The sequence below is a fragment of the Trichosurus vulpecula genome, chromosome 8 (genome assembly GCF_011100635.1).
Source record: "Trichosurus vulpecula isolate mTriVul1 chromosome 8, mTriVul1.pri, whole genome shotgun sequence".
NCBI classification, from domain to species: Eukaryota; Metazoa; Chordata; class Mammalia; order Diprotodontia; family Phalangeridae; genus Trichosurus; species Trichosurus vulpecula.
Genome location: NC_050580.1, coordinates 115,910,498 through 115,982,586, shown reverse-complemented (window position 1 = coordinate 115,982,586; position 72,089 = coordinate 115,910,498). Strand labels below are relative to the sequence as shown.

At 39.7% G+C, this 72,089-nt stretch overlaps 1 protein-coding gene and 1 pseudogene across 1 annotated transcript; one reads left to right on the top strand and one right to left on the bottom strand.

Moving 5' to 3' along the window:
* Nucleotides 1–27,918: 27,918 nt before the first annotated feature.
* Nucleotides 27,919–37,278, bottom strand: LOC118829609 (annotated as a pseudogene).
* Nucleotides 37,279–43,257: 5,979 nt separating this feature from the next.
* BNC1 (basonuclin 1) lies at nt 43,258–59,608 on the top strand. Its single transcript, XM_036736560.1, has 5 exons — nt 43,258–43,296; nt 49,684–49,783; nt 50,212–50,447; nt 51,406–53,321; nt 58,924–59,608. The coding sequence occupies exons 1-5, from the start codon at nt 43,258–43,260 to the stop codon at nt 59,606–59,608; spliced, it is 2,976 nt and encodes a 991-aa protein (XP_036592455.1).
* The last annotated feature ends 12,481 nt before the right edge of the window (nt 59,609–72,089 follow it).

Genomic DNA, 72,089 nt, shown 5'->3' with positions numbered 1-72,089 from the left:
TCATAGATGATCATGGAACTTATTGTCAAAAATAAAAGATATGTATATTTTTCAAATCAGTTTGATGATCTTTCTGCATTTTTTGTAGAACCAAACAATCAACAAGCATCCATTAAGCATTTACTAAGTGTCAAGAATTGTGTTAAGGATGGAAAATGGAAAAAAAAAACAAACAAAAACAAAATCCATCTTTGTCTTTGAGGAGCTCACATTCAAATGAGGAAGAGGAAATATACATAACTAGGTATCACATATGTGCCATACAGAATATATGGAAAGTAATTTCAGAGGGGAAGGTACTAGTTAGTGGCTGAAGATGGGGAGTTGGGGAGAGCCTGAAAAAGGTGGAATTTGAGCTGAGCCTTGAATGAAGTCAGGGAAACAAAGGTGAAGGTGCAGAGGGGGTGGATTCCAGGCTTAGGGACAGCAAGTTTGTAAGGAACAGCAATTACACCTGGTGTAGGTGGATTGTAGAGAGTATGGAGGGGTGCCCTAGATGATCTATATTGTACCTTCCAGCTCTAAAACTCTGGATCTACTAAAGTTAGCCGGGCTGAAACCTTACCTGTCGAAAACCCAAATGATTTTCATTTTCCAAGTGTAATGAGAGAGCTCATTTAATAATTCCCTAGAAAATAGGATGTTGTGTAGAAATCTAAAAAGAAAAAATGAGAGTGTTGATTTAACCCCAGAAAGAGTACATACTAACAGATGATCAATTGGTTCATTTGACTGTTTCTTGGTATTGGTGCCTTGTAACTTGAAGGAGGAATGGCTGTTTTACCATGAATCTCTTCTCCCCCAGTATGTTCTATTATTTAATGATCAGGCCAAGTCCCTTCTTTACATTGGGCTTAACGGTAACTGAGCTTATAGAGAAAAGTTGTTGTTCAATCTTGTCTGACTCTTTTGTGACCCCATTTGGGGTTTCCTTAGCAAAGATACTAGTGTGATTTGCCATGCCCTTCTCCAGCTCATTTTACAGATGAGAAAACTGAGGCAAACAGGGCAAAGTGAATTGCCCAGCTGTTAAGTCTCTAAAGCCAGGTTGGAGCCCAGGAAGATGAATTTTCCTGACTCCAGCCCAGTGCTCTATCCACTGGGTCACTAGCTGCCCCAAGAGACAAGTAGCAGCTGATAATGGGCCAGTTTGTAATTTTAAAGGCTGTATACATGTAACTAGTGAGACACTATTACATAGTATAGCATTCTGAGAGATGTCTGCTCCTTCAGATTTGTGCTTATTTAATCCTGATATAATCCAGTGAGTTCATGATAAAAACCCTCTCTGCTACCTTATGTTTACTCACATTCACTGTGCAAGGGCTGGTCTGCCTAATTATGACTGGCTAGTCGCACTGTGATGTAATCTGGTTTAATTGGTAAGTAAAACCAGCAGCATATGTAACTGCCAAGGGTGGAGTGGTGTACTGCAGCTGCTAATTAGCTTTAAGTGATGGTAAATGGTAGCACTTTCACAGAATCTGTTTGCAGGGCTTTTTTTCCCCCCACCCGCCAACCTCTGTGCAGAAATGTGTAATGGGAAGAGGATTGCACTGGGAATAGGGAGCTCTGGGTCCTAGCCCTGGCTCTGGCATTAACTCACCTTATGGCTTGAAAATTAATTCCACTTTCGCCCCAGTTTCCTTATTTGCAAAATGAGACATCTGGACACGATGACCTGTGAGCGCTAACGTTCTGTGCGTGTATTGAGTATCCCACAACAAATGAGATAAAGCTGGCCTTGTTACTTGCTGTCCATGTTTATTGAGTGCCTACTCTGTGCCAAGAACTGGACTGGACTTTGGAGGGGATATAAAAGTGAGAACTAACTGGTCCATAATCTCCAGAGCTTACAGTCTAATGGGGAGATAAGGCAGGTAGGTGGCAGGATGTGAGAAGTGTCCATTCAGGAAGTACAAAGAAGGGTGATTGGAATTCAGAGGAGGCTGATGCCAGAAGGTTTCATGAGAAGGGGCAGCCTTATCCTGGGTCTTGTGAGATGGGCAACGTTTCCTGCAGATGGAGCCAAGTTGGATGAGAATAGGCCAAGAGAATGTTTTGAAAGTTGAGTAGCCCACTTTAGCTGGAACCACAAGATTAGTAAAACTGAAAGGAAGGTTAAGGCCAGATTTTAGAGGGCCTTGACTAAGTAGATTCTATACCAGGATTTCTTAATCTTTTTTGTGTCATAAACCCCTTGGACAGTCTGGTGAAGCCCATGGAGCCTTCTCGGAATAATGTTTTTTAATGCATAAAACAAAATAGACAAGACTATAAAGGAAATCAATTAGGTTGAAATACAATTATAAACTTTAAAAAAAAATTCATGGACTCCAGGTTAAAAACCTCTATTCCATGTGAACAGACATCTGGGATTTAATGATAGTCACTTGCCCCTTTATGTGGGCATGGGGAGCAGGAGGCTTCATCCATGAAGAGTTTAAATTTGACACCATTGGGTTATGCAACAAAATTGCTAAGTGGATTATACTAAGTATTTCCCATTCAGGAGTATTTTAATTTTAATAGCTCCTAAAGATGCAATTCATTAATTCGAAAGTGGCTAGAATCTCATATTCTGTGCTACACATTTATAAGCTGGTCAGGGAGGTTTCTGGGCAAAGGGGCCTCTCAGAAGTAGCTACCTAGCATTAAGGACAGCCTGGCTCAGGGACTGGATGTGAACCTTTTGACACCAAAGCTGGCACTGATTTCTTTAGTCCAGCATTTGTCTGTCTCCTCTGTTCACTGGAGCTCTATTTTTTCTTCACTCTATTTTTTCTGTTGCCTTCTCCCATATTTCTCAGCTTTGGGGCTGGTGGAGCTTCAGTTGTATAACATAATGCCTGCCAAAGGGAGAATGTCCCTGGTTGTTAAATTGTTAAATATATTTCCTGGATTGTTAAATACATTTTCTGGAATCTTCTGCATCTTTGGCCCCGTTTAACTATATTTGTTGTTTACGCTGGAGGCCTGAAGATTTTCCTATTCATTCTAGGTGGTTATGGAAAGTCGTAGTCCTGAGCATAACAACAAGTATTTATGGAGAACCCATTGTGCGTGCATGTATGTATGTGTGTTTATACGTACACAGCACCTTCACCTCCCCCTCTTATCTCTCTGTCTCTCTGCTGTTTCCTCACACTAACAGGTCTAAAGAGAGTAGCTTTCAAAGTGGGAGAAGGCAGCCAGGGCCACAACCACACTGATATATCTCAGACTCTCAGGGTTCTATGGTACGGGGGATACACATCTCCTGCTCACCACCATAACTCCTGAGCTCCCGCTGGTTTGCTTCCCATTTGTACAACAAACAATGTAAGTGACACCATGACATCACCGACTCTTAAACATGATACATTTACCCCTCAAAAGGGAAAATAATCATAACACTTACTCACCTGAAGGCAAAATCAGGACTAAGCAAAATATTACAGTCCCGTCAGCCTGGGAAACAATCTCCCGCTAATCCTCTACTACAGAGTAGGGACTGGGGAGGGTGGGTAGGATGGATGGAAACCCATTAGAGAGACACTTAAGGATGGAAACCCAGGCAGCTCTGGGTTCTGGACTTACAGGCTTTGATGTCTTTGATCTCTTTAGGGAACAGTTTTTTTCCAAGTATCACCTAATAATAATAATAATAGAAACGACAATTATACCAACTAGCTAACATTTATGTGGCACTTGTTATGTACCAGGCACCATGCCAAGTGCTTTACAGTTATCATCTCATTTGATGGCATTTGTACCTTCTCATACTCGTAGCTCTCCTACTAGGAAGACCTACCTCTCTACAAAGCTCATCAGCTCTGTACTCTATGGGCTAGAAGGGGGGTTTCCCTTCCCAAGCCATGGAGGCGTGATAAAGGTCAAAATAGGCAGCCCTGAGAGATTTTCCCTCTCAGGACGTAAATAGCGTGAAAGAACAGAGAGCTCATCATGTAGCAGAGGAGTCTGTTTTCCTCCAGTCAGCTTCCAGCAACGGCAGTCCTCTATTCCAATCAAACAGTTCCCCACTTCATCTGTGAAGGTGGCCTATAAGATGGGCTCAGCTCCCGTCAGCTTCTATAGTGTATCTTCTCTCTTTGTCATCATTTGACACCTTCTCCTTCACAGCACTTAGCACGGTGCCTGGCACGTAATAGGTGCTTAATATGTGCTAGTTGACTGACTTCTGTCTTCTATGTCTATCATTGTCTCAAATCAGGGCCTCCTTGTGTTCAGCGTTGTGAAGCTCAAAAATTCCCCCCTTCTTTCAGGTATAACCCTCAACTGATAAATAATAGTCCCACGGCTACTTAATTTTTATTTTCTCAGTTGTAACCTTCAAAACTCGGAAAACGATGGATGACAGAGCCTTTCAGCCATCTCCACTTTTAATTAAGGATTTTTGTCTCTGAAAGAGTATTATTTCTCAAGTATCTCTTCAAACACTTTTTTAAAGTTTTTATTGATGTCTTTCTTATTATATCATCATAGTTATACCTAGTATCTCTCCCTCGCCCCCAAGCCATCCCATACAATAAGTAGTATTTTTTAAAGGGGGGGGGGAATAACAGTACAACTGATCAATACATTGAAGAGTCAAAACACGTGCAATGTGTAATACCCATGGACCTCCCACCTTCATGAAGGAGTGGATTGTCTCCTTAAACGTTTGTATCCAATGTCCTCTTTTTCTTCACAAGCTGATTTTATCAGTGTTCCACATACAAATGTTCTTTATGTGCCACTTTCAGCAACTAAAATGTCTACCATTATCCATGGGGAAAATAAGTGCCATCATTGCTTTTTAATGCTATAACTAGACATGATCTATTTTGACTTTTGCTTTTCACTGAAAGCAAAACAAGAGAACATCCCACTTCTCCAGACAGAAAACCTTAATTCATCTGCTTTCTGCCCCCAGTCGGTCACATGAAACATAGTGCTAGGTGCTATCAAAGTAGAGAACATATTTGACAAACATTTATTAAGCACCTACTATCTATATGCTGGAGATATCAATGCCCCCTCTCTCACTCCCCACCCCTAACCAATCCTTGCTTGTGAGGATCTTATATTTTAGTAGAAAGGATGCTGGAATCAACATACTCACAAATACAGTACAAGAAAAATTAAGGGGCGGAGAATTACCAACTGAGAGGATCAGGGAAGTGTGTCAGAAAGTATGGGAGGCATAGTTATTGACCTCAAAGGTTTTTTATATTTTTTTTAATAATAGCAGGATGTCCCAAAAGTCTAAGCTCAGTTTTAAGTAGTGGCTACCTCATAGAGTTGTTGCAGTGAAAGCTCAAACGAGATAGTATATTTAAAGTGTTTTTTGCCAACTTTACATAAAAATGTTATGTACTATACCGAGCATTGTAAAGGATGTTCCCAGAAAATTGTGCTAAGATTTCGAGGATACCCTTTATAGAGCTCTCAAGTGTGCAAAGCACTTTACACATGCTGTCATCTTGTTTGACCTTTCCTTGTAACAATCCTGTGAAGTAGGTGTTATTATTATCCCTATTTTACAGATGTGGAAACTGAGGTTAAGAGAAGTTTAAGTGAGTTGCCTATGGTCGCAAAGCTAAATAAAACAAACAAGTGTCATATATACATAAATTAAGTACAAAATAATTTCAAGAGGGACACAGTACTAGTAGTTTGGGGGATTAGGAAAGGTCCTGTATAGGAGATATCATTTGAGCTATATTTGGGAAGAAGCTATGAGGTAAAAGTGAGAAGGGGGAGTGTATTACAAACGTGAAGTACAGTTTCTGCACAGAGGGAGAAGTGAGGGATATACCGTCTCTTATGGGGAATTAACTAGTAGGCCAGTTTGATACGGAGTATGAAAAGGGGAACAATATGGAACAATACTGGAAAGATAATTAGGAGAAAGCCAACTTGTGGAAGACTTTCAGTGCCTGCCTTAGGAGTTTCTGTTTTAATCCTGAGGCAATAATAAGGGGCCATTCAAGACTTCTGACTTGGAGGTTGATGGACATTAGAGGATGAGTGGGATTTGGATCTGAACGTGAGCAATGGGAAGGCAATCCAAGGTAGGAGGACATGAGTGAAGACAGTGGGTAGTTGTGAGCCTGGCATGTTTGTAAGATAGTGAGGAGAACATTGTGGCTAGAATTAAGGTTGACTATTGGGTAGTAAAAGAAAACAACGCTAGACAGTTTAACGCCAGATAGCCCAATGCCTTCATTTTATAGGTGAAGAAACTGGAAGTCATAAAGGTTGCAGTGACTTGGTCAAGGCAGGAAGTCATTCCAGTAACCCAAGCATGAGGTCATGAAAGCCTGGATTTGGAGAGTGACTTTGGAGCTGGGGGTGAAGAGAGACCGTTGTGAGACATTTTGACTGACTGCAGGGTGGGGAGGGGGTAGAAGACAGTTCGCTGACTTACGGTCTTTAACTTGGAGAAGTGGAATGTTCTAGTATTTGGTTTTCAGTGAAAAGCAAAAAGCCTTTATAAATCATGTCTAGTCAGAGCATTGCAAAACAGTAATGCCACTTATTTTCCCGTGGATGAAGGTATGTACTTCTGAAGTCTCCTTACTAGTTAGGCTGATTTTTTTTCCAATCTACCCACAGGGAAGAATTTTCAGCAAAAGATGAAGCCCTAGAGAAGATACTTTATACAAGCATTTTTTTTAAAAAGAAAGATTGCTAGGATTGCTTTTTAAAATTTAAGTAGCACTCATCTTCTGGGAAAATTAGGGGCCTTTACAACCTTTATATGATTGATTTAGAAAATACCCCTAAAATGTTCCCAAAGACAGCTATTTAGATTGGGAAAGGAAAACAGTGGGAGAGAAAGTGGCCAAACCCCAAGTGGATGGTAACAGGCCCCAGAGGCCTCCTCCCATAATTCTAAGATACTGAGAGGGAGCAGCCACAAATGCCAAACAGTTGGCGGGCCTCTGCAGCAGTGGTGGTAAGAGGTGGGAGAGGGTAGTAAGTAGTAGATTAAGAGATTCTCGCAGATTCTGGCCAAAACACAAATCTGTCTGAAATGAAATGAAGATTACAGGGTTGTTATTTTTCAAATCTGCTATGTATAAGGGCAGAACTTCATCATTAAAATGAAGAGAATATTACCTGCCATTTAACTATTATAGCCTCTTTTCTTCTTTTTTTTCTCTCCAAAAGCAAAGGATAACTCAAAGAAAAGGTTAGATGCCTAGCAGATAAGTGGAAGGGCAGAGGTCAAGCTGTTTTCCAAGGACCACGGAATATGTGAGCTGGAAAGTTCCTTAGTATTCATCAGCCCCTTCATTTTGCAGATGAAGGACTCAGTCTCAAAGGTGGGAGGTGACTTGCCCTGAGATCCTAATGACTGGCAAAGCCAGGACTTCACCTTGCCACCCTGAATACAGTCTTTTCCTCACCATTATGCCATTTTTCTTCTTTTTATTTAACTAGCCCACCATCTTCTTCTAGTATGTTATGGATGCCTAGTAAGTAGCCAGCCACAGAACCACTCCTCTTTCCCTCTGGGGCATTGGTAATGGTGAGAGACAGAGACCCCTGGGAGGAGTAGGAAGGCAGCCAGTGCCTTGACTGATTCACTCCTGCCCGGCAGGCACCTTTTTCCGATCTCATGTATTCATTCATTCTTTCATTCATTTATTCATTCAGGTAAGCTAAAATAATATGTTTACTTTTGAAGGCTTAAAAGAGTATAAAGCAGGAGTGGGGTACCTGCAGCCTCAAGGCCACATGTAGCCCTCTAGGTCCTCAAGTGCGTCCCTTTGACTAAATCCAAACCACAGAACAAAAAGTTTGGCATCGAAGGGCTGCACTTGAGGACCTAGAGGGCCACAAATGACCTCAAGGCTGTAGGTTATTGACTCCTGGACTATAGGGTGTAACAGGACTTGAACCTCATATTTCAGAACTGTGAGGATATTCTGGCCGGTGTGAGGAAAAAAAATGGCTAGTAAATATTGCCTTCTGCTGACCTGAGGGGACCTTAAATTCCCTGTTAGAGCAGTGTTTATACATACATGAGCCCTACTTTTTGACTACCAAAGACTGCAAGGTGTTTTGAGCACTATAGAATCAAAGGAGAGAGCTTCAAGACCTCTTGAGGCACCTCAATGATACTAGGGCCTGGAGTTGGGAAGACCTGAGTTCAAATCCAGCTTCAGAAGCCATCTGCCTCAGTTTCCTCAACTCTGAATTGGGGATCATGATAGTACCTATCTCAAAGGTTTTCTGTGAGGATCACCCGAGATGCTATGTGTTATGCCACAGTGCCTGACACGTAGTAGGCATTTACTAAGTGCTTGTTTCCCCCACCCCACCTCGAGAATTGGTCCGGCCTCGCCATTTTAACAATGCGTAATCAGAGACCCAGAGATGGAAAGTAATATTTAACCTTTCCAGTATCCCTGGGAGGAAAAATTGAGGTAAAATATTTGGAAGCAAAAATCCCCAAGGACTTGGGCTGTGAGGTCGTTGCTTGTCCTAAGTAATACAGTAAGTGGATACGCTAATTATGGATCAGAATCTTGCTCTCCAGACCTGACAAAGTGGTCTGGTCTCATTGCAAGGCCCTGCTGCTTTTCCAGGAGCATTTTACTAATGAGTTCTAAAGTATTAGGATGCAAATAGGATAAGGATGACACTTTTCCCTCCTTTTTTTCCCAAAGAAAAGGACATTTCAGTAAGAACCACAAAAAGGTGATACAAAGACAGTATCAATTAAAACATTTTTTCTACAGAATCACAAAACCTATTAATTTCCCTTAATTACGTTTATGATGAAGACCAATGCTTACTAGTATCATAGATGTAGAAATGGAAGGAAACAGGTTTTCAAAGTCCATTTCCTTTCTTTTTTGATGGGCAAACTGAGGCCCAGAACGGTTAAGTGAACTAAGTTGTAGAGCTAGGATTCAAACTTCAGTCTTCCGACTCCAACATGGCACTTCCCTATGTCTCCAGGCTCGTGGCGGTACAGTCACAGTTGAGGGAGAAGAATTTATAGCTAACACTGCTATTATAAATGGGCAATACCCTTTAAGGCCAACAGTCATTCACCAATGCCTTATGATTCTCCCTGTTTTATCCTTACTCTGTCCAAACCACTTCCCTTATCTTCCCCAAGGCCTCCCTTTGGTTCCCCCTTTTCCATGTCTCTATCTAGCTGTGCTTCCATACTTGTTAACTTGTCGAACTCCTTCTGACCTTGGTCTTTGGCACAGGGTCCTGTTTACTCTTCTACATTGTGGCTTGAGTGCCAACCATTGTTTCGCCCCCCACTCCTACCTTATTTCCTCCTCCAGGTTTGTTGATTGCCCGTGATGTCTAAACTCCATTCTCTTATCCCTCAACGGGGTAGGGATGCAACTTCATGGTCTATATTTATAAAGCAACCCATATGTAGAAATTTTAATTTTTCTGTCTGGACTAATTTCTCTGGTCTCAATCCCCACTCTGTGTGTGAGACCTTCAGGTGGCTTACTTCATTTTTGTATCTAGTCTTATCTGTAAAATGAGGGAGTTGGTCACATAAATTCTTTAGAGTAAGTCTCTTCTCTCTTTGGTCTGTGCGTTATCTTTGAACTGGAATGGAACCGTCTAACAATCTCACCTAGGTGGAAAACAGTAGGGAACCAGGTTGTTGTGAAGGCCTGTTCACCTCTGCAACGTCTCTTGATTATACCCCTTCTCTCCTCTGATACTGCCACTACTCTGGTGCAGGCGCTTATCACCTCGTGATTGGCTGCTTGCCTCAAGACTCTCCCCATTCCAGTTCATCCTCTATTCAGCCACCAAAGTGATTTTCCTGAAGCACAGATACAACTGTATAATACTGCCCACCCTCCCCACCATGCAGTAAACTCCATTGGCTTCTTATTGCTTCCAAAATCAAATACAGAATTCTCTTTGTTGTTCATAACCCAAACCCCTCCTATCTTTCCAATCTTACTCCTGGTCAGTGACACTGGCCTCCTGACTATTCCACAAACAAGACCTCCATTTTCTCTTGGTGTCCCTCAAATATGGAATGATCTCCCTTCTCAACTCTGCCTACAGACTTCCCTGGCTTCCTTTAAGTCCCAAATAAAGTCCTACCTTCTGCAGGAAGCCTTTCCCAACACATCTTAATTCTGCTGCTTTTCCTCTTTTAAGTATTTCCTTTTCATCCTGTATATTGCTTGTTTGTATGTATTTGTTTGCTTTTTTGTCTCTGCCATCAGATTATGAGCTCCTTGAGAGCAGGGACTGTCTTTTGCCTCTTTAAGTCTCCAATGCCAGGCACATTGTAATCTCTTAATAAATGTTTATTGACTGACCGACTGGCAGGAAGTAGACAAACAAAACATCTGAGCAAACATAATAGAGCAAATTCATGCATGTTCATGTACATTACTCATAGGATAGCCCTTCAGAATGACTGAAGGCTGATTGACTTACATTATACACAGTCCTAACAGGCTTGTTTATGTTTTCCAAGCCCACAGCAGCATTGTAGAGCATAAAGGTCTGTGTCTTGGGAGTTACAGCACCTAGATTTATAGCTGGGCTCTAAAGCTTACTACAAGTGTGACCTTGGGAAAATCACTTGCAAACAGAGGAACAAAAAGCAGCTGGGTCTTGATTAGTGTGAATAATAAATGGTCCCATTATTTGAATTCACACTGCATATTTCCACAGGGCCAAAACAAATTATCATATTTTACAAAATTATAACTTTGAATAGTGCAAATTCAAATTCATGTAACCACTTCATGGGATTCCTTATTTTACACCAATCAGGATCTAGTTGTATAGTCTGGGCCCATTTTGTGTAGTAGCAAACAGCCCTGCTGGCTCAACAGAACCTAAGGAAATCACCATTTCCACGCGATAAAGTCATTGATCTTCATACTGAAGACCCTGACAGATGGATCTAGGATCATAAATTTAGAGCTGGAAAAACTCTTAGTCAACCAGCTAGCCCAAGCCAACAAGCAACTCTGTCATTTTTACATATGAAGAAACTGAGGCATAAAGAATTTGAATGACTTGCTGAAGATCACACAGGTAGTAAGTGACAGAGATGGGATTTGAACCCAGGCCATCCGACTCTAAATTTAGTGTTCTTTCCACTTAGCCATGCTTTCTCTTACCATCTGGTTCCCAAAGGAGTAAACCTTAAGCTATTGGGAAAACTCGGTTATCTAAAATAACTTATTCCTCAAAGGTTTAAGATGGATAAGGTTTTTTTCCTATAATATCACAGGACATAAATTTTACATGTATATATCTTGAAAATATTTTTTGTTCTAATATAGAAAGATCTATACTCTCTGTCATAAAGTAATGATCAATAAACACCAAAATGCCTGCTAGGTTCGAGACACTGGGCATATTAAGAAGAAAGAGAATGTAGTTTTTATCTTCATGGGTATATTAAGATGAAAGAGAATGTAGTTCTTGTCTTCATGTAGCTTATGATCTAAAAAGCAATACAACATGCACACAAATAGGTTAAGAGAATGGGATAGGAACCAAGGAAAGCTCTTGAGGAAGTTTGAGGGGAGAGTGATTCCTTGTAGATAAAGAGATCAGGGAAAGTATCAAGGAGAGAAGAGTATCTCCTGTTGGGCCTCGATGCAAGAAATAAGGAAGGAGTACCATTTAAATGTAGGGGTCTCCCTCCAAAGAATGAACAGATGCATTACAGAATGAGATTGTGACCAAGCTAGTCACCCCTTTGGGGAAGGACATGGAAAGTGAAGGCAGGGAATGATGTTAAATAAGATTGGAAGACTGTAGGAACTCTTATGTGACAAGTGAAGGAGGTCGTATTATTGTATCCTAGAGGCAACAGGAAGTTAATGAAGGCTTTTGAGCAAGAGAAAGGATATGGTGAAACCTGTGCATTAGGAGGTCATCACATAGCAAGAGCAAGTTATCTACAAATACATTTTCTGCTTTTGTGATATTAAATGAACTCTCCAAAAAAAATGCTGTCTGTGCACTCCGTTATAAAGTTAGAGGGAGGAATTTTTTTTCTTAAACTAGGAGGGTCAAAACAAGGCTTACACACGTACCAGGAAAAATATCTTGTGGCTGATTTGTGCACATGGAGGAACTTCCTCTGTTTCAGTTAAGTAAGCATCAGGATGATAGTTTTGGTGTTTCAGGTAACATTAACCTCCTGGAAGGCAGCAGTAGCATAATTTGTCAGAACAGCCCATTTGGGTACTAAGTGATTATTGGTCCTAAAGGAGCGGAGCAGATGGTAAGATGTTGGAATTATGAGGTAGCAGGGTAATAGTGATCTGCTATCTATAATAGACACCAGTAGAAAGTGGTGAGACTAGATCAAGCCGTTCCTTGATATTTACCCATGATATTGCTTCCTTCTTAAATAGGAGAATGTTGATAGTCAAAAGGTCCTGTGACCTAACTGTCCCAGAAGGCCTGCTTATAATAAGAACAGTATATGACATTGTTATAGCACGTACCAGTTACAAAGTATTTAATAGATTTAGTATTTACATCGGCCTTATGGGTAAGCCAGGGAAATATTATCCTCACTTTATAGATGAGGAAACTAAGGTTTCAAAGGATTGAATGGCTTGCTTGGTCATCACATAGCTAGAAAGTGGTGCAGTTGCAACTTGAAATTGTGTCTTCTGAGATTCCAAATTTAACAATTTTTTTTCTATACCATACTGCAGAGAAATCAGCAGGTGGGTTCTTCCTCATTGGAAGTTTTTAAGTAAAGGCTGAATTTGTCAGATATGATACAAGGGGGATGCTTGTTCAGGGATGGGTTAGATTAGAACATCTCTTAAGTTTTTTCCAACTCTGAAATTCTGTGAAATATTTAAATTTTTTATTAACATCATTTGTTTTTACATCAGCTTCATTTACAATTGTATCCCTCCCCTCTCCTCTACTCAGCAAGCCATTCCAAGAAAGAAGGGGAAAAGAGGCAGCTCAGTAAAACTAAACAACTAAACATTTCGACACATCTGACAAACAGTACATGTAATGTTTCACCTCAGCAAGAAAGAAAGGGAGATGAATTTTCCTCATCTCTCAGGAACCATATTTCATCATAATTACACAGAATCAAATTTTCGTTGTTCTTTGTGTGGAACATTTTAAGATAAGAAAATAGGGGCCCAGAAAGGTTAAGTAATTACGACGACAGAAATGTGGGCCTTACTTGATAGGGGGATTTGGAACTAGCAGATTGCCAAGGCTTGAAACTAGTCATTAGAGGGTCATAGGGGAGACTTTTAATCCTAGGGATCTGTTCTTGGCTCTGTGGGGTTTGTTTGTTTTTTTGCATCTTTATCAATGATGTAAATGAAAACAGTATTACTTACTTTTTTTCAAATGACACAAAGCTGGGAAGGGTAGCTAATGTTAGATGATAGGCTTTAGAAATATTTCAACTTTAGGCTTAATCTTAGTTAAATGAAATTGAGAGAGAAATAAATATAAATTCCTACCCTTGAATTTCAAAGATCAACTTCAGTAGTACAAAACAGGGGAGGTACAACTAGATAGCAGTTCATACGGAAAGAGATCCAGGGAACCAACCCTTTAGGTACCATTGAGGTCTAGAATAAGACGTGGCAGCCATAATGTGATCTGAATCCAAGTTAAGAAAAGTGTAATATCCAAAATAAGGGAGACAAGAGTTTCCCATACCATTCACCAGTCATACCACTTCTGGAATATACAATTCACCTTTAGACTAAACATATTAAGAAAAGATTTTGAGAAAATCAGGAGAATCCGAGGGAGATACTAGCATAATGCCTTGAGGATATGTGAGATATCAGCTTCAGTTGAAGGCTGTTATGTGGAAGAAAGATTTGACCTACCCAGAGAGGAGAATTGTTAGGTAGAAGCAGGCAGTCAGTAAAAGTCTTAAGAGAGGAAGGTTTCAGTTTGATGTAAGAAAACAGAACTAACTAAGAATTAGGAATATACAGAAATGGAATGGACTTCGACAGGATACTGTAGGTTCACTTCACTGGAGGGTTTCTAATGAAGGCTGATAACCTCTCTTGTTGGTTATTGTGTAGAGGGGGGGCTGGTGGTGGTGGTGGTGATTGTAGTGGAGGGGTTTCTGTTCTGCTTTTGGGTAGACTAGATGGCCTTCCAAGCCCCTTCCAGCTATTAGAATATAGATTCTAACATAGATTCTTATATAGATTCTAAAGGAGTGGGACAATGTGGTGGGGGGTTTCCACTATTCAAAACCAAATCCAGTGTGTTTCTTTTCTGTGTGGCTTTCATATCTATTCTAGAAAGCAGTATAAGTATGTTACAAATCGTCACTTAATCTTTATGCAGAAAAAGCTATACTACATCTCCCCCCTTCAAAATTGAGAACATCCTAAAAATCTTTCCTTGAATAATTATTTTCCATCACCCAAGCTTTTTGTTTGTTTTGAAATTGACCAACCAACAGAGATTGCTCTAAGTAAAAGATGCTTTGGTGTGGTCATAACAAAGGGATAAATTAAAGGAACTGTCTACAGTTTTTTATAAAACAAAACTCACTGCTCTACGTATAATTACTCACCTCTGGCTACCTCCCATTCCTCCATCTCCTTATCTGTTTCTCCCTCCTACTTTCCTGGGGTGTGGCATAATGACCCTGAACATCCTGAATGTTCCTTCTGCCCTGTAGGAGCAGCGAATTGGCACTGCCATAGTTATCTGGTCTTCTTTTCCTTGTATGCTTAATTTCCAATTCTAAAACTTGAAAGAAAAGAAAACCCTAAGTATAAAACAACTTGTAAAAATGTTTTCACTCATCTCCACTCTGCTTGGCCTGGTTTCGACTCCAAGGAACAAGATGCCCCTCTCAGTTCAAGCTCACCGCTTCAGATCCCGTCATCATGCTGCTTAAGTCAAGCTTTGACTGACACCACCTCCAGCCCCCTCAGCGCCCCTGGATTGTAAGGGTAGAGTACTGAACTCCTCCCAATGACTTCCTTTATACAGGGCAGAAACTGGACTTATAGCTGACCCTCCCTGCCCCCCTTTTTGGAGAGGCAATCAGGACTAAGTGACTTTCCCAGGGTCCCACAAGTAGTAAGTGTCAGAGGCCAGATTTGAATTTAGGTCCTCCTGATTCCAGGGCTGGTGTTCTGTCTACTGTGCCACCTAGCTGCCCCTTAGCTGGCTTCATTTTGCATCTGCTGCCCTGCCTGGTTTCAACTCCATAGAAAAAGATGCCCCTGTACTGAGTACTTCCTAGCATCTGTCTCCTGCTTTCCTGCCTCCTTTTGTGTGTTGGTACTTTCCATTAGATTGTAAGCTCCTTGAGAGCGAGGACTATCTTTGTCTCAGTTGTATCCTCAGTGCCTAGCACATAGGAGATTCTTTAATACATTTTATTGGATTGGATGGGGGTTGAGGGGGCTCTTTTTGTCTTACAGATACACTTACAACTCCAACCTGCTATTGAAAGTGGCACTAAGTAGCGCCGTCACTCGTTAGTAACCTACCTTTGTTTCTCCACATTAACTGGTGAACCTAGTAATAGCAGTGTGACTTTCAGTACATGGGGAAGGAGTGTGGTGTAGTAGGAAGATGAGATCTGGGTTTGAATTCCACCCCTGACACCTAGGTGACTTAAGGCCTTAGAGCCTCCATTTTTTATGCTAAAGGTAGTGCTCATAATCCTTATGCTTCAGACTAAAAAGCTTTGTTAGAGGATCAAATGAGACAATGTATAAATCTCTTTGTAAACCTTAAAGTGTTCAGTAAAGGTCCTGAGTGAGTTGGGTCAGATATTCATAAGCTCCTTTGCAGATCTAACATTCTCTGATCTAAGACAAATGATATAATTGTTAATAATATTCAAATCCCGGTGAAAATAGTAGTGTTATAAAAAAGGCATCAAGGCATTCTACCACATCATAGATAGGTGAGGGTAAATGTGGAATGAATCGATTCTAACTCCAGTCTGATAATTAGTATTAAGAAAAAATAAACTACGCCTTTAATGTCTTGATACGTAAAATGAGGTGAGGGATACTCATTCTGATTTTTTAAAAAATACAGTAGTTGTAAGGGATTCTACATTTTAAATGATTGTAGAATACTTGGGAAATAGGAATTACTATAGATTTTAAGATAAAGATTTAGATGAACTTCTGGGATCAAACTTAGGAATTCAGTTTTCCTGGGAAGAGACATACAAAATCATAATGTTCCATTTTATTTTTAACATCATTTTTATAAGCAGGAGACCCTCATATAAAATCTCAGCAAGGCCTTCCCTGTCTTTATGCACCCTTTATGTTTCAACTTTATTTGTTTATATTTGAAGTTTTATTAGTGTCTTTTTTATACTATAGTCACTTCCAGGTATTTGCCAAAAGAACTGTCCCTTGTTAAAAAAAAAAAAACAAAAATAAAAACAAAAAACAGTTAAGCAGAGCCAATTGAAAGAGAGACCTTGACTGATGGCAAACATAACATTCCCCACTGTAGTCCCCCACTTCTTCTATACCAAGATTATTCCCTCCTGTTGTAAATGAGGCAGGTAAGGGCCAGATAGATTAAATAAGTTGCCCAAAGTCATAGAGCTTATCTGTGCAAGATCAGAGTCTAGAACCCAGGCCTCTTGCTGCCCAGCTCAATACTTTTTCTGTACCATCCTGAAAGTACACATCATTCACAACTTTTTCTGTCAGTACTAAGGATATACAGTTTAATTTTTTAATTAGTCAGAACTCTTTAAATGAGATTCTAAATTCTTTGGATTCATGAAAAAAAATGGAAAATCTTGAAGTGCAGGAAATAAAGAAGGCAGTTGAAGCAGGTTTGAGTCCAACCGAATTGGACAGGAAATTGTTTCTCAAACTCTACCTGCCATTCCTCCACCCACCCCGCCCCCCCATGCCAGTAAAGTCCCTGTTCCTCATATTTACTTGTCAGTATCTTTCAAGGTTCAACTCACCTGATGCTATTAACCCTTGAAGCTCCTCTTCATTTGCTTATCCACATAGACCTGCTGAAAGCATTCTCTCACTTCTCACATTTTCTTAAAAGCACTTCATTCTGATTTCTTCTGCCTATCACACTGTTTTGTATTGTTATTAATAATATTTCACATTAAACTTAATTGTGTGTTTGTTAAATTAATATATACACAGTCAATTGTAAGCTTCTTGGAGGCAAGTAGTGTGTGATTTTTAAACATTTGTAGCAATAGAGTCAACTCCATAGAAAAAGATGCCCCTGTGCTGGGTACTTCCTAGCATCCATCTCCTGCTTGGAATATAGTTAAGGATAAGTAAGTAAATGGAATATAGTAAGCATTTAATAATTATTGAAATAAATTGAATCTCTGGGGAATTTGCCTCACACAGTATTACCTGCACATCTCAGGCACATGTAGGAATTTCAACACGTCAACAAAATCTTTTATGATCTTTATAACAAACTTTCCATTATTTTATTGTTGGGGTTTTTTGTAGCTCATGATAGCAGCAGCAGCTTTCATTTATATAGAACTTTATGGATTGCTGGGTTCTTTCCTTTGCATATACACATAGGTATAGAGTTAGATGTGTATATGTTGTCTCCCACTACAGAATGTGAGCTCTTGATGGCAGGGACAGTTTCATTTGTCATTGTATCCCCAGGACTTAGCATAGCTCCTGGTACATGGTGTACACTTAGTAAATGCTTGTCCGTTTATTGATTGATTTCATTTTGATTCTCATAAAAACCTTAGAAAGTACCAGAGTAAGTAGGATACATGTTATCTCCATTTTTTTGCTTCTGAGGAAACAGGCTTACAAAAGTTTGGTGCATGGCACAACTAAGAGGGGGCCTTGCCAAGATTAAAACCCAGGCTGTCTTCCTCAAAGTCCTCAAAAAGTCTTTTTAAAAAGACCAAAAAACTTAAAAAAAAAAGCCTAGTAACCCTTTTCAAGACTTATTGAGGAAAAAATCAAGCAAACGTGTCCACAGCTCCTACCTTGGATCTCTCCTGCAGCTTCATTCAGCTCTAGAAAATTGATTTGCCAACTTCCACTTGAATAGGTAGGATATTAACACACCCATGTGGTCACTGCCTAGGAGGAACAGCAGAACATCCTGTGGACTGGGGTCCATCACAGACTCCAAACTGAGAAGGTGGACAATGATACTCCAAGGGCAGATGGCCTTCTCTTTCTTCTCTACCAGACAAAAAAGTTTTCAAAGCTCAAAATGTGCTGTAAAGCTCACCAGAGCTAAAGGTTTGCAGGTGTTTTTGTAATGAAAGCTCTGAAAGCAGATGTGTCTGAAATCTGTGCCTGACCAAGTGGGAAGCCTGTAATCCATTAGTGATGTCCTGTCAAGAGAGAAAGTGAGAGAGGGGAGGTTCAAGCAGGAAACCAGTTCTGGAGAAATACAAGAATTAGCATGTGTGGGAACCCATTCCATCATGATTTGAGGGCATGGTGGCCTTTAGAACAAAACAAAACATTCTTTTTCCCCGAAATAAACTTTTTAGAACAAATCTTGGGCAGTAATCAAGTTGTCCTTTTTCTTTCCCTGGTCAGATTGTTCACAAGAGTCCTGGCTAAGCACACCTACACATTTGAGCATTTAAAGTTTGGCAAGCTTGTCTGGTAAATAGAATACACCTTTCTTTCAGTATGTCAGCCTTCCCTGCTACTCGGTGAGAGTCACCCCAGTTAATAACTCTGCTTCTTACACTCCCACGAAACAAACAAAGGAAAATTGTCACCACTGGCAATTTTCCTGAGCACTAGGCATTACTTCCAGGTTACTCACGGGCTGTTATGTTCTACTTTCCAACCCCTGAGAAAACCACTAGCTTTTATTAAAGATCAAGCAAGGATTCCTGCACAATGATGCCCGGGGCTGTGAGGATGACTGCAGAGCTTGTGACTCTGTGAAGGGAAGAGAGTGAGGGAGAGAAGCTGCTAACTACAAGGGGGTTTTGCTAGTGGGTGGAAAGAGTGTCTGTTGACCTGTCACTTGCTCCTTTTGAAAGGTCTGACTGGGATTTATGTTAGAGTGTGTGGCATGCTGCTTACTGGCCCCCTTATGAATGTAACACAAAGGGTCCATCACATCTGTCCTAGAGAGCATGCCACTCTGATTTACTATACATTCTGTTAACTTGCTTACCAGCATTTTGATAAACCATTAGTTGGGGATCTTTGGTTAATTACTGAACTCCTGATGATAGACAAAACTTGCCTGTTTAAACTTGTGTTGTAATTTGAGGATTAAAAGCCACACCCCTGGGAAGCATCACTATCACCACTGATCTGGTACAGGAGACATATGTTGTTGGAAGCCACAGTTTGACAAAGGAGATTCCTAAAAGCAGTGAGGACAGATAGCAATTCCTTTTTTTTTTTTTTTTTTTTTAAGGAATCTTCAACTATAACATTTCTATGAAGGGATCTTTTTGAAAAGCTACAAGTCAAATCTCATTTATTTTTCTTCAAATACAAAAGTACAACTACACAAGGTTTTTTGTTGTTGTATTTTTTTGCCAAAAAACATTTCTTTTCTCTTAAAGGTGAAGTTGGTAACAGTGACTTAAACTTCATCAGGATATCTTGGTTGATAGAGACTAGCCAACACTTGTTCTTAAGAGATTGTAGGTTTAAAATCTGGGATTCAAAAATATATTTTAGATGGCATGTAGCTAATGCAAGTATGTGGTTGATAAAAGGTATTCTATAGGGAAGGTTTTATAGTACATCGATCTAAATATAAATAGGAGTCTCCTAACTCTGTTTTGTACAAAATCTGAATATTACTTATAACTGGTATTATTTTTTGCACGTACATACGCTTGTGCATAATTATCTTTTCAAAGAGAATCTCTTTTAAGATTGAAGCCTCTCTTTTGAGGCAGCTTATATTCAGACCCATCTAGTACTTAATTTTCTTCTCTTCTTTTACCCGGATGACCAGCCAATAAAATTAACTCAAAACTCTTTAAATATGCTGCTTTCATTGGCTGATCACTAATTTAATTGACCCTACATCTGAAAGTCAACAAATCAGATGTGGGAGAAACAAAATTTAATCTGTTGATTATAAACATTCAATAGTCAAACCTTAAAGGATAGTAATAATTTGCTTGTACCATTCTAGAGAATTAAGATGCTACAACCAATTCTTAGACCTCAGGGATTATCCTGTTCTTGGTTACTCAAATTATATTCTACTGTGAAGCAGTCTGAGAGGATCTGTCGTCAGTCAGCAATTGTTGATTTAGGCACTGTGCTAAATGAGGGGGATACAAAGAAAGAAAAATATTGCAATAGCAGACAAGCACACCCAGGAAACCCATTTGTTTTGTGCTCTGTGGTACCTCATGGACAACTGCATTCAATCAGGGTGGAGAACCATTCGTGACTAGTAGAAATTAATTGAAAAGTTATTTCTCATTGGTCTTGAATTAGTAATTGATTGTATCCAGTACTGTATAATGGATAACCAGTCATTTGTCATTGTTTTAGCATTTTATTATATAAGATAATTAATATTTATTCATTCATACTTATTATCTATGGATAATAGATAGCTATGTTGTTGGAAGCCACAGCCATCTCCTCATCTATATATAAATGTGTATACGGATAGGGATATTTTCATTGTTTTTGTACCAAATGCTTATTTTGAATAATTGGAAGATATAAGAAGGCAAAAGCATTTTAAAAAAGACAACCCACTGATAATTTACAAATTAAATACCAAATCCCAAAAGAAACACAAATATGATGAAAGAATAAGGAATTAGGGTTCATTTCTGGTGATGCTAATGTGTGTGCTAATAACTAATTTTTCCAAAAAAACAAAAACAAAGACGCCTTATGGCACCAGGAAAATTACCAAAGGCATTTATTAACCAACTACAGAGAATTTAAAAACAAAAAACCTAAATTTTTTTAAAAGTCAAAATATGATAAAATAAAACATCTCCTCAAAATGCTGACTTATAAGAGGGAAGAGGAAATGAAAATTGTGAAGCACCTTAAAAATAAAGCTGGCACATTCAATGATGTCCCCAGTTTTAAAGAAAATGCTTATTGAGTGAGATTAATTGGACAATAATTTTATGTCAATTATGAATATGTTGGATATTATATGTATGATAATATGAATATGTAATGTAAACCTTGTAGTATTTGGTACCATTATTAGGAAGCATCTTAAAAAAAAAACAAAAAAGAAAACCCAACCCAACTTGCTTGAAGGTTTTACTTTAAGAGTTCTCCTACAGCAAATAGTTTGAAAACTAATCCAACTCCTCTTTTTTATCGATTAGGATCATGGATTTCAAGCCCAGAATAACATTCTGAGTTTCTAAATAACCCCTTCATCTTGCAAATAAGGAAACTGAGGTTCACAGAAGTTAAGACTTGTTCAGGGCCACATGGCTTGGTAGACAACAAAATAATTAGTAACTCAAACTGACATCTGATTTTTATAGTCCCTTCTTCCCTTGGGGTATGTAGCCCTTGAGAAGGGTTTTCAAAGGCTTGGAGTTGTAGGTAATGACCTTTATTTTCTTTCCTTTTTGAAAAGGATAATCCCAGTATTCTCTAAAATGAGGGACCAGACTTGGTTCCCTCCTCCTCTGACAGTCTATAACTCCAGAAACCATGAGTCTGCCTTTTAGTCCTATATCTCATTTTCCCTAAAATCTTTTTTCTCTACTTTTGAAAAGAAAATATGATAAAGTAATAAATCAACATGGCAGTAATATTCCAAATTCTCAATTATAGCAGGTCTATGTCTGTCTAGTGACTGTGTTCAATAGCTGTAATATATGCCTACTCATGTTGTTTATGAAGGCAGAAGATCCACGTTTTTAATTGAGACTTGAAGAGCTAAATGGCCATTACATTTGCAGATGACATTAAATCTAAAAGGAAGGATCTACGATTTCCTGGAATATGGGAAGTATACTTTTCCCAAGAATGGGAACTTCCTCTACCAGTGTAGATCGAAACCTACCTGCGATTTAGACAACTTAGGCAGCTCTAGGGAGTTGAGTTGCCTCTGGCTCGTGGATATTAAGTGACTTGTCTAAGACTACCTGGCTCAGGAGTGTCAGAGGTAGAATTTGAATACAGGTCTTCCTGACACCAAGCCCAACCCTGTATTCACTATGCTATATTGCTGTAGTTTTTGGGGTTTGGTTTTTTTTTTTGCTTTGCTTTTCTAAATTAAAAAAAAATTCCATTTTATTTTCAAAAAGATCAGCCTTCTCTACCTCCTACTTCCTACCCTCACTGAGAAGGCAAGAAAAACAAAGCCTGTGTTATAAACACGTATAGTCAGATTGTCATTATGGTTTAAAAAAAGAACAAACAAGATATAAAGCCATAATATTTTGGTTTGGTTTTGTATATTCACCAAATTTTACTCATTACAGCTCTTCCTTCTAAGTTCTTATATGTTCATTCAGCACAGGTATCAGGTCTTATTTTTCTTTGAATGTTTGCTAGTTCAGTACATTGCACCTAGTAAGGGGCTTAATAAATATTTCACAGAATCTCAAATCGAAAGGGACACTTGAGGCCATATAACCCAGCCTAGACCGTTGCTTGAAGCCCTGTAGTGAGGGTTATCCATTATCTCCCAAGGCAGCTCATTCCACATTGGGACAGCTCCCAGTGGTGAATAAGTTTATGGTTTGTTTTACATCTAGTTTAAATTTGCCTCCCTGCAATTTCTATTCCTAGTTTTACCCTCTGGGGCTAAGCAAAACAAATCAACTCTTACTTCCCTATGATGGTCTTGAGATACTTGAAAATTGTCATCATCTTGCCTCTCCCTCCCCAAGTTTTCTCTCGTCTAGCCTAACTATCTTCATTTCCATCAAATCCAGTCCTCGTAGGTCCTTCCCAGTTCTTGAGGCTTTTCCTAATCCTCTTCTGGTATCCTCTTCTGGACCCACTCTAGCTCAGCAATTTCCCTCCTACACTGTGGTAACAAGAACTGAATACAATATTCCAGATATTGGCTGACCAGGGCAAAATATAGCATGACTACCATCATCCGTGTCCTTGTCACTACAGCTGGGGACTGATTCTTGTAAATGATGAATCCTGTAAAGTGGTTGCATGTATTCAGATTTATACAAATTTTCAAAGTTATAATTATGTAAGATATGGTAGTTGGTTCTGGCCCAATGGAAATATGCCGTGTGGGTTTGAAAAATGTGAACATTTCAGGGGGTTCATTGTTTATGCTAATCAGGACTTGACTGTATTCTTCTCTTAATGCAGCCAAACATCACATCAGCATTTTTTTTTGGCCGCCATGTCACACTGTTGACTCATGCTTGTAGTTTGCTAAAAGCCCCAGATATTTTTTAGACAAATTGCCAGCCATCCCTTCCCCCAGCTTGTAGACGTGAAGATTTTTTTTAAGCCTAAGTGTTAAGACTTTACATTGATCTGTGTTAAATTTCTTTTTATTACATTCATCCAACATGTTAAGCATCTCACCCAGCTTTCTGGCACCTCCCGATTTTATAAAAACTTATGCCACACCTGTCAGCATCCATACAAATGTTAAGTAGCAGAAAACTAAGCACAGATAGGTGCCTGTGGAACTTCTTCACGGACCTACTAGAAGTCGATGTCAAGTCACTGATGTTCATGACTCTGGGTTGGGCCAGTTCAACCAGATCCTAAACCTCCTAAATCTACTATCACCTCTCCATCATTTACAGAAGTATAGCATGAGACTTCGGCAAATGCTCCAGTAAAATCCAGGTAAATTTTTAAATGGGTACCAATAAAAAAGAAATACAGTTATCAACAACCACAGAAATGGTTCCAGTCAAGGAGAGGCATTTATTGCCTCATCTGTCTCTGTCAGGGTCAGCTAAACTGTGAGTGACAAAATTCATTATGTTCATTTTCACCATATAGTTGGAAGACCTGCCACTACCTGACCAAAGGGACACCCCCTTTTCCCCTTAAAGTTTCTCCTTCATTTCCTCCCCCTAGCTAGAATCCACGTGGGCTGCTTAACCACTCACATGGCTTGGATGAAATAGGAATCACTAACTCTACTCTTCCTGGTGAGATGTAGGGGGCCACCAGCTTTTATAATTTTCCCTGCCTCATATACCCTCCAGACCCTTTGGCATTATCATCTGACCTGCTGACAACCTAAGAACCCCTGGGCCTTGTCACCTGCCCCTCCAGTGAACTCTTAAGAATTTCTGAACCTTTGTATCTGCCCTAAGCAAAATTTTCTTTTATGGGTTGTCTCCCTTCATTAGAGTGAGCTCCTTTTTTTTTCCTGTTTGTATGTCCAGTGCTTAACACAGTATAAAGGGCTTAATAGCATGGCATGTAATAAGAGCTTAATGAATGCTTTTTCATTCATTTATTTATTCATTCATTATATCATCCTCCTGGTCTCCCAGGCTAGTAATCTTGTCAAAAAAGGTTTTAGAGGTCACGCTAGCATAAGCTGGTAGTGAGCAAACCATGCTAAGTTATTGTGATCACAGTTTTTTTCTCCATCCCTTAATGATACATTCCAGAATTTTTCCAAGAATTGAATTCAAACTCACCGGCCTTCACTTTGTAGACTTCATTACCTTCCTTTTTTTGAAAACCAGGATAGCCTTTGCCCTTCCAAAATCCTGTAGTAACTTTTCAAGTCAAGTCAGCAAGCTTTTATTAAACTTTAGGGGCCGCTAGGTGGCACAGCGGATGGAGCGCCAGGTCTGGAGTCTAAAAGACTCATTTTCCTGAGTTCAAATCCAGCCTCAGACACTTAAGTTAGGTGACCCTGAGCAAGTCACTTAACCCTGTTTGCCTTACTTTCCTCATCTATAAAATGAGTTGGAGAAGGAAATAGCAAACCACTCCAGTATCTTTGCCAAGAAAACCCCAAATGGGGTCACAAAGAGTCACACACAACTGAAACAACTCAACAGCAAGAACAAATACAAGCAGGAAGAAAGATGGTCCCTGCACTTGAGGAGCTCACAACACATGAAAATGAAGCTGAAACGCTTTCATGGAAGGGAGGATACACGTCTGGTAAAAAAAAAAAAAAAGTCTAAAGTCAGGAGTGCAGCCTAGCCTGAAATGACGTCTTTCACCCTCCGTGTTTTACATTTGCCTGTTCCTTCACTGTTCTAGATGTCAGTCTGGATCACTGGATCTCTGGTGATCTAGGCTAGGAATAATATACCCAGTACAGTGACATGTTCTCTTACTATCTGTTAACTTATTTTAGTTATCCCTTCCCCGTAGCCATTTTTTGTGACCATTCCTGGTCAAAAAACTCTTTTTCCTTGACACAGACGAAAGGCAAAATTAAGCTGAGCAGCTCTCTATTTTCCTCGACATCAGTTATCATCATGCCATTCATCCCCAGCAGCGGTCCTCTCTTTTCTTTGACTTTCCTCTTCCTCATGTAGGAAACCCCCTTGCTTTCTTAGTTTTCCTTGCCAGGCACAGCTGATTCTAAGCTTTAGAAATCTTGCCATGTATCTTAGAAGACCGTGGCATGCTTTAATATTCATCCTTTGTTATCTGCCCTAGCTTCCAGTTTCATCACATGTCTTTTACTTTGGTGGAGGAGTTCCCTGTGTATCCACACTAGTGTCTTTAGACAGCTTCCTCTTTTCTCCTTTATCAAATTGGTTTTCTTTATGCCTTTCAGAATTTCATTACTGAGAACTTCCAATTCCTCCTTCCCCTGTAGAATTTCTGGCCATGTGATCTCACCTATCCTTTCTTTGGCTACTTTGAAATCTGATCTCTCGAAATCTAGAGGGCGTTTCAGACTTTGCTCTTTTAGATGGAACAATCACTTCCCTGAAAGTTTCCCATCATTCCCACTGCAGCAACTCGTTCCTTCTTGTTGTTGACAGTCAGATCCAGAATAGAATTTCTCACTGCTTCCACTACTTTTCAGAGGATAAGATTATCAAGATAAATCAGGAGCTTATTAGTTACTGTGCTTTAGACAGAGTGCACATTCGTATAGAGTCTGCGTAATGCTTCCAGTCCAGAAATCATCTCTTTCTTACACTGTAAGCTGTATTCAAGAATTCCAAATCTCATTCTCAGACATTACTTTCTTAACCAACTGTCTATTTCCTAATGTTTGTTCAGGGTTGAGTTGACCTAAGAAAATACACATAATAGAAAGAAAAAGGATTTAAAAATCATTTTAGCAAACATATGGAAACTTACTTCCAAATGAGAAGCATCCCCTTCAAAGACTCACCTTAGGAGGTGAGACCTTGATTTCAGCTATGTTGCCAGTGCTCAGAATTCTCTTTGGAATTGCCTTCAGAGCTAATATGTGAGCCACACAGGAAACCAAGTCTCATTGTTTTATTACCACACCTACATTTTTACCCAAATAGTATTACCCAGCTTAATCACTTGCCTTATTCACCAGCCAAAGCTCTGAATGATTTTGGCCAGTTAAAAAAAAATTCAAGTCTATTCTCAAAAAGCTGAAGATTGGCTACCACTGAGGATATTTAGAAAACTGTATCACAGGTGTGGAAGTCAGCTAATAAGAGGGTTCCATACACATGCTGGCCGATGAATGTATTTCTGAATTATGTAGGTGTTCTTCCAAAGTAAGTACTTTGAAAGGAACATTTCTCATTTGGATGGCATAATTTTTTTAGAGGTTAGTCATATTTCCTGATAGTCATACCTGATAATATAATGAGTGTCAATACTCAACTCGCCCCCAAACCAAATTCCAGCAGCAATATGTCAGAAGCCCTTGTCCCTTACTTCATTGGAACAAAAAGGAAATGTAACACTTGAATTTATTTTAGGCCTACTGCTTAGTGGTCTTTATGAGCTAGAATTGTGAGTTGTATTGAATAAGACAAAGCCCATTTGAAAAGGATGAAGGATAAAAAAGAGTAAAGGTGAAAAACTTAAGGTAAGAGTGGATCAGACACTACCAGTGAGACAGCAGTGTTATTTAAAATAACCTGGTAATATATTCTCTCAAATGGGCTATAGTATGCAGAGCTTTTTTAAGTCTTCCACTGTATTGGACACATCAAATCTTTTTGTTCTACCCCACCTAGTTGGTGCCCCTATTCATTCCGATTGCTTTTCAAAAAAAAATTATTGGTATCTTTTGTCTTTATGTCACTCTCATTTCCAGATATATCTATCTTCCCTCACCTTACCCAAAAAGCCATCTTTCTTTTTTTGCGGGGGGCAGGGCAGTTGGGGTTAAGTGTCTTGCCCAAGGTCACACAGCTAGTACATGTGTCAAGTGTCTGAGGCCGAATTTGAACTCAGGTCCTCCTGGCTCCAAGGCCGGTGCTCTACTCACTGCACCACCTAGCTGCCCCCCAAAAAGCCATCTCTTGTAACACTCTTTTTTTAAAGAAAGAAGAAAGCAGAGAAGCTGTTCTGCAAATCCAACATACTGACAGAGTTTGACAACATGCAGCATTCATTACCTTACTTCTGCAAAAAAGGGGAGGGAGATTCATTTTCTCATGAAATCCTTAGGGACCCAGCTTGGTCATTGTAGTATATGGTACACCGAAAGACAAAATTTAGAAATCTTGGCTGTAGTAAGGCTTATTAGTTACCATGAAAATTATGAAATCTCCTTAGATCTTTCAGAAAGGAGATGCTTATCATCCCCCATGGGTCTGAGAGATGTAGGCCCAAGTGAAGGCCAGCAGATGAACTGGATGGCCTTTGGAGGTCTCATTTCACCCTTGTGCTAAGATGTTTTCCTTCATAAAGACCATCAAGATTGCCCTAAAAAGCACTTAGAGAGAATCATTGGATGGAAGTGATGCTCTAAACACAAGTTACATCTCTTCCTTTGAAGATAGGATCGTAGAAGTTTAGGGTCAGTTTTCCATTAAAAAAATAAACATTTTATTTGTTGAACAGCAGAGTAGTTCTAAAACTGTAGCTTCTGGAAAAACCACTTGTTTTTAAGGCTTCCTTGTACCTCTCCCTAAATTTGACGTTGACTTCCTTCATTTTATTCCCACATTTTATTTTAGTACAGGGTCTTGGGACACAGTCTTGTTGACAAGTTTTGTCCAATGGAATATCCCCAGAATATCTGGTAGACATGAGGTAGTTGTGATTATAAATTTTCATGAAGGACTTGATTTTTCATTTCTTGGCAGTCTTCTTTTTGCCCATTGCTGGGGTCACATTGTGGGGGTAGGCACTTGATACCAGCCATCAGGACGTGGCTATAGAACCTGTCAGACCTGTCAGAGGTCCCATCATTTGCATTTTTTCTTTCTATGAGGCAATTGGAGTTAAGTGACTTGCCCAGGGTCACACAGCAAATAAGTGTCTGAGTTCAAATTTGAACTCAGGTCCTCCTGCCTTCCAGGGCCAGTGCTCCATCCACAGTGCCACCTACCTGCCTCTGCATTGTCTATATTCTTGACAATACTGGCTTTTCATTCAAAGTACCTCCCAACCAGGACTACCTTCTTGGATTTATGAACCTTTCCATTTTGACATGAAGCAAGATACTAGTTTTCCATGTTATTGAGGGCAAAAATTCTTTTTTTCTATTTAAAATTTTGTTGTATTCATGCTACCATTTTTTAACATCACTGCCGTATTCAAGTGACTTCCTCTATTCCACAATAGAACTCTCCCTTTTATAGTAGTTCTCAACAAGTAAATCACACCAGCACACTGGCCATATCTGAGAATCCTTGTTTCATTCTGGAGGGCAAAAATTCTTAAACAGGACAATTGCTTACTGTGAATTATTATTTATTTTCTTCAGTTTGTGGAAAAAATCAGGCATCCAGTTTAAAATTTCTTTTTCATTTGTCTCTTTTGTTTTTATATGGCCAAAATTTCTCCCAGTATTCTTCTTCTGAACCATCTCATGTGATCCCCCCCACCCAAATTAAGAAAAACCCCAGCAAAAGACATTGAGAAAGTGCAAACACATACGCGACAGTTCCACACTGTGGACCTCCTGCCTCTATGAAGGGTGAGCAGGTGTCTGATCATGGCTCTTCTTTGTAGTTTTGCTTGTTTTTGTTGTTTGTCATTTTACAAATACACTTTTGATTGTTTTGTGGCTGTTCTTTCCATTTACACTGTTATAGTCACATGACTGTTCATGGCTGTTTACTTCATTCCACATCAGATAATGTAAGTCTTTCCACGGTTCTCTGTATTCATCATGTTTTGTCATTTCTTTCAGCAAGGTAATATTCCATTACCTTCATGTACCACCGTTTTTAGCCATTACCCATTCAATGTACATCTACTTTGTTTCCAGTTCTTTGTTACTACAAAAAGTGCCTCAAGAAATATTTTTGGTATAAGGGCTTTCTTTATCAGTGACCTCTTGGGGTATGTACCTAGTAATGGACTCTCTGGTTCCCCGAGTACTGACATTTTAGTCACTTTATTTGTGGAGTTCCAAATTGCTTTTCAAAATGATTATACTGATCCACAGCTCCACCAACAATGTACTAGTACGTCCATCTTCCCACAGCACCTCCAGCATTAGCTGTTTATGACTGTTATCTTTGACGAGGTTCCTGTTAAGAAGAAATAGCTTTTTCTAAATAGGATATTTCCTTGGTGCACAGACCACAAATCACTGTCACCTTAGAAAACTGGGGAAAGGGTTCTCCGCTTTCAAGGCAGCAGGCCACTGAGATGGGAAGGCATGGGGGGGGGGGGAAGTGAGTCAAAACTTGAACTTCTTACATAGAGTAAGATTGGAGTTTCTGCTTTTATTTTTGCCCTATTTTCTATACAACTAATTCTCACTCCATCCCTCCTCTATCCATATTTGAAATATGAAATACAAATATGTAACTCAAGAAATTAACTGAATTAAAAGTTCCCAGAGATGAGCCTAACCATGTAATTTTTTTGTTCCTTTGCTCACATTGTGAGGTTAGAAGAGAAATGCCAGCTTTCTAGTATGATTCAATGGACTGTCATATGTTGAAGCTGGAAGGGGCCTTGAGACATTAGTCTAATACAGGCTGTTTATTATGAGGAAACTGAGGCCAAGAGAGGTCCAGTGACTTTCCCAAGGTTACACAGCAAGCTAGTGGAGAAGCCAAGACTGGAGCTGGCAGCTGGTACAAAAGCTGACATGAAGTAACTGGTGAAAAGGAAGGTCAGTTTCACACGCTAAGCAGATCTGAATGGTGATAACCACTTATGCAATCTTTTTTTTCCTTTTTCCCCAAATCAAAATGTGCCTTACCTCAAACAAAACAAACCTTAAAAGCCACCCACTTCTAAGTGTTCTTCCTAAATTTTAAAGGGTTACATTTCATTGTTTATATGCCTGTTTTCTTTTTCTCACATTGGGACAAAAACTTCCAGCTTCCATCTCTGCTGAAGATAGATGCATGAGAGAAGATGATTTAGAACCAAACCAAGGCTTACATTTTGTTTTATTTTGTTTTTTTGTTTTGAAGATTAGGTTCCTCATACTTACTTCTCATTTCTCTTATTCTTTTCTTTTACTTAAGATTGGGAAATCTCATTCACAAAAAAAAAGTCCAGTCATCATGCATTCACTCTAGGTAGAATTACACATGCCCACTGGGCACTTTGATCCCCTCTCTATTCAAGGTGGAAACACTGAAAGAAATGTCGTCAGCCTTGGAAATTTAGTTTTCTCTAACATGCAAGGTAAAGGTAGAGGAGGAGAAATCCAGACAAGAAGAAGGGAAAGTGGAATGGACCAGTGTGTGAAAGCAAGACATAGGCAAGACAGTATTTTGGCAGCAGACCTCAGAGCCAACCTCTTGGCTAGACTTTATCATCCTTCTCTCTCAACAGAAGGCTGTTTCTGAGCTAGTCTCTATAGAAATTGCAACATTTGGCCTCTATGGCAGTATGATCTGTACCCAGGGTGTTTGTTGCGTAGGGGGGGAGCCTTGGCTCCTACTTGTTACTCTTAGTCAGGTCCCAACACCATCTCATGCCCCAGATGTGCCCAGACCCGCTGCCCCTAGATAGATGTCTTCTGGCAGTGGGGTGAAGGTAGAAGGGTTCATCCTCTCTCTTGGTGTTTCCTGACACACTGTCTTCTGAGGAACGTGCATAGTCTCCCTGTATTGATCTTTAGATCCATGGAGAGACAAGTCATTCTTCACATTCTTTCATCTCATAAAGGACTTGATTTGGTTTTTACCAGTATCAGAAGACCCATTACTTTTACAATGCTTCCTGCCGACTATCAACAAATAGTCGAGTTGTTTTCTACAATACTATCAAAGTGTTCAGGTAGCAGGGCCTCTTCTGACTAAAGCAGGAAACCTTCCCTCCTGGCTCCAAGGCAGTCTGAAGTCCTATTATTGGTGCTCAGATATTTGTCACTTTTAGGTGATTATTAGTCAAAAACCATGCATGCCCAGAAATTGTTCTTGATGGCGTACATCTACATCTTGGTGATTTCTCTTCCAAAAGCCTGTGTTTTTTTTTCCTCTATTGGAAAGGACATTTACACATCTGAATGGAGGAGTTAATCTATTTAAAAAAAACCAACCCACTTTTGCTTTGGAAACTGCCATCTTGCAACCTGTTACCATTTTGCAACTTATGAATCATGTAGAGACTGTCCTGGAACATGAACACAGGACAGTTTTTACCAAGTTGTGTAATTTTAAAAAAAATGTTGAGTACCTAGTGATTATGGCAATGTATAGATTTTGAGGATTTCATTTCTTCACACCGAAAGTTCCCAACCTGGAATATATGAAACCCCAGGGAATACAAGAAAGTTATCAAGGAATATGGGAGTACTTGGTAAATAAATATATCATCCTATTGAAATTAATCTCTGTATGTATCTTGTATGTTCTAATTTATGTATGTTGTCTTCCTATTAGAATGTACGTTCCTTGAGGGCAAGTCCTACTTCTGCTATTTGTGTCCTCAGTGCTTAGAAACATGTCTGACACATAGTAAGTGCCTAATCAATACTTGATTGTTTAGCTGATTACTTGAGGCAGATGCGTGGTAAACATTAGAACTTCTTTCATATTGAATAGTGGGCAAGGGGAGACTTACTGAAATCCATGACGTACAGGATCAGAAGAGGTTGTAAATTCTTGCTTTATACTCTTTTTTTTTCTCTTTCTTTTTCCATACTACTTCAGGGAGAGAGGGAGAGATGCTCCTTAGAAAAAGACAGTTTCTTAAAAATATCATTGCATGGTATAGTTAATTCCCAATTCAAGTCTTTGCTCTGTCACTAACCAGCTGTTTGACCTGAGGCACCATTTTCTTTCTCCATGTCACCATTTCCTTATCTATAAAATGAGAAATTAGACTAAATGATCTCTAAGGTACCTTCTGGCCTTAATATTCTTTGATTCTAAGGTCTTCACTGCAGTGGTCCTTGGTGGGTTTATTTCTTGTTGGCTTTTTAATTTTCTTTTTAGTCTGTCCTTCCCCCCGCCCCACCTTTTTAAAAAGAAATTGAAAATCTGTAGTAATGTAAGTGGAAACTTAAAATCACCCAGCTGAGAAAATGCAAGAGTTAAGCTCTCAACACAGCATAAATTGACCAGTGGTTTTACATTTTGGATTCCCATTTGGAATGTTCAAGTTTGGTTGAGCTCCTGTTACTGTAGGAATTCTTAACATTGGCACTTCCTGACTTTGTCAAGTTAGAGTGTGCAAATATAACATGCTGCTACCAAAGGTTTCAGCAGACAATAAAACTTGTGTCTGACCCCAGCCAAAAATGGTTTGACGATCCAATGCCGTATTGCTCCCCCAAACTAATTGTGAGGCATCAGAAGCCATGGCTTCCTGATGGTGAGCAAAGTACATTACTATAAGCAGGAAAAACTGTGGCCAGTGTACTGGGAGAATGGGAACTCCTTGGATGGTGAGTGAGTAAAATCATCTATTTTCCTAAAGCACCCTTCAGGTAAGAGCAGCCAGGTTTCTCTTTCTGTCACAAGCTGAATGTTTTTGGACTTGAAGCTGAATAGGTGGGGGAAATACCATATGCTTTCACTGATCATGATGCCTCTGGACCCACAATCTTAAGCCCATCTCTCCTCTTTTTAAACAGTTCATTGAATACCTTCTTGAAGTCTCTTTTGTAGGTCGTGAAGGGGCAAAATAGGTCCCAGATGTGCAAAGAATTAGACTTATTTCTATGAGACACACAAATGTACTATAAACTTGGTCATCCTGTTTAAAGTCACTCTGAGGCTCTGCACATGCATGGCAAGTACTAGCAACTCCATTTGTTCTTATCTGTCATGTGGAATCACATGTGTGGGGTGAGAGGTCCTCTATGTATGTAGTATGAGGGGAAAGGCTTAAGGAGAAGAGACTTGAGTTTGAGCCCTACCTCTGCTCCCTTAAGGCCTGGCTGAATGGCCCTGGACAACTTATATAAGCTCTTACGGTCTCACTTTCAAAAAAGTTTATCTCTGTGTCCACCTCCCGGTCTAAAAAGCTAGGCAGGCCATATGAGAAGAGAGGAAGGTTGCTGGGAAAGACAACTGCCAAGTCATCTTTCTTTTTCCATACCACTCCTATTTGTTTTAATTCACAGAAGTTCCCAATGGCCTGCCTTACCAAAATCTTTCAAAACCTACCACGTTGCTGATAAGTTAACAAAAAACTAATTTAGATTAAGCTTTAATTTGTGGGAAGTAAGACAGTTAACTAAAACAAATGTACAAGTCCAGTTCGGCTTCTGACACACTCCAAGTGCCGGTACAGTTTCTTTCATTAGGCTGAAATCTTGTCACATTGAATATTATTTGATTTAAATGGGCTGTTGTATGGGGCTTAGAAACTTTTTAATGTGGACATTGCCATCATGGGGATATTTACAGGAATTGAACTCTCTACAGATGGAAGATGGTGAATGAGGATGCACAGGTTCTTCTGGCAGCTGAACTCTTTTGTTGGCCATGTTAAAGTTAGACATATTAAAAAATTTTTTGTATAGAAGCATACAAAGTTGAATCCACCTACATCAGTACTGCTCCAATTCAATTTTCTCTTCAAGCTAAACAAAGCCAAACTTTTGTGCACGCCTGGTGTCGGGTTAAAGCACTATAGGAATGTCTAGTAATGAATTGAAGATGATGATGGTTGAATTAGACCGTCCAGCCCTCCATAAAACAGCGAAGTGGACAAAAGTTTTCTCAGGAGACACTGGCCTACCCTTTCTGTGAACTTCGCCCTCCACAGGGGCAGCTCATTTTCCCCTTTTCCCCACCTTTGGCCACCAGTGCCCACCTGCTCCCCAAGACTCTTCTGTCAGAACTAGAAATGACCTGATACCATTTGCACTTGTTGGTTGATTGACACTCATTTGAACTGCAGTTATAGTGTGTTCCATCAGCCAGGCATTTGCCTTTTAAGTCCCTTATCTCTCATCGTGGTATAAGAGGCTTTGTCTCTTGTTAAAGGAATTTTAGGCATTGGGAAACAGGTGGGGAGACGTGCTTTTGGATAGGGGAGGTCCAAAGTCATACTTTAGGTTCCTCTCTGAAAAAAACTAAACCCAATTTATCCTGCTCTTAGTATCTGTGTGGTCTCTCTGGGCCTCGGCATCCTCATCAGTAAAATAAAGGGGTTGGACTAGATCCCTGAGGTACCTTCCAGAACTAAATCCTTTGAGGATCACTGTAGATGGATCATAAGAGATGAAGGAGCAGTCTCCTCCTCACTCCACCCCCACCCCCAGTCTTTCTTGCTCTCTCCCTGTGACCTCCTGCTCCACTGGGGTCAACAAGCTGGGTCTGCTTGGGTTTAGGCTACAATCTGAGTTACAATGTTTCTGATTTCTTCCCAGACCTTGAGCTAGCCTTGCCCTGGCACAGTCCGACCCACCACCCCGCTCTGGACTCGACCCCTATTTCTCCATTCCCCCTTCATTTTTGAGCACAGGTTGGACTTTTTTCTCTCGTAACCTATCTCTTAACCTCCCTCTGCTCCAGGAGGCCCATATTATGTTATTCAGCACATCTGACCACCTTATTTTAGTTATTATTTAACAATATTTCTATACATTATCCCTCCTCCCTTTTTCTGACATCCAGAAAATTTACCCTATGCCTCCCCCATATTATTTCTACCTCTATCAATGAAGTTGCGGATAAGAATGTATCATTAGAATGCACCCTTTTTGTAGACAGTCATGATTGTATGTGCATTGCCTGACTAAAGTAAAATCGTTCCACTTAAGTGTGCAAGAGAAATCTTCACAGTTTTAAATTGGAGATAAAAAGGAATGCATTTGTGCTTTAAAAAGGGGGGGGCACTTAAAGCCTTCAGCTTATTTGCAGATAGGTCTGTGTTCTCCGGGAAAGTGTAATGGGCCTCAGGTCAGCTGCATTGATTTAATGCATTACTCAGGCTGCCCGAGCAGGGGGAGAATCTTCTTAGACTGCATTAGAAGTGCCTCGAGCCTCTATGACTCCTTTTGATCAAATTTCTTGTGAATGATGAGTGTCATGCCCTCTTCAAGCCAGCTGTGAGAGGGACTGCTCTGGGACTCGTAGGGCATGCTGGAACACACCATACCGGGCACAGAGACGAGAGCTTGCTACAAAGGTGAGAGAAGCAGACACAACTTCGTACTGGAGAACACCAAGGGGGAGGATCTTATTTCATTCCCGTCTGCGGGCTGAGTGTACATCAGACCTTGAGGTGCTCGGATTCAGACGAGAGTAAAGGGGTGGGTGATGGTCCTGCCTTCTTAGTACTTGTACAGACAGGAGTGTTTCCAGTACTTCTTGTGAGAGCTCACCGAGGAATGGGAAATTCTTTTAAAGCTCAGGAAACGTAAGCACCAACACCATGGCTGAGGTAAGAAAAGTTCCCATTTTAGACCCTGGAATGCCTGATTGTAGTAGACAACTTTTTTTTTCTCATTTTGGGGACTGCGGGGTGTGTGTTGCTGCTGGAATGATGGGGTTTGTGGAGGCGGCCCTTTTGAGGGGAGTGTTGTCTGTTTGGGCTTTAATGGGTTCTAATGCTGCATGTTGAGGCATTTGATGAGTTAATTTTCAAAAGAGCTGCCATACCTGGGCTGCTGGGCTGCGTGCTCCCAAGCTGTCTGCAAAGGGGGAAAGCTGAAATTTTAGCTTACTGCACCCAGGTATAAACACCAGTTGGGTAATTGTTTTCAGACTGAAGTGGTCGGGCTCTGAAAACCCAGAGAACCTTATGATGTCTAATTGTACAAGTCTGGGATATACATTAATCACAATAAAAATCTTTGATTTGTGACCTAAATGTATTCTAAGGCCAAGTGCTTTAAGCAGATACATTAGAGTTATTGTGATGTATAAATGCACTGGGAGACCAGAAAGCCATACAGCTTCTCTCTGGAGTTCTTTGGGAATGAATGTCTAAGTGTTCAGTAATCGAAGCCCCATGTCTGCATTTTAGACACATTTCATTGCTGACTCTCTCTGCCTCTCAAAAACTAAAGCCAGTAATACTTTTTTCCAAATGAGGTAGACATCTACTTGGCATTGTTTGGTTCCATGGAGTGTTTTTCTTTGAAGTAATTAAGCAGCTAAATAGCTGACATTTAAGACAGGCTATTTTTTCTGGCTAGATTTGGTTGTCTGTGGAAAACTAAACATGGCCTCAAATGTAAACTTAAATCCATTATCATTTTGCTAGGCAGAATTACACAGAAAGCAGAGTGGCAATTACTGTCTTTCCCCCTACCCCCAAGCCCCCACCACGTACCCACCATTTCCCAAATATTTTCTGTAACACAGAGGGTAGGAAGGAGAGTTGTGACTGATGTAAAAGAGTTTCTGGGAAAATGTAAAATTACTTTCCCCCCGGATTGTCAGGTTTCAGAACAATTTGTAAAAGTCTGGATTGTGTTTTTGAAAAAAAAATCTTCTCAGGGTTAGTTAAAACTGAGAGTTAAGTTGAATTTTTAATCTTTCTAAATGAAAGCCCGATAAAATGGTCACTTGTCACTTTAAAAAAAATCCACAGATCTGAGATTTAAAGCAAATTAGCTTAATAAATTGGCCAGACAGTGGCATTGCATGTTATACTATATTCATTGGGTTGTGAGAGCTTCTTGAGTCTGTAATAAATTCCCCCCTCCCCTTTTTAAATTCATATAATTGCTTGGCCTCTCGGACCCGGAGAGCTGATTGTTTGTCTTATCTTTGGGTGAGCTGACTCTGTTCTGTGTTGCAAAACCTGGAGGCGGGCTGGGTTTCTTAGTGTTCCTGCAGCCTGCAAAAGAGTCAGCTTCATTAGTCTCACGATGGCACATCCCATGCATGGCTGGTGTTGCCACTTCCTTCCAGCTAGTCCTGGAGCATGATCCGGGCTGCCTTGGTTTGGATAAGCTTGTAAGGATTTGTCAGCCAGATGTGACAAGATTGTCAAGAGGCAAGTAAAGGAGGAGATCTGATATTAATCAGTGCATAGCTTGGAGCCAAACTTTCTCAAATGCTGTGTAGTAACATGTTCTTCTCATTTAGTGCCTCTCTTTGTGGCTCTGGAGCTGCCACTGGTCTAAGTTTGACGGTTAAATGGGATGCCAACTAACAGCCTTTAATTGTATGAATAAAATTCTACTGGGGGGGGAGGAAAAGGTGGGAATCACACTTTGTATTTTTTTTATGTTTCCTCCAGCTTTTATAGTTATATTCACTAGAGTCCTCTGAGGATGAGGACACTTAAATAAGGCCAGGCTCCCAGAATATCTCTCTCCCAATTCATGGTCAGAACCAGCTTTCCTATTAGTACTTAGGAGTCCTAAGGAGGAGGGGCCCACTAATTTTCTGGGAAACCCTGTCGGAGGTGGGTTGCAAAAGGGACCTTTGAGAAACTTGTGTGTACATATGTGTCTATGTGAGAATTACTGCCATTTGGGGGACACAGGAGGTAGCATGGAATTTTGTACATTTAACAACAGTTAAAAATTTTAACTATTCAATGACCTGGATTATATTGTGCAAGAGACTGTCATTTTTCCAGTATGCTGTGCAAACCCTCCCCCCATAACAAATGTTGGGTTTGATTGTTTTAACTTATCATTAGACTTTTGCATAATCATTGCACAGTTTTCTTAAAGAGTTTTAGTTCAAGGGTACATGAACAAGCATAGAAAAAGAAACCATAGACTGATATGTAAGGTGAAAGGGATCTTAAGAGTACCACTTGAGATTTAAAAAAAGACCTGAGAATTTAGAGGAATTAGCCAAAAAAAATCTAAGCTTTACAATGCATTTGGCAGAAAAAAAAACCCAAACAAATTTTAAATGTTAAAATAACTTTTGCCCATCCCAGGAATGCACATCACTTAAATGTTATAAAACATCAAATGGATTGAAAAGTACAAATTTTAAAGTAAAGAAAAACTACAATTAGTTTTTACTTCTTTGGTTTTTAAAAATTAGATCATACAACTAGTTTCTTAAAAATAATTACAAAGAATTATGATTATCGTTACCTTTTTATCTAATATTAAAAGAAAATCTGTTAATAAGTCTGATTTCACCAATAAAAGTGCATAATTCATCTAGGCTACTGTTGAATAAATGGATATTATCGCTTCATCCAAAAAGTTAAATGATCAAAAGTATTGACTGTGTAGATAAAATGTACAGTAGCACACGTTTGGTTCAGATATGTAATTGTGATGAGGCATCATCCTTGAAATAATTTGTAATATCATCTGGAAGCGTTTAGTATATTGAAACTGATAAGAATTCAGGGACTGAGCCTCTTTCTAAACCTTGAACAGAAAGCTGGTAGCTTGAAATGACTAATTGGTGCTCAATAGATAGCAAACCATGATCTGTTAGTTTAGGTTGTAATCTACTTTAGAAATGGCTTCCCTTGTCAATTTCGAGAAGTTCTGCAACCGTAATGACTTGCAGATAAGCTCCCCAAAACGTTTCTTTCTCTTTGCAGTAGTAGACACATTCCAGTCTTGCATGTGTTTCGGTATGGTGCGGATTGGCAGCTTGTTATTAAGGTCGGTCTGAACGGAGTAGCCAAGCAGTTGTAAAATGTCCTGCGAGAGGAAGGATGTCTTCCTGATTTCTTACTTGGAGGTGCAAGAAGTCAACCTTATGATCCAGTGGAGTATATAACCGAGCCTCAAAATATGCCTGTAATTTATAAATGCGTGGGATTAAATATACATGATACAATGAGCCCACGACATACAGTTTGACAGTAAAATTGAACTACAGTATAGAGTATTTGCTGACGTTTAAAAAAAAAAAGCAGCAGTTGTCTGTGGCCTTAGTAATTATTTTGACAGTGCTCATTAACAGAAGTTGCCCTGAGGGGCCCTGTAGGGTAAATGACTTGCCAGAAGAATGGTGGTAGTGATTTGTTGTTGTTTTTAATCTCTCTCCCCCCCCCCACCCCAAGCCAACATTTCATTTAGAGATAGCTTTTATAACAAGCTGCCTTCTTCAGAAATGTGATCCTTCTTTTACACCCCAAATTTTCCTATTTCAGGTCCAGAACTCCTCTCTTTTCAGTGCCGAAGGTAACTGTTTAGGGAGAAGATTCATTTAAAAAAAAAATTTAAGTTGGCGAAGTTTACAAATTTTCCATGGCAGATATGTTTTGTTTTTTTTTTAAGAAATCATTTAGGCCACTATTAATAGCAGTATGGAGTTGGTATTTTGAAAGTTTTTTACAAATGGAGATTGACTTAAAGGGAGTATTTCCCATTACTCTCTTAATCTTTGAAGCTTCCCTAATTCTGGAGATTCTTGGGGTTGGAGTGTGGTGGCACTTCTGCACCCAATATACACTTCCATTTTAGCCGAAATAAGAAAGTCTTTAAAAACAAACAAAAACAAAAAGGAAGACTAAACCCTTTTAGTGTCCAGTTTCTGACCTCCCGAAACTCTTCACAGTTATAGCCAAACAAGTTGCAACCCCATTGGGGTCCACACATGGTCTCATTATTGTAAACTGTGGTAACATTGCCTCAGGGTGGTAATAGTCTTATTCGATCAATGTGGGGCCCAAGAGAAATGAAGAAAGAAAACTGTGTCCAAAGCAGACAGAAAAAACCCTGTCAAAACAATACCATGTGGAAAACGGTTGTCACATGTATGTTTTGACTCAACTAGACCTAACAATAGGGGTTGGTGTTTTTTTTAAGAGCATGGTTGTAGCTACTCTTAATTCTTTATCCCATGTGGATAGTTTTTGCTGTCCTGCTGTGTAAGAAAATAAGCATCTGAATAATTTTCCTGCTTCATACCAACAGCCAACCCCCCTCGCCCCCATATTTCAGAAACATTTCCCCTACGCTTTCAGAGATAAGTGTCTAATTCCAGAGAACTGGAGGCCCTGCCATGTCGCTACCATTTTTCATTGAAGGATAAATTCTTACTCTGGTGCTTTTGACATCTCGTGATATACATACTGGCTTCCTTAGGTGCACTCACAGTTTGTTTGGAATGGCATTCCTCATTTAATTATGCCTTGGACTTCAGTGGCATCCTGGGAATTAAACTGAAACTGAGCTTATAGAGAATTAACACAGAACGGCACAGCTCATGGTTTTGGTTTTGGTTTTCTTTTTAATTGGCAGTAGGTTGTTTTGGATCTTCCTCAGCAAAGTTCAGATCCCCCGATGCAGCCGTTTATGGCTCTGCTAAGTGCCTACCTCATGGACAATGGCATAGGATTGAAGACATCTCAAAGTGCAAGAGTTGAGCCTCAATTCTGTCTTCCAAGCTGAGTAAAATTCAAAATACCAATCCAAAAGTGCAGCTAGTTTCTGCCCATTGACTTTTCTAAGGGTATCTGAAGATGGCTACTGTACATCCCTAATTTTAGTATCAAATGGAAGACGTTAGTGAAAATGCTTTTAATTCTGTGTAGTATGTCTTGAAAAGGAATAGAAATGTCTTATTTTGCTTTGTTTTAAATACTCTATTTAAAACTTTTTCTTTATTTCCTTTTTCTCAATGAAGTTATTAGTTCTGAAAATAAAAAGAAGACATTAATGTGATACGTTTTTGAGGGGAGAAGTTTATACTTGTATTTCGAGAGAGATCAAAAGAAAAAGGAATTTACTAGTCACCTGTCTTTGCACTAGACAGCCGCAGAACTATAACTTCCCTTCTGCAAGATTCACACAAACACATCACCCACAACTCTGTCAGATTTTCATCTCCCAGAATAACGGCCCTTTCTTGGTGGTACCACCATCCTCTCCAGTAATCCAGGATGGAATCTTCACGTGATTATTGACTGCCCCACCTCCCTTTTCTCTTCATTCTTCTTTGCCATTTATTCTGTCACTTTCCAGTGTTTTCTTTTAACATGTATCTTGCATGGAACCATCATTTTTTTCTTGCCCAGTGCTACCACCCTGTTGTAGGCCATCATCACTTCACATCTTGATCATTACCTTCTAATTAGTCATCTTGTCTCCCAGCTCTGCCTCACTTGCACTTCTTAAAAGTGGATTATGTGAAGTTACGTTCCTGATTTTTAATAAAAAGAAGAAGAAATCTTCCAAGTTTTCCTATTACTAACAGGCTTAAATCCAAACTTTTCATTCAGGCGTTTATCAGGCCCCACAGTGCCTAACCAAGCCAAGCTCATAAGACATTACAAGATGAATCTCTTTATTCCAGGCAAACCAGTCCCCATTCCCTTCATCCATGTCATCCTAATTCCACTTCTGTGCCTTTCCCTGTGTTGTCCCCCCACTCCCCAAACTACTTTTTTTTTCCTTTTACTTAATTACATTTTATTTTTAAATTTGCCTTCTCTTTCTCCCCCACCCTCAGGAGGAAGCAAGAAAATCAAAAGCCCTGTTAAAGCATGTACAGTCAAGCAAAACAAATTTCTCCCATTGGCCACGTCCAGAAAAAGGTCTTAATCTCTTCGTTATCTTTTCCATGAACTCTGGCTACGATGCCTTTAGAATTCACTGTTGTACGTTTAGGGTATGTTCTGACATTGCCTTATTCTTTCCCATACATATTGCTTGTCTCTGTGGTGAAGCTGTAAGTACCTCAACGGGGAGGGACCATGTTTTATAGCCTCTATATGTTAGGTGCTTGAAAATACTTGAAAGAATGAATGAATATCTTAAAAAGAAAAATATAGAAAGTTCAAACTATGATGGTCGACTCATGTAAGGAGATGAATTCAGTCTACTAGTATTTTGAAATAAGTCTTTGGATACCTTGTGCAAGTGATGTAATCTCTCTGGGCTTCAGTTTCCAAATTGGTAAAATTGAAAGGATTGGACTAGAATCGATCAGCCAACAATCATTTATTACCTATCAGCCCTGTGCTAGATGCTGAGAATGTGAAGACAGAAAATGAAAACATCCCTGCTTTAAAGGTGAACTTTCAAAGCCAAACTGGGAAGTTGGTATTTGATCCTAGGGGCAATAGGGAGCCTTTGGAGTTTATTGAGTAGGGGAGTGGTACTGACCTTGTCACGTTGATGCTGGTGGATGCTTGGGGCAGGGGGTGCCAAGTTGAGGCCAGAGAGATCAATTAGGAGGCTGTTGTAGTGGCATAGCCACGAGGCAGTTAGGACCTGAAACAATGGATTCAAGGAATATGGTGGAAGTAGATGTGAGTGAGGAGTTGAGAATAAAGCTGAGACTGTAAAACTGGGAGTCTAAAAAAGATGATGAGGCCCTCAAAAGAAATAAGGGTATTCAGAAGGGGCGAATGTGGAGGGGTAGGAGGAGATGAGTTCTGTTTTGGACACATTGAATTTGGGACGTCTATTCGATAATCAGTTCAAAAGGTTCAACACAGCAGTTAATGACAGGCCTGGAGTTCAGGAGGAAAATTTGGGCTGTATATATAGAGCTGAGAGCCATCTGCATAGAGATCATAATTAAAGCTGTGGAAGCTGATGAGGTCACCAGAGCAGAGAGGGAAAAGAAGGCATAGGAAAAACATTTGGACTAATCCAGGTGTGTGCTGGAGCCAGCTTGAAGTGGCTCACAAGAGTTGATCATTAAATTTTCATCTTGAGTATTTACACCTCAGAAATTGACATATGCTACAAATCAGGACTTGATTTATTGTTTTGTTGATAATTAAGGCTTCAGAAAGTGATAGAGAAGATTAAACTTAAAAGTATGTTCTGTGTACTTTTTTGGGAGGGAAGCCGGTTGTTAAATATTTAATGCATATTAAACTTAAATGCATGTCCTGTGTACATATGGGGGAGCAGAGTGAGAGCAGACGGTTAAACATTTACTGCCACACTCTTTGACTACTGCCACAGTGAGGGGGCATGATTATGGACAACTGTCCAGAAACAGAGACTGAGAAGGTATGGTCAGGACAGGTAGGAGGAGAAAACAGTGTCACAAAAACCTTGAGAAGAGAGACTATCCAGGAGGAGGGGGTAGTCGACAATGTCAGATGCTGCAGAGAGAGGTCAAGTAGGATTCGGACTGAGGCAAAAAAATAAAAAAAAAAAGCCAACAGCAACACATCACATTTGGCGACAAGATAATTTTGGAGAAAGCCGTTTGGGCTCCTGTTTGCTCTAAATTTGAGCTCCTGTGGTCCTGCAGGTTTCCAGGGGCATGTGATATTGTTGATAACAACAACAACAAATGCTCCATTTTAATATTTCATTTGGGGACTGTTCACTTAGGGACTAGAATTTGTATCCAAAGTCTGCTTGTCCATCTTTGAAGGCCCAGCTCAAACATCACCTCCGTGCAGCTTTCATGGTCCCCTTTCCCCTCATCTCTCAGCATTCTCAAACCAGGTGATTTTTCCGTCTTCTCTAAGTTGCCCTAATATTTCCCCCTTCAGGCTCTTGATATGGTCTGCCTTGTAGTTTAGTGGTGGGTGTGTGTGGGTGGGTGTGTGTGTGTGTGAGAGAGAGAGAGAGAGAGAGAGAGAGAGAGAGAGAGAGATCACCTCACTTAATTGTAAGCTGCCGGAGGGCAAGGATAATTTCTTATTCATCTTTCTTAGACCCCCTCCAGGATATCATACAGACTTTGTACATGGTTACTAGATAAATATTTGTTTAATTCATGAATGAATGTTTTGTTAATGCTTTTCTTTTTTTCTGGTAGTTCTATTGGTGGTGACAGGAGTTGAGCTGACAGTGCTAGAAAAAACTGAAATCCTGGTTTATTTATCAAACTAAGAATAATAGCAACCGCATCTTGGTAATTATTCTCTGAAGCTCTGTATGCCTCTTACCTCATTAATTTTTCTAAACATGTCTTTGAGACGGATCCCATTTTATAGGTGAGGAATCAGAGGCCTAGGGACTGTTCATTAACTGGTCTAAAGCTATATGGCAGATCAGTAATAGAACCCTGGAGTTAGAATCTTTAGTCCAGCATCTAGTCCCTGAGAAGTAGACAGGACTCAAGTCTCCCTCCCCTCCTCACCGCCTTGAGTCATCCAGGATCTTCTTGAATTTCTTTTTTTGTAATGTGATCCTAGTTACAAATGCTGGGGATTGCAGTCGCTTTAAACGAGGGTAGTTTTGCTTCTTGAACACAATCCAAATCCTGTCACAGAGCTAAATAGAAGTGCGATCTCGAAGGTCTCTGCTCCAAGGAAGCCCATCCTGACTGGCTAGCTACAAGTGTGCACGCAGTCAGTGCAAACTCACTCGTGTGGCTTGAAAAACAACTCAAGGTACGTGTCCTTCTGACAGTGGATGCAGACCCTGTATCCTCAGTAATAGACAGCCCAGACGTGCCTGTCAGGCAGAGTCCAGTCAGTAACTTTACTTGGTTCTTGAGTGGCCAAAAGATGCTTCCAGTTCTGACATTAACAAAGACTGGATCATCGTGAGCACCAGAATTTTTAATACTGGCTTAAAGCATGTGACTAATGACTAATACTGATTCTGGAAATTGTCAGGTTAAGAGGAAGAGTGATGAAAAAGCAATTATAACTATAACTTGATGTGTCCAGAATGCTTTAAACATCTGCTTTGTTTTTTTGGAGAATGGAAGAAATATTAAGACACTGAGTGAAAGGATTTAACTTTAAAAAGAGTTTTCCATTTTAATTTCCATGTACACCTCTAGCCCTTTAATTAGAATTTTGAAGTTTTATTTGATTTTGAATGTTTTAGAATGTAATGCTTTCGTTCTTCAACGTGGTAGGATTCTGTGACTCTCTTGCTTATTGAAAAAACACTCTGAAATGAGAAGCTTTCTTAGCCACTATAAATAGCATTCTTTTTTTAATAAATGATTCAGATGAGATTATTTCCCTAGATGCCTAATTAGCGTCATTATCTCTTGTTAAAATGGGTTAAGTTAGAAGTGATCTGAGTGTAGCTTATAAAATGCAGTTTTGGAGATTAGAGTTGTTGATAAATTTCTTGGAAATCCTGATTGAGAAAGCTCCTAAAATGAGGTGACCAAGTGACGTGATATTCAAGACGGAAAGTCTTGTTCATAAAGGAAAGTGGAATTAATCACTCAAATATATGTGAATCTTAGGGCAGCTGGGTGGTACAGTGGATAGAGCACCAGGCCTGGAATCAGGAAGACTCCTCCTCCTAAGTTCAAATCTGGCCTCAGACACTTACTAGCAGTGTGACCCTGTGCAAGTCATTTAACCTTGTTTGCCTCAGTTTTCTCATCTGTCAAATGAACTGGAGAAGGAAATGGCAAACCGCGCTGATATCTTTGCCAAGAAAACCCCAAATGGGATCACAAAGTCGGACAGGACTGCAAACGACTCAATGGCAGCATGTATGAATTTCCTAGGCTGGGGTGAATAAAAAGCTGTCATTTGTCAATAGGAGCCATGCTGCTCTGGCATGGAACTCTATATGTGGGGAGGTCCCCTTGAAGAACCCTATCAGTTAATCAGTCAGTAAGCACTTATTAAGTACCTACCAGGTAGGTGCTGGGATTCACAAGACAAAGAATGAAACAATCCCTGCTCCCAAGAAGTTTGTGTATGAAGGATTAATTACGCTGAAAAACCCAGTCATACCCTCTCTTCTGCGTCTGTGTGTTGGTCTGCCTCTCTCTGTATGTCTCTGTTTCTGTCTAATCAAAAGACCTGAGTCAAAAGATCTTCTCCCCTTGCTAGCCCATTGACCTTGGCCTTAACCTTTCTGAGATATGGTCTGACCTATAAAAATGATTACCTACCTTACAGATGAACAATATAAAAGCATAGATTTAAAGCTGGTAAGCACCTTAAGAGGCCATAGACCTCATTTTAGAAATGAAGAAACTGAGTCTAAAGACATTGTGTGACTTCCCTGGTGTGTCACAAAGCATGATATTAATCCAGATTTTCCTGGCTTCAGAGTACAGCTTTCTGTCTCCTGCCATTTAAGTGAGAAACATAATGGAAAGTATTTCATAAAGCGTGATATGGATATATGGGAGATTATCCTTATCATTAGTATTAACTTACTAATAATTTTCCCAAGTTGCAAATAACTGAAATATTAACCAACTATAATCTAGATGCCTTGTTTTAAGATTAAGTTATACTCTGAGGGAAATGGATGTAAGAGGAAAAGAAAATGTTGAATCTCTTATTTTTGTAGTCCTTTTGAGAGAAAAGAGATGTAGAAAAAAGAAATCCCAAATAGATTAATTTATTAAATATAAGCTAAGAATGGCCTCGTCTTTGTAGTGATGTACTCACAGAGCATAGGGTCTGGCAGATTCTCAAGAACTGAAAAAGACTGAGTATAAACCCAGAACATGTCCTTCTCATTTGAGAACCAGTTTAGCTGGGTTCAGAAAGGCTTGCGACCCAGTTGGCCTGCAAGTGATGAATATTTGTGTCCAACAACCTGTGAGGACAGTCTACTAAAATGTATAGGGGTCACTATCTGTGTTGGTGGGGGGGTACCCATTCTGAAGAAATCCGAGAGCCTTGGAGTTGAAGCAAGTTGTGAAATACTCCTGCTGCTTGTAAATGACCACCGGACACTAGGTGCATTCAGAACAGCCAGTCAGCAAGATTCTGATTCTCCAGCAGCTTACATTGAAAGTTTTTCATGGAAGTCTGTACTGTTGGAACATCTGTCAGATGTATAAGGATGTTAACTAATTGAACTATATTTCTGTTTTGACATCTTGTTAGATCAATGTGATCTTTATTAATTTTTTTAACCTTTGATTTAAATGTGTATGACTTTCTGTTCTTCACATGTTTCTATAACAGAGTTGAAATAGTTCTGTTACAGGAGGAAAAGTGATTAATTAATACTACCCCACATGCTCATGGGTTCTCCTCTTTTATAAGGAGCTAAAAGCTTTTTTTCACCAGTTTTATCGTTTGAGGATGACTTCTTTGAGGGATTATGCAGAAATACTCCAGTCAGCTGCACACCCTGTTACCTCCTGCTCCAGTCCTTCAGATGAAAACCGAAGTCTGCCTAGTTCCTGCCATCTTTGTATCTCCAGGCATGCTAATATGTCATTCTCATTCAGAATAAATCCTGGAAATGAGCAAGCCGTAGAGATGTGAATTTCTAAAAGTGAAAGAGTCACTAATTATCACTGCTGAGGCACCCTGATACATGCTCTAAGGGCAGGTTTCCCAATTCCCGATAACAGATTCCTTTCTTCCTTTTATGTTCAGAGGATCTCAAAACACTTTTGAAATAAGCACTATCCCTACGTTTCTGGAGGCAAGAACTAAAGCCCCCAAAAGGTAAAGTAGTCATTCTGTTAACCACTACAGCAAGTGAACCCAATGTTTTTGTATTCCAGTGCCTTTATCCTATCCCTGGTCGAAACAGAAGGCAATTCTCCCAAACTGATGCCTTGTGTTCTTGGGTCCAAATAGACCGTGTGCTGCTTTTACCACTCCTGATCGTGTTTCATAACTGACAGGCAGGTCTTGTGTGAGAGCTTTTGCTATTTAATAATTCATTTCATTCTTTAGACCTTTATCCCTCACTGGAGGATTGGGGATGAAGGGAAGGTCTGAGAAATTCAGCTTAAACTTAAATATTTCCAAAACTTTGTCAGTGAGAACTCGACCCACTTTGGACTCATGCCTATCTTTTACATATTTGTGTATGGAGAAAGCACTGTGGATTGTGGATTGGAAAGAGCATCGAACAGGGAACTGTTGGGCCGGGTGCTACTCCCAGCACGGCTGTTAGCACTGACTGTGTGACCTTGGTCAAATCACTTTGTTTCTCTTCATAAAACAAGGAGGCTAGATGATATGATCCCCAAAGGTCTCCATCTCAAACATTCTTTTATTCTCATAGAGCTCCCAGCCCCCTGCACGGCAGCGTACCAGATGTGCCGCAAAAGAACATCATTCAAATCTCAGCTCCAACACTACCTATATGGCCTTGGGCAAATGATTTAACCTTTCCAAGCCTCAGTTTCCTCATCTGTAGAGGGGGGGATAATAACACTTATGCCATTATCTACAAGACAACAGTGTTGTTGCTCTTAGTCATCTGCTGTGTGGTCAGTAAGATTTATTGAATCATATTTCTAAGTTCCGAATTCTCCACTTGGACAATGTTACAGAATCACACTGGGTCATATCTAGGCTCCGTCCTGCCCCAAATTCCATTTCCTCTTGAGTAGTGGGTAAAGATAGCAGGCCTGCCCTTCATGAAGTTAACTTAAGAGATAAGGGCTATACCCCCAAACTTCCCTACGTTCCCTTAATAGATCTCCCCTTCTTGAAGCAATTTGTATTCAGCCTTTGCCACCTCTTTGAGTAATGAGTTCCATATGTTTACTACCCGCTGTTTAAGTAGTATTTCCTTTTGTTTGTTCTAAAACTACCTCTCTTAAAGCTTCAAGGGGTAGATGTTCCCTAGCTCTAATATTCTGGGATGTGGCTTACGAGTCTGGGCTTTCCCCTATCAATACCCTTCACAATTTTATAGGCTTTGATCATATTTCCTGACTCCCTCCCCTCCTCCTACCTTTGCCTTTTTAGACTAAAAGAGACTAATTTTTTTTGTCTGCCCCCACACAAAAATCTTTATCCCCTTGATCTTTGTCATTACTGTTCAGCTCCACGATGAGAAGTATTCACAACAACTAGACTTGCTTGGAACAAGGGCTGCAGGAAAATAGTTATCAGGAGTGCCCTGTAAGGAGAGTTATGGGGTTTACAGGCCGGGATGGAGGAGGGGGGTGTGAGACTGAACAGGTAGATTGAGGCAAATGATGTTGTTTACTCCCCCAAAAGTGAGATCCCTTTCGTGATTAAAATGAGGTCATGAATCTCCATTTGAATTTTCATTGCAGTTGTCGCAGTGATACTTTACCATAAACTACACACAGCTGCCTGCCAAACAGCTTCCTCTCTTTCTCCAACTAGAAGACAGGCAATTATCTAACCGTACCTGTGTGCTCAAACGTGCTTAAAAACAACACAATTCTAATCCTTTATCGGTTTTGCTCTAAATGGAGCATCTGTAACACTTAGTCTGAAGAGTTTACTCCTTGGGTTCTGAGTGGCATGTAAGCCCAGTCTATTTCTAATAAAGAAATCTATTTCTATTTCAGCCCTAGGTACGAGCTGCTTCTTTGGGTGCAGAGAATATTCATTTGCTACATTAATGGCTTCAGGCACCAAATTAACTATTTATCTTCCTATGCTGAAATTGATAATCTTTCTGCTTGGGCTTTACAAAAAGAAAACAAAACACCCTGCTGTTCTTGTTCCAAATGTCATTTATCTGCTATCCACCACTGTGTTTGTTACTTTGCAGGCTATTGGATGCACTCTGAACTGTAGTTGTCAAGGTTTCAAACCAGGAAAAATACACCACCGTCAGTGTGAACAGTGCAGACATGGATGGGTGGCACATGGTAAAAAAAAAAAAATTTTTAACCAACATCTGTTTGTATAACTTTTTGCTTATGCTAGTCAACTCTGTTATTCAGTAGCTGGTTATCTAGTTTAGAGGATTATTTTCTTCCCTTGTGTATTCTCCTCCCCTCCTGTATGTGGCAGTTTGAGTGAGGAAAAGAAAGGAGAGAAGAATCTGAGACCTGTACATTTAATTTCCTATAGAATTGTATAGAACAGAATAGAATTATAGAATTCTTATAGTTCCTGTTTTAAAAAAAAATATTGGTGGGAATGAACAGGAAGTCATTGGGTTAACCAGAATTGTAAAACTATTAATAGCTTTTCTTTGTCTTGGTTGGCATAAACAATTGAGAGTAGAATTTAAGTGTCTTTGGCTCTGAACTGACATTACCTCTTTAAAATGCTTCTTATGTCTGATTTTCAGCACTAAGCAAATTGAGGATCCCAAATGTGTACCCAACTAGCCAAGTGGAGATAGTCCAGTCCAATGTGGTTTTTGATATCAGCAGTCTCATGCTCTACGGGACCCAAGCTATTCCCATTCGCCTTAAAATTCTTTTAGATCGGCTTTTCAGTGTACTGAAACAAGAGGAGGTAATCCAGATTCTTCATGCCTTGGACTGGACTCTTCAGGATTATATTCGTGGATATGTGCTCCAGGTACTGTAAAATTAACAGCCTACACTAGGAAATGTTGGGGGAAATGCATCTCATGGAATGTCACTTGTACATGGTTTCAGTGTACTAGCAAATTTACCTTAATTTTGGTAGTGATCTTTAGATAGAATTTTATCTGGTTGTGGCCTACATTTGCCAGACTAACAAATCTCCCCAAATTAACCTGTGTGGACATTAAAAAAAAAAAAAAGTATGTGCTCACACAGACCAGGCTCTGCAACTAGATGGAAATGACCTTTTATGTAAAGTAGTATTATGATCTTACATTATGACATAGATCAATATTTAATGATCTTGATAATCTTGCTTTTTAGTGTTCAGATTAAAAATATGGAATCAATTACCTTGAACCTCTATCACATGAAAAATTTATGATGTTACATTCCTTATCATCTTAGAAACTCTTACATGCACTGTGAAAAATCTCAGTAGGCCATCAAATACATGTTCTGTGATAAAATATTTATTGTAGTTATTGGGAAAAGTTAGGCATAGCTAGAGTTTGAAAGAACTCCAACACTCTAGTGTAATTACAGCTGTGCTTTGTGAACACTGGCAGCGGATCAATACAGGTTCATTTGTTTTCTGATGTTAGTTGCTTGGAAGATTATTAAGCTTTCAGTGAAATAATATTCGAGTTATATATCTAGGCTGATTGCTCTATCTTTTCCCCTCGGTCCTAGGTGCCACTTTTGTTCAGATTGTACGTATTTTAATTTTGGTGATGAAATCATACAAGAGTATACTAATAAGCAATTATGCTTTGGGTCGTGACAGCTGAGTAGTTTATCACTGGGTTGGAACAAAGAGGATACTTGAGTTATCTTGGGTTGGACTTGGGTATTGCCATTAAATGGTGATGGCGAATCAAGGGAATAGTTTCTTCAAGAACAAGAACAGTCGATTGATGATTTGTTTTTCAACTTAATCTTGTATTCAGGATGCATCAGGAAAGGTTTTGGATCACTGGAGTATCATGACCAGTGAAGAAGAGTTGGCCACGCTGCATCAGTTTCTTCGTTTTGGAGAGACCAAGTCCATTGTGGAGCTTATGGCAATTCAAGAGAAAGAAGGACAGTCCATTATCATACCATCTACAACAACTAATTTGGATATCAGGGCCTTTATAGAAAGTTGCAACCAGAGAAGTCCCAGCCTTTCTGTTCCAGTGGACAAGGTGAACCCTGGCAACCTTCATCACTTTGAAAACCTCATCAATAACATGGCTTTCATGCTGCCTTTTCAGTTCTTCAGCCCAGTGCCTCCCCCACTGATAGGTTCACCACCGGAGAGACATGTGATTGAGCAAGGTCAAGACAGAAGTAATGATATTAAACACGATGTCCAGATACCCTTTTCTGAAAATGGCTTCTTAACTCCTACTTCTGCTTCATTTCAAGTCGAAAATGAACAGTGTATAAACTGTCCGGATGTCCTACCCAAAAGCGAAGATGATGCCCATTTCAGTGATTCTGGTTCACACCACACAGTCGCCAAGCTTGAAATGACCCGGTTGTCCCCAGAGCCCAAAGGGAAGACTACTGAAAGAAATGGTATTGGGCCAAAGAAAGGCCGGGTTTTCTGCACTGCATGTGAAAAGACCTTCTATGATAAAGGGACCCTGAAAATCCACTATAATGCTGTGCACCTGAAGATCAAACACAAATGCACAATTGAAGGATGCAACATGGTCTTCAGCTCCCTGAGGAGTCGGAATCGACACAGTGCAAACCCGAACCCTCGGCTTCATATGCCTATGAACAGGAACAACCGAGATAAAGATCTGAGGAACAGTTTGAACATGACAATCCCTGAGGAGGGCAAAAGAACAGGCTTTCCTGTGACATCACCAGACAGCAGGCCTATCCCCAATTACATCGGGCCATGCGCTGACTCCAAAGTACAGTCGGCCTTTCCCAGTATTGGGCAAAATGGTGTGCTTTTTCCCAACTTAAAGACAGTTCAGCCAGTTCTTCCTTTCTACCGCAATCCAGTCACACCAGCTGAGCTTGCTAACACTCCAGGAACACTCCCCTCTCTGCCTCTGGTGTCCTCCTCCATACCTGAACAGCTGGCTTCCAATGAATTGCCGTTTGATGCTCTTCCCAAGAAAAAATCTCGGAAATCAAGCATGCCTATCAAAATAGAGAAGGAAGCAGTGGAAATTGCCAATGAAAACAGTGATGCCCTCAGTTCAGATGAAGAGATGCCACTGCAGGTTGTCAGTGATGGAGAGTTAGAGACATGCAAGCTCAGGGTGGAGAAAGAGGTCACTGACCAAGAAGAGCAGCACCCACACTCAGCCAACTTATGGAAATCTCTTTCTGAAGGAGGGAGGCCTCCCAAACCAGAATCGGTGATTGAGACCAAACATTTAAAAAAGATGTCCGAGCAAGATTTGAACAACTCAGAGAAAGAGACTGAACAAAACCCAGTGTTAGCCATTGTGCCCAGGGAAGCTGCGTTCAGCGATCCCAAACAACACACCAGTGTCTTAAAACCAGTAATTGAACCTCTGCCAATGTATGCAAAAGAACAGTCAAAACACCAGCTTCCCAATTCTGACTGCGTGGAATTGCAGCACCACTTACTGACTGGGGGATTTTTAAATGCTTTGTCCAACAGGGGGATGGCTCTTCCTTGCTTTGAGGATCCTAGAGAGCGAGATCAGGTCAGTCAGTACGCTCTAGGAAGACAAAAGGAAGAAACTCGCTTTCATTGTGATATCTGTAAGAAGACCTTTAAAAACACTTACAGCGTCAAAATTCATTTCAAAAATGTACATGCCAAAGAAATGCACATCTGTACAATTGAGGGCTGCAGTGCAACCTTCCCTTCTCGCAGAAGCCGAGACAGGTAAGAAATTTGTAAAAGGTTTGATTTAGTGCAGTCATGATAGCAACTCGTTTGAAATTTAACTGCTTGAGAAAAGGGGCTAGGGAGCTGCTTTTTCATTTTTATTATGTTTAAAAATTTCTGTAGTATTTTATTTTTCCCCAGCTACATGAAAAAACAATTTTAACATTTGTTTTTAAAACTTTGAGTTCCAAATTCTCTGCCTTCCTCCCTCCCCACACCCCTCGTTGGAAAGACAAGCAATTCAATATAGGTTATATATGTGTGTGTTTGTGTGTGTGTGTGTGTGTGTATGTGTGTGTGTGTGTGTGTGTAGTCATGCAAAACATTTCCATAATAGTCATGTTATGAAAGAAAACTTAGACCAAGAGGGGTAAAAAAATACCTCAAGAAAATATAGTAAGTAAAAAAATATGCTTCAATCTGTATTCAGACACCATCAGTTCTTTCTCTGGGGATTGATAGCATTTTTCATCATAAGTCCTTCAGAGTTGTCTGGGATTGTTGTATTGCTGGGAATAGCTAAGTCATTCACAGCTGATCATCTTACAATATTGCTGCAATATGCACGTAGTGCATAGTATATTTCACTTTGCATCAGCTCATGTAAGTCTTTCCAGGTTTTTCTGAGAGCATCCTGCTCATCCTTTCTTACAGCACAATAGTATTCCATCATAATCACCTACCAGTTTTGTTCAGCCATTCCCCAGTTGATGGGCATCCCCCCCTTTTTCAATTCTTTGCCCCCAGAAAAGAGCTGCTATAAATATTTTTTGTACATATAGGTCCTTTTCCTTTTTTTTTTCCAAATGTCTTTTGGGATACAGACCTAGTAGTGCTATTGGTAGATCAAAGGGTGTGCATGGTTTTATACAGAGAGCTTATTGTCTATGGATTATTTGAATCCCCTTTATAAAATATAATTATCAAATCACTTCAGCAAACATTTTATAAACATGTACTTTAAGTGAAGGGTCCACCATCACATTGAGGTAGAGGGGGTAGAATGTGCAACAGAAGAGAAGAGTTCCTAGAGTTTTCCCATAAGAAGCTTACCCTCCAGTGTCACATGTGAACCGAAAACACCGTACAGAGTAAAATGTGAAAATACACTATTAAAGGTGTTCTGTGAAACCTTAAAAGGGAGAGATTACTTGCACCTAGGGGAGGAGAATCAAGGAAGGGCTGGTACCATGAGTGCCATTTGAACTGAGCCTTGCAGGAAAGGATTTTTTCATTTATAGAAACTTTTATTTTCCTGTAAGTGACCAGAAATTTTTTAAAGCAAAAATAATCTTAATTGAAAAAGGCTTCTATTGAGTAGTTGTTAAGGGTTGATTTTTTTTAAAATTTATGGCTTATGGTTGGATAAATTGAAAGAAGGGAAACCTGTTGATAACTGGGTTTGGGGTTTTGTTTTTTGTTTTTGTTTCTGATACACAAAAATATCAACTTCCCTATTTATAAAATGCAGGGGCTGTGGTATAATATACTGTTGTATGTAGTATAATGTCCTCTCTCAAGGTCTCATCTCATTCTGACATTCTGTGACTCTTAAGTTTGAGTATAACCAGCCTTTTGCTAAGCAGCATATAGACCATATCCAACCAATCCAGTAGGGTCATTTGTCCTGTGTTATAGTCTTGGTCCTTTTGTCTTCAGTAAAGTTGAGTTACTTGACAGATCTTCAGATCCCATTCCTATCACATTGATTCTGAAACACCGTCCCCAAGAGAAATCAGAGAAGATCAGAAGTTTTATGAAATATATGAAGAATGATAAATACATTCTTCCTTCGCATCATTATGCCTTAATGTATCCTATCCATTAATTCAACAAACATTTACTGAGCATTTCTAAAGCACATTTCTAAAGAAATACAAAACTGGACCTTGTTGTGTTTGTCTTTGATATTGCTTCCTGCCCTCAAATAGATTGTAGTCTAGCCAGAGAGAGAGGTGTGTGTATAGATAACTCTAAAGCAAGACCTGGTATAGTAAATGCCACAAGAGAAATACAAATGCTGAGTGTTATGGGTGTTAAGAGAAGAAAGATCACATCTGGCCGGGAGGATTAGGGAAAGCTGAATGAAGGAATGGGGGCATTTGATCATTGGCTCAAAGAATGGGTAGTAATTTTATAAAGGAAGGCATTCCAGATAGAAATATTAGCATGGGGGAAAAATTGACGAGAAAATGGGAAATTTGGGCTAGTTTGACTCGAAGCAGTGGGGTAATTTGAAGTAATGAAAGGCAAGGTTGAAAAGTTGGGGGTCAGAATCTGGCAGGCCTTAAGTATCAGTTCAACAGTACAGAAACATGACAATTTTCTTATCTGTAAAATGAGAATTATTTATTTCCAGATACCTCTTTTAACTTGAGTTCAAATTGAATTTCAGAAAGCTTTCTAGAGGGAGAAAGTAAGAGGGGAAAATGTTCCAGTCTTAAAGATATTTCTTAAAGAAACTCTTGAATGGAGCACATGGGAATATATCATTCCTAATAAAACACATGCTTTATTCAAATATCTCTGATTTCATAAGCATGACTGACCCTACCATACCCCCCAGCACACTGTATCAATGACTTTATGTAGCTGAAAACATTTATAACAGAATCTCAGATTTGAAATGGACATTAGGGACCCTCTAGACCAGTCCACAAGAAGACAGGCCTTCCCTCTATGAAAAACCCAACTTGAGTGTTGAGGACAAACCCAACTCCCTGCCAACACAGCCCCTCCGTTTATAGATAGCAGGAGCAAATGTGTTCTCATGAATGAGTGAAGTGGTCTTAGAGCAAAGAAAATACACAGAGACGGTAGAGAGAAAATGGAGAGGGTTCATTTGATCATTCAAAAAAAGATCTTTTGAATGTCTGTTCACATGTAACATTGGGTGCTGTGGGGGACCACAAAGAGCAGTAACATAGTCTTGAGATTAAGATCCATATCGCATATCGTTTTTTTTATTGTGTGCGATATCTGCTAAATGAATAGTTGCTTCATTCAAAAGGCTTTCATTTCTTTTTAAATTGCATGTGTTTGATGTGTTCATGCTTTGGCCTTAGTATAAAAATAAGCAGGCCCCCATTTGCAGGCAGGATATATTCTGAAAGTTCTTTTATAACACAGTTATAACCTAGTAGCAGTTAGCTTGCGCAGTGTACGGAGTGCTAGAGTTGGAGTCAGGAAGATCTGAGTTTGAATTCTGCCTGAGATGCCTCCTCGCTGTGTGAACCTGGGCAGACCACACAGATGTGACCCTGGGCAAGTCACAGAGGAGGAAACTGAGGTTCTTAGCCTCAGTTTCTGCCTCTGTACGATGGAGATAATAAATAGCACCTCCCTCCCAGGATTGTTGAGAGGGTCAAATGAGATAAAATTTGTAAAGTACTTCACTACCAAACCTTAGAGCATTATATGAATGCCACCTATTATTAGTCATCGTGAAGTGTGTTGCGTTAAAAAGAGCACGGATTTGGAGTCAGAGGAGCTGGGTTAATATCCCAACGTTGTCACTTACTTGTCTTGGGCAAGTCAAGCCTACCCCTCTACGAAATGAGGACAAGGTGGCCTTGAAGGGCCCATTGGACTCATCACTGGTTACATGAATCTGGGATACATTATTCCATAGAAATTCTATTTTTAAGGGTGGTTAGATCCCAAGGTTAGTCCCACAAGACTTGTAACTCCTCTTGATTAAAAACGACCAATGGCCATTTTTATGATGCTGGAAGGTTTGTGGCGGGCTTTGTATGCCGTCCGGTCCAATCCTCCCAACTCTTGAGAGGTGACTGCTCGGGCCACACTTATGCTGCTTTTTATACATGAAGAAACCAGCATTGAAAGAGGAGAAGTGGTCCGAGGCTCACTCAGCTAGGAAGTGTCTGGAGTAGAATTAGAACCCCACCCTTCCTAACTGCTCCAGGTCCGGTGCTTCTTCAACTAAGAGTCAGTCGTACTCCAGGTGACCTAGCTTAATAACCTAATGACCATATGTAACATTGTCTCTGTGGGAAAATGAAGTCCATAGAGATTGGAAAAGGGAATTCAGTGACGCCCCAGTCACCTGACTGTCACCCTCAACCCATGAGAAACAATTTGACAGCAAAAAGAGTGATGATGCACGTCATTGTAGCCCATTTAGGTTTTCAAAGTGTCTTGTCTCTGTGGATCCTCACAACCTAGTGAAGTCTGTACTGTTTTTCACCCCATTATTCTTATAATGGGTCTGAGGCTGTTAAAATGGGGAAGCTGTTTGCCCAAGGTGGACGCAGGTAGTCTATGAAATAGGATTTGGACTTTGAACCCGGATCTTCCTCACTCTCCCTCCAGTGTTCTCTGTCCTATGTCATGCAGTAGTTTCTTCATATATAAAATGAAGTTGTTAATTAGATTATCAAAAGTTTTCCCCATCCTTAAAGTTGGAACCCTTCCTTCTTTGCTTTTGCCCGTTTCTGTAATGTTTGTGCTTGGGCCACAAGCTCTGGAGTCAAGGAACTTGGGTTCAAAACCCACCTGGGTGACCTTGGGCAAAGTCACTTAATATCTCTGGGCCTGAGTTCTTCATCTATAAAATGAGGGGGATAGACTATAGATGTCTTTCCAGCTCTAGCTCTAGGATCCAAAAAAGGAGAAAGAATTTCTCTTCCAGTCCACCGCCACTTTTCTACGTATTTCCCCTTCCACATCGGCTACAATGGCCTCCTCGAAAAAAACCTGGGGGCTAAGGGAACATTTTTGGGTCACTGGGGAAAGGTCAGCATAGGTATAGCATTAGTATGTACAACATATTTAGAAGCCAAGAGTGTAAAAAGGAAACATGGTGGCTAAGGAAATATCTTCGGGTTGCTGGGGGAAAGCCAACATGGGCATAGCATTAGTACATACAAGATGTTCAGAAGTCATTTGACTTCTCGAGTCATACCTCGAATACCTATATTTAAATTCTCTAGATGGGTGATTTTTAAGTAGTTGTAGTTCATTTGATATCTTGTTGAGCAGCTTGCATGTGGTCTCATCTGCATGTAAGACTATTGTCCATTTTTGCAACGAAATATGCTTCCTCTTTCAACTTAGAAATTTGGTGGAAGAACTTACTACAATTGTAATTGAAGTACTTGCAGAATGAGTGAGTAATTTTCATTTTCTGGAGTAGTCATAGAAAGAAATGACATTTATGGACAAGTACAATGGAGAGATTAAACTTTTTAGAACTCTGTAGCATTCATTTTGTTTCTGGACCCTGTGAAATCTGATGCAGTAGTGAGACTTGCATTTGGGTAAGCTTCAAAGTACCTCACGGGCTGCTATCACATGGAATCTTAAAGCTGGAAGGGGATCTTCTGGTCCACCCCTGTTAGATGAGGAGCCTAGAGTCCCCAAAATGAACAGTGGGTCAGTTAACAAGCCTAGGTATTTATCATGTGCCTGTCAGTACAGTCCAGTCCAGGCTGCCAAGGGCTGGTGTTTTTCCCTGAGAGTCTTTTCACCCACAGCCTATAGGTTTTCCCCTAAACTGTGACTTCATAATGATATTGATGATTTAAGGTTTTAAAGATCCACAGTTTGTTGATGGCTTATCTTCTTTTTACTATTTTAGACACAGTTCAAACATAAGTCTTCATCAGAAAGTTATCACCAAAGATACCCTGGAAAGCACTGATAGTCCTTTGGGCGCAACTTACCTTTTGAAAGATATGGCTAAGGAGGTTTATCAGGACGCAGCCTTCAAACACCACGCTCCCCAGACTTCTGTCATCTTCAAAGGAACCAACCGGACTGGGAGTGTCGTCTACCCAATCACCAAAATCCGAGAATCCTGTTTAGAGAGCTATGGCTGCGGTCCTACCAGCGAGGCCACCGTCCTCGATTTGAGCACTACCTCCAGCATGAAGTCTGAGAGCAGCACCCCTTCTTCATGGGACTCCGACGGAGGAAGTGAAGAGGGCAATGTTGCTCTGGAAGATAGTGATGAAAGCTGTGAAGGACCGAGCCTGATCCCCGGTGAAGATGGCTACCCAATTTGTGCCCTCATGGAAAAGGCCAATCACAGCTTTTCAAACCTTCCCTCTGGTTTGCCAATAACTTGTCATCTCTGCCAAAAGATATACAGTAATAAAGGAACCTTCAGGGCCCACTACAAAACTGTGCACCTCCGCCAACTTCACAAATGTAAAGTACCAGGTTGCAACACCATGTTTTCATCAGTCCGCAGTCGAAATAGGCATAGCCAGAATCCCAACTTGCACAAAAGTCTAACCACATCTCCAAATAATCTCCAGTAACAAGATGGGAGACTTTTCTTTTGATAAGCTTTAATTATTTCAGATAATAAAATAGTAAAATGAAATGTCTCTATTTTTCTTTTCCTCCATTTTGGCCAAGTCCACAGGGTACCTGGCTTTAAACCACTATTTCATTTGATTTTTTTAAGTTCCTAGAGGCTGGATAGTGTTTAAAACAAACAAAAAAGACACAAAAAGTAATAATATGCAGTATAGAAGGATGGTATTGTGGTGGTACTATCTAGTATTACTTCTCTTAAACCTAAAGTATTATTCATTGAGAATATGGAAGCCTGCAGATAATCTAGCTGGTCCCAGTTTTGTTTACATATTACCTTGGGGGAAGCACTGGACCAGTGGACAGTTTGGGATCCTGAACTTAGAGTGGAAGTGAAGAGGGTGAGATTCATAGACTAAGGTAGTCTTGCAGTATTAAGGACCAGATTTGTGTGTCCTGGGGACTAATGGAATCATAGAGCATGAGGACCTGTCTTTAAAGATGCTACTTTGAACTTAACTCCTTAATAATTCCAAAAGCCAGAATGTGGGTTTAGGAAAATGATTTGAGACTATTAGATTAGACTATCACATTATTTGGAGGAGTGGAATAGTCTCTCTATTCTAAGGTGGCCTCCTATTTTGCTTTAGAAAACATTCTCAGAGAATAAAGTGGCGACGTATAAAATACCCTTTTTGGGTTCCTGATTTGTAGCAAAACACATCCTAGAAGTGGATGGGGAAAAATACTCTTTTGAAGTGCACTTTCTGTAAACTACTTTTAGGAAGTAATCATCATTTTTTTTCCTGCCTGCTTTCTCCCCCCCCACCCCCAAAAAAGAGCACTCCCAAATTGGTAATTATTTAAGTTTTAAATTCTATACACGGAAGATATAGACACCCAAAAGATGTGCTCATGGAACAGTGGTAGATGTTTACAATTTGGTTATCCAGGTAGGAAGAGGGTTAATTTTGCTTAATAATAGTTAAGAAAAACATTGCATTTCTTATTTTTGGTTCTGAAACTGAGGTGATTCACCTTGTTCTTTCTGGTCACTGTAAACGACAGTATTCTGCATTGTGTTCTGTGCACTTACTGGTGTTGCATTTTATTTAAAAGCCTTTTGATAATATTTAATTTGTGGTTATGTCCTATGAGTATTGTATGTGTATATATGTTGTGCAACAGTATACTTGACTGAATCCTTCCTGGAGAGCAGGAAAAATGCTAAAGCTAGACTTTGCAAAACCACTGCTTATTTTCACTTTATAAACTTTTGAATTTCAATTTGTTTTTGGTCACCTGTGGTATACAAGCATGATTCTCATAGCACAGTTTGTATATATTTAAGTGTTTTAGAGTATGTGGTTTTGAAGATTTGTTTGGATTTTCACCATAACTGTATCTCTTAATCTTGATACATTTTTTGGATGTATTAAGATTAGGTAGAACTTTCTGAATTTAGTTGGTAGAAAGAATAGTGCAAAGTTATTGCCATTCTCTGTGTTAAAATGCTTAACTTATTCTAAGATATATTCAATGTGTACTATCCATTTCATATTCTTAGAAAGGAAGCTAAATAAGACCAATGAAATAAGACCTTATGAAATTTAGGATTGGCAGTATTGTACAAGTCTGGAGAGAAATGAATTTCATATTCAGAGTGTAACTGAACCAATCTTTTACATTTACAGAAGGCTAAAGTCATGTTAAACATCCATTAAGAGAACATTTGGTCCAAAGAAGAGTCTTATTAAATAACTTTGGCCTTTTGGTGAAAAAGCCAATAACTTGTTACCAACTATTTCAACTTTTTTTTTATAAGTGTGACTGCTTAAACTTTAAGGCTCTGTTTACAAGTCAAATGTGATGTATCTTTCAAATATTTGTTATACACAACCATTTTGTTTTTTCACTGTTTTCAAAAAGGAGCAAAATTTGTATACTCTTTGCATTTTTTATGAGTTAATAAAAATATATGACACATCTTTTGCTTTAAAATGAATACATTTTTAGAACAAAATTCATTTTGCAGTTTAGTTTAAGAAACTACATTTTAAAATTAATATTATCCCATTGCATGCCCAGTGGGTTTATGGTGAATTAGATATCATCGTAGTTACTGCTACCACAGCAAGAACATAATTATGGAAATTAATGAGTTAGAATGTAAATAATGTAATGATTTTTTCTGTTGGTATATTGACTTTTTACATGGGAAGATTTGGGCTGAAATGATTCAACTATTACATGCTATCATGGTAAACAATGAATACAGAGTAATGTTGATATAATTTTGTTTCATTTCAGATACCAAAAGCAACCACTTCTTTTTTGTGGAAGATTTTTAGGTGAACTTTTTTTTTTTGAAAACTTACATGTTTCTAGAACTGTGGAAATTCGTGAACTTCCTATATTCTCTCACTTTCATCCTTCCAATTTATAAATCCATAAACACATCTACTTAAGTCTATCTCTCCTGGTCCTACTTCTACCCTGAATGTAACCAAATGAAAGCCTTCAGGATTGTTGGGGGTTTAGACCAGTACCTAAGAGTAAGTATAATGCCAACTACAAGAACACAAGACTTTGAGAATTTCTGCTGTCCGAGGAATTAAATGGTGAGATCACAGTGAACAAATATCCAAGTACATCCATATATAATCACAAGTAGGTTTGGTGCCATGGGATTCTAGGATTCTAGAGGTTCCTTAGTTCATCCCCTCATTTGACAGATGAGAAAGCTAAGACCTAGACCCTTAGTTAAAGGATATCTGCCTGAGGCGGAACAAGTACCAAGTGCCAAAACCAGAATTTATCTCCAGTTCTTCTCATTCCAAATGTACCAGTGCTACTTTCCAAGGCTTGTAAAGACCATAAATCCTTAACAGGTAACAAAAGAAACTTAATTCTTGGTTAGTTTTCATTTTCATTCCCAAACTCTATTGCCCATTTTTCTCAAATGCTGTTTCCCTTGATTCTTCTGCCCTCCTGCCCTACTCATTGGCCATTATTTTCCTCATTTGCAGTGATCTGGATCAGCCCTAAGAGCTGGTTGCCTTGCAACCCCTTCTTCTAGATTTACCCAAACCACTTTATATAAATGGGGGAAGAAGCAGAAGGGGCATGGCAGCTTGTCAAATAGACGCTCCTCTATTTCCCTATTGTTACCTTGATACCTTCTTTCTTAAAAGAAGCTGTTTTTTATATTAGGATAATGAAAAGAGTACCATAAAATCCTTCTCAGTATTTGAGATTATTTTATTAGTTCTCACTAATTTAATATTGTATCAACTCTAGGCATAGGATTTAAATTATTTGTAAAATTAAAAAGAAAATGGAGATGCTTGATGCCCTCTGAAATACGGCCCTTCTGGTTCTAGATCTAGGAACCTATTATCAAGTAACCAAACATATTAGCACCTTCTGTGTGCAAAGCACCAAGGTAGGAACTGGGTAAGATAAAAAGTTTGGCCAAGACATATTCTCTATCATCATGGAACTTACTATTCTAGTAGGTGATATGAACATAAATAATACAAAATAGTACATAATATATTGGGCCCAAACAAAGTACTTTGTAGGATCCAAACAGGAAGAAAGAATCCTTGCCAACTGGGTTAGGAATAGTTCAGGAAAGGCTTTAGAAGAAGTGAATTTTGAATTGGGTTTTAAAGAATGGACAAATACGTAACAAATGGTGCAGATGGGATGACTACAATGTCCAGGCATAAGGAACAGCATTAGCAAAAGCCCAGAGGTAGTAGGCACAGGGTGAGTTTGGAGGACAGAATAGTACTATTTAATCAGAACATAGAGTACAAATTAAAGAATAATATTCGTTAAAACTGCAATGGTGCAGTGTGGCTAGATTGTAATGGGCCTTGTATGTCAAGCAGAGGTATTTGAAAAGTACTTCCTAGTCAGTAAAAAGCCACTCAAGCTTTTGGAACAGGGAAATGAAATGATCCGACATATGCCTTTGGGAGATTGGGTGGCAGAGGTGTAAAGAGGATGGATTTGAGTGGGAAGGGACTGGAGGTGAGAAGACCTATTGGGTTATTGTAACAGGCCCAATAGGTGGTAATAAGGACCCGTACTGGGGTGATGGTTGTAAAAATAGAGAAGTGGCATGTGTGAACAATATTTTAGAGGTGGAATCCATCAGGTTTTAGTGACGGATTGTGTTCAAAAGATAATACCTAGGTTCTAAACATGAGTGAGTAGAAGATGCTGCCTCTGACAGAAATAATGAAGTTCTGCGAGGAAGAAAGAACTGGGTTCAAGGGGCAAAATGATAAACTCAGTTTTGGATGTGGATTTTGAGATGCCAGTGGGAAATCTGAGTGCAGATATCCTGTGGGCTCTGAGAGATCTGGGTCTGGGACTCAGCAAAGAAGTCAGGAGTAGATATGTAGATGTAGCCTAGAGGGGGGAATTAAATGAGTGAATGAGATTGTTAAGAAAGAGAGTAGAGACAGGAGTGGAGGGAAATCAAGCATTTATCAAGTGTCTACTGTATGTCAGACAATTATTTTTAGATGTTAGGAATACAATGACAAAAATAAGTTTGCATTCAAGGAATGTATATTCTTATTAGGGTGAGGGGGGAAGGACATTGGAGTATGTCCACTTTATCAAGAGTTAAAGTGATTCTAAGAGTAGATATAAGCCATCTAATCTAACCCTACCTACCATTTTGTTTTTACAGCTAGTACTCTTGAAGAAGTCTAGAGTTCATAGAATGTCTAAAAATCTCTAGCTTCGATATTTCCTCTGCCTATTTTATATTGTAGATGGGCACATGTATCAGTAAAGCAATAATAACAATGTAGATGATAATTGTCAAAATGCCTGTTCTGTATCACAAAATATACGAAACTCTCCACATAGAAGGTAGAAGAAGTAAACCATTGATTCAGACACCAGAGAACTGTATCCCACAAGCCATTTATCCAATCTATCAGAGCAGTAAAATATTCAATATGTAATATCACTACATGGAGCTTCAACATCTCAAAACCTCTCTGACCCCCTGCTGGGGTCTTCCAAAAAATAAGCTCACAGTACAACTAAGTCAGCCTGTTCAGCTCTTATCAGGATGGTGGCCATTAGCAGCCATAACTGCTCTTGTGCTCACTCTCACTCACTCTCTCTCTCTCTCTCTCTCCCTCTCTCCATTTCCTGTGACATAACTTCCTTTTCCCATCAGGAAGCCCTTCCTACCACACGTGACTTAGGCTTCCTGTGAGGTAAGCAGGTCACATGGCCTATTAATGGGTGGGAAAGATCTTCAAATCTAAATTGCTACTACGGCACACCAATATCTATAACCTAGTTAATATTAGCCAAGTCTCAAACTTAACCACATGGGATGTTCCTGCCTACTGAATAAGTTTATCAAGTTTTGTTTCTCAATACCCAATTAAAATTGAAAACTAAACTCAAGTGAAAATATGATGGATCCTTGCTCCACACTTAATTCCCATAATTTTTATTGTTAAACCAGTTACACCAGTTCAATTTTCTATCAATGGACATTTATTAAGTTATTACTATATGTTAGGCACTGTGTTAAGTATTAAGGTTACAAAAACAAAGGTCAAAAAGAAAAACAGAGCCTTCCCTCAAAAGAAGCTTACATATTAATAAGGAAATCGATATGTAAACAAATAGGTACATACAGAGGAGAAGGAAGGTAACCTTAGAGGCAAAGACTCCTGTGGCTGGAGGGATCAGGAAGGCCTTCTGCTGAAGGAAGCTGAGTCCTTACAGAAGCCAAGGATGTCAAGGCAAGGGAGACAGCTAGTTCAAAGGATGTCCCATTGCATGTGAGAAACTGCAAGCAGGCCAGGATTACTGGACTGTAGAATGTATAAGGAAAAGTAAGGTGTGAGAAGACCGGAAAGGTAGGAAGAAACCAGGTTGTGAGAAGCCTTAAATGCTAAACACAGGACTTTATATTCCATCTTGAAGGTAATGAGGAACCACAAGTTGATTGAGTAGGGGTGGGGGGAGGGGCGCCTTTCAGAAAATCACTGGCATCTATCTAACAGATGGTTCGGAGCAGAGATGTTTGAGATTACTTGGACTCTTGAAATGGTGCAGGCATGAGCTGAGGCTGTGGCCGTGTGAATGAAGGAAGAGAGAGGGACCTATACGAGAGATATTGTCAAAGTGGAAACTATGAGCTGTTAATAGTTGAGGAGAGAATGTTAATCCAAACTTTAGGCTTGAACTTTAAGGTTAAGTTTAAACTTTAAAGTTTAGACCCTAGGTATGACCCAGTTTCTCACAGAGCCAGTTAATAGAGAAAGCTAACAAAAAAAAAAGGAATGAAGATGAAGAAAAAGGAAAATGCCTTCCTTTTGAACCAACAGCAGATAGTTTGGAGTTGCAAATGTAAGTAATGTTTAAAATTAAGAAGGGTAATCAGGGTGGGAGCCAGAAGACAAGGGGTTCTAATCCAGCCTAGCTACTTTCTGGCTCTGTGGTGTTGCAGGGTCATTTCAGTTGTGCCTGACTCTTCATGACCCCATTGGGAGTTTTCTTAGCAGAGATACTGGGAGTGATTTGCCATTTCCTTCTCCAGCTCATTTCACAGATGGGGAAGCTGAGGCAAACAGGGTTAAGCGACTTGCCCAGGGTCACACGGCTAGTAAGTGTCTGAGGCCAGATTTGAACTCAAGAAGGTGAGATGGGTCTTCTCGACTTCAGACCTGGCTTCCTAGCTTCCCCTTGACTCTGTGAGCCTGGACAGGCTTCTCTATCGTAATGTGTTAAATGACAGTTTGAAGTTAGATGGTTTCTGAAGCACCTTCTAGATATAAAATTCTGTTTCTAATGAAGAAAATGGAAGTCTGACAGAGAGAATGATATCCAACAGATTCTTGCTCTGCTTTAAGATATAGTGGATGGAGGAACTGGATACGCTTCTTGTTACCTCCTGTGTTATCTTGAGCCATTCAGGGCAACCAGGGAGCTCAGTGGATAGAATGCTGGGCCTGGAGTCAAGAAGACCCGAGTTCAAATTCCACCTCAGACACTAACTGTAATCCTGAGCAAATTGTTTAACCTCTGCCTCAGTTTCCTCATCTCTGAAATAGGGATAATAATAGCACCCGCATCTCCCAAAGTTGTTGTGAGAATCAAAGGAGATAATACTTGTAAAGTGTCTGGCACATAATAAGTGCTATATAAATATTAGCTATTATTATTATTATTATCAGAACTCTCTGATTTCAGTTCCTTCTCTGTTAAATGAGCGTATTAGACTAGCTAATCTCTCAAGTTCCTCCCCGCTCAAAATCCCATTAACAGTTATAGGAGACTTGTTTTTTCTTCCACATTGGCTATAAAGGTTACCTTTCTTAGGTTTACATTATGTTATTAAATAGACCAGCCCAAACAAGTTGTACTTTTGTACAAAGTTGTGGTTTAGAATGGAGTTCTTAACCTTTTTTGGATCACGAACCCCTTTGGCAGTCTGATAAAGCCTATGGTCTCTTTCTTAGAATAATGTTTTTAAGTGCATAAAGTAAAATGCTAAGGATTACAAAGGGAATTTATTTTTATACAAATATATATATATTACACAATTATATATTTTAAAATTTTTATATTTTATATATAAAATATACATATTTTACACAAATATATACAATCATTTTTATATACAGTTAACCAAAATTTTTTTTAGAAAATTTATGTACCTGAACTGGTCCAACCCTCCTTATTTTACAGATAAGGAAATTAAACCCAGAAAGATGAATAATTTGTTCAAGGGCACACAGGTAGCAAGGAACAGAACCAGTATATGACCCTAGGTCCTCTGACTACAAAGCCAAGGCTTTCTCCACTACATTTCATGATTTCTCCATGAGCTGAAACTACCATAGCCATCACTAGCATAGTGTGACTGGGGCTTTGCCCTAGGGTGCCAAAATTGAGAGAGTAATGATGGTGCTTTGACTGTTTCACAACTGAAATTAGCACCTGGTTAGCACGAATAATTAGCCCAGTGGACACGGTGAGCAACCTGTTCTATCCTCCTGGGGTGGCCTCTTTGCCACTTAGTGTACCAGAGCCTCAGTTTAAATTGTACCGTTTGGGATACTGTCTTCCCTGTTCCCCACCACCACCCCCTGCCTCCCCTTACCCAAACTGAAGCTGCTTTGCACCCCACCCCCAACCCCCAAGCATGTAGTGCTTGCCTCAAGGGATAAGATTTGCTTGTATCAGATCTATTTAGTAGCAGACCTGAACTTCTGATGTTCAGAAATGTTAGATAGTTTGCATAATTTTACAAAAGAAAAGAAGAGAAAAATATCTTAACAGGGGTTCTTGGGGTTTGTGAACCCATCTCTTAAAATATTTTGAAAACTGCATTTCAAAATAATCAGTTTCCTTATTTTATGCATTTAAAATCATTATTCTCAGAAGAGGTTGATGGTAGCACCTCCAGAGTACAAAAGGGGTCTGTGATAACCAAAAGGTTAAGTACCACAATCTCAATCAACTAGCATTTATTGACCACCTACTATGTGCTGAACGCTAAAGACATTATACTAAGCTCTGAACTAAGGAAAGATTAATGTAATTCCCCCCTCCTATATCAACTGAGAGTGATTATTGAAAATTACTGCATACGTGACATACTTCAAAAAATAGTTTCAGGGTGTTTGAAATATGCTAATATTTAATTATGTAGATAAGATCATTTAATGGAATAAGCTGGCTAGGAAAATAAAAACTATCTTCACTCATTGCTCTTCAGCCTTCTTTAAGGTCCAGGGATAATGATCAATCAACCAACATTTATTAGGCTCCTACTATGTGCCTGTATATAGATATATAGAGTAGCACAGATATTCAAGTGAAGCTCATGTAGTTGGGACCATCCTTGCTTCCCAAATATCCAAATGTATAGAATTTACCTTTCCTCCTTTACAAGTAACATTAAGACCAACTTCTCAGTTTTGCTTTAAAATGTCAAAGAACTGTGATTTCATCAGCGTGGATAGTCCCTCCACTGAAGTGGACTACAACCCTAGCAAAGACTCTGTGAGGTTCTCTGGGAGAGCAACCCATCACCCAACAGGTACCCTGGTGATGAAACTTCTAAACTAGCCAAGTCAGTCCTCAACCCACGGTTTGTTATTTGACTCCTACTTAAAGCCTTTTCAGCATAGTAGGACCTGCCAGGACTTGGGACAGCCTCCAAGAACCCAAGGTTACCACCATACCACTTGGCAATCCACCTAAGGAGGATTTTTAAGAGATTTTTTAAAAAGTTTTTCTTTTAACAAAATCTTTTTCAGTGTTATGAAAAAGAGTATAACATGTATTAAGTACCCACTGTGTACATTTTGCTGGTTTGGGTACAATGATCAACTGAAGCTTAAAGAAGAGAAATTCCCCAGGATCAATGACAAACACTGGCCAGGTGACCCTGGGAACACAACTTAACTCTCGGTGTCCCCCTAGCATTGATAGAGGGAATTTTCTCACTGGGTACCCCCTACATAGAGGAAGTCCCAGGTCTTAGAATAGATTTTGTATATCATCGCAGTGAGGAACTTCATTTAGCAAAGCAGATCGGTTTTAGAGAGCTGCCTGGGGTACTTAGATGCTCAGTGACTCAGCCATGTGTCTGAGGCAGAACTGGAACTGAGGTCTTCCTGATGCTGAGAGTAATTTTATTTAGGACAATATAGTCATACATACATACATGCATGTACATGTGTGTATAAACATATATACACATATGTGGTATAGGTATATATATACATAATCCACACGTGTGTGTGTATGTAGAGAGAGATGCACACGAACTCATTCAGAAACCTTCAGATATGGTGGTGGCAGGGAATCCAAAGGAGATATAGATGGATATAGATATAGATAGATAGATATACGTAGATCCCTCACTTTCCTTTATTCACTCTGATACCCTCAAATATGGTGGTGGCAAGGAATTCAAAGAACATCCTTTGATTAGGAATCCTTATATGTGTGTTGTTGAGACCACTTTCACCCGCATTAGCTTATCTGATCACAATAAGCCTGTGAAACCTGAGACTCAGGGTAAGTGATTAGCTCAAAGGTCACCTGAGGCAGAGGAGTGGAGGAACAAGATTTAAAACCCATGTTTTCTGGCTCCTAGAGGACTGACCTCAGACCCAGGGTCACAAAGTAAGTACATTTCAGAGGTAGGATTCAAGCAGGTCACTCCTTATTCCAAACCCATCACTTTTCCCCACTCTAGTGAATTATACTGTCTTTGACTCTCCTTCCTTAGTCCAGGCCTCAATCGTTCTTGATGAATCTAGAGAGGCAGAGAATCTCAGAGCTAGAAAAGACTTTATAAGATGGTGTATCAGCAAGGCAGTAATCACAGTATAGATAATTGTCAAAATGCCTATGTGGCTCTGTGTTGCAAAATATACGAAACTCTCCACATAGAAGGTAGAAGAGGTAAACCATTTATTCAGACACCAAATAACCAGACCCCGAAACCAATAGGTCTGCAAAGTCACAGCAGGCTAACCTTCTGCCCCCTGCTGGGGACTTCCCACCAACAAGCAAACTTACAGCACAGCTATGACACGTCTGCTCTCTTTCCCTCAGCTCTAACTGTTGTAACTGCTCTCTCAGCATGTCCTGTGACACAATTTCCTTTTCTTCTCAGCAAGCTCCTCCCACCACACGTGACTTAGGCTTCCTGTGACTAAGCAGGTCACATGGCCTCTTAATGAATGGGAAAGATCTTCAAATCTAAATTGCTATTACAGATGGGTCCAGTTCAAACTCAGACCTTTTACTTTTAAAGGAGGAAAAAGGCACAGAAACACCATATTCAGACAACTATTTAGTGGTACAGCCTGAACTTGAACCCAAATCTCCTGGGCCCCAGTCTTTGTGGTATAACTTAAACGTTCATTCTTTTTGTCAATCCTGAGCAATACAGGCAAAGCCCTATTCTCTCTCTCTCTCTCTGCTGCTTTGGCCACTTCCACCCAATTTCTGAAACCCTCCAGTGGCTTCCTTTCAACCTAAATATCAGGAACTATACTCTCAAGTTCTAGGTCCCTTTCTATATCCCCTAAGTTGAGCTCATTTCCCTTATTTTCCATTTTCTAACTCCAGCAGCTAGATGGCACAAGAGATAGAGTATTAGACCTGGAGTCACAAAGAGCCCAGTTCAAATGTGGTTTCAGACATTTAATAGCTGCGTGGTCCAGAGCAAGTCACTTAACTTCTGTATGCCTCATTTTCCTCATCTGTAAAATGGGGAATAATAGCATCTCTTATAATAGATCCCAGGATCATTGTAAGGATCAAGTAAGATAATATTTTAAAGGGTTTAGCACACTGCCTGGAACAAAGTAGGTGATTAATAAATACTTGTTCACCCTAGTCCACCCACTCACTTCTGCAAGTACTCTCTACTTGGCACATTGATTCGTCTACCCTGATTATTCACCTACCTTGCTCTTCTGAGCTTTCTCTCATGCCACACTCCAGGTCTGGACTGCCCTCACCAAATCCCTTATTTCCTGGAATAGAAACCACTTCTAAAATCCTATGCACTTCCCAAGAGTCTTCTTGAATAAGTGGAAAAAACATTTCTGATTTTGTCCAACCCACAACGCTGCTGGTGAATTATCAATAGAGGATAAATGCTGTAATTTTTTTTGTATGATGCAAATGCATCTTTCAATTTCTGTTTCACTGTTAGTACTTTCCTTGTTTTTTTTTTTTTAGTAGCAAGGAGAGTGATGTTCTTTTAGCTTATTTCAAGTAGCCTCTAGCATGATACCACATACACACAGGGGCAAGCATCTTCTTGTTTTGGTTTTTGTAAGGTAAGCAGTAATGACAGCATCTCTGGAAGTAGGCATATTCTGCTCATCTTGATAAGTTATGGAAGTTTGTTCCTTGTCCCGGAATAGAACTTCCTTAAGAGACAGAGGTGCCACAAGTCTTCTCTAGCTATTGCCTAATCAGTAATCCATTTTTTCATCATGCAATTCTTTGAATAATGTTGTGTAATTTTGAGCAAGTCACTTGATCTAGCCTCGGTATCCTCATCTGTAAAATGAAAGGCTGAGAATAAGATGTTGTAAGATTTCTTCCAGCTCCAGAATGCTATAATTTGATTTATTTGTGTGTTAACTACGTGAATTTATCTGTGATCTCTAGATCAAAACTGAATTTTCCATTTTTTCCTCTTTTTCAATTCAAACCATCTTATCGAAAAGTTAACCATAGCAAATATGAAGGCAACAATTTTCAAAGCCATGTAAGGAGGACAGGTGTATCTTCTGCCATTTCTAGACAATTCTTCTACCACCATGCCTCCAAAAAAATCCCTAAATGAACAAAAAAAATTGATTCTTTTGAAGTATGTGGAATCTGTTTGTGCCACCCCGTTCCTCGTCTTTGTGGTTGCCATTTATGAGCCTCTGAATCACTTCCCCA

What these genes read in the sequence shown, in the direction of transcription:
- BNC1 (XM_036736560.1), top strand. Translation starts at nt 43,258, where the DNA reads ATGATTATGGACAACTGTCCAGAAACAGAGACTGAGAAG. An exon ending in ACATGGATGGGTGGCACATG is followed by an intron (nt 49,784 to 50,211) that starts GTAAAAAAAAAA and finishes TCTGATTTTCAG; the next exon opens with CACTAAGCAAATTGAGGATC. An exon ending in TCTCGCAGAAGCCGAGACAG is followed by an intron (nt 53,322 to 58,923) that starts GTAAGAAATTTG and finishes TTACTATTTTAG; the next exon opens with ACACAGTTCAAACATAAGTC.